Genomic DNA, 70,268 nt, shown 5'->3' with positions numbered 1-70,268 from the left:
TTGCCCTCACTCGCTCTATTCCCTCTCTCCCCAGTCGGCTGTCATGGCTGCCACTTCCTCGAGCCCACTCATTTATTACAGGTCACCGTCGCAGCACAGGGGGCGCCGTTTAAAAAGGACAACGTGCCCCATCAGAGCAGAAACCACACACACACACACACACACAAGGAGCGAGCCTGTACTGTATGCAAACACTGTAAGCACGCAAAGGCATGAAAACCACACTTAAACACACACACACACGCAAGGAATTTTAATTTGTGCAAATCGCACAATTCGCCAACTGTTGCAACCCCCCCCCCCCATACAAAAATACAAAAAAAATTATTTTCCAAGTCGAAAAAACACCACGGCGTCCAGAACAGCCAGCCAGCTAATTAAAAAGGATCCAATTCAGAAGCGACCAGCGAGCCAGCGAGTGAGGAAAGAAAGAAAAAGAAAAACACTCGTACTAATAATAAGAATGATAATAATAACATAAAAATACTGGATACTGTAAACCGAGCCGGCTCGCTGCTGCTCCAGTTCGCAGGCCGGGCCACCTGTTGTACAATTCTGAAGAATCCAGAAACAAACAAAAAAAAGCTTTCACACTCCCACTGAAGCTGTTCTTAGAAAGTTTTTCCTTATTTATTTATTTATTTATGCATTTATGCATTTATTCCAAAATATGCTTAAATTGTAATATTTTCACAAAATCCACAACAGAAATATTCACAAATTTTGCTATGCTGACACTAAAAAAATGATAAAAAATTAAATCCAGCAAAAGACGTGCACTGGAATTTACACATATTTCCCTCCATTGTGTTTATACCTCCAACAAGATTAAAGTAAATGTCATGAACATCAATGTCATGAACTGACTGAACGCAGCTGATTTTCAACGTCACGACCCCCAAAACTGCAACAACTGTATGAGACACGAATATCAATGCAGCTTCCCGCTGCCTCAGAGAGTCGAGGGTGTAATTATTGTCACATATATAAATCTGCTGCTACCGCCGCCGCCACCAGATATCACACGGATCTCGAGGACAAGCGGGATGAATTTCACCGCACGCCGGCCTCGTTAATAAACGCAGCGGGTTACTCAAACACGCTGACGCCCTGATCGCAAGGAGATAGCCCCGCCCCCGAACCTAACCCCCTCGCCCCCCGCCGACCCGGACGCGCCGTGCCAAACGGTTCTCCCGCATTTCCGCAATTAAACCTGGAAAGATGAAGACGTTAATCTGCTATTTATTCCTCCCGTTGTTATAAAAATACATAATAATGAGGGATGAACGGGGATAGACACCGACGAGAGCAGCCGCTGAAACATACAGAGTATCAGTCTCTCTCTCTCACGCACGCACGCACGCACGCACGCACGCACACACAGCCAGACAGATTAGAAGGCTGTTTAAGGCAGGTGTCGCATAAAAAGTCGTGCAGGAGTAAATATCCCTAATTTGTGGTGTAATTAAACAGATTAGCCGGCGTGAATATCTGAACAGGGATTAGCCAGCACACAATATGGTAAGCAGGCACAGCTACACACATACACTGAAACACACAGTGAAACACACAGACTCAGAGAGAGGGAGAGAGGGGCAGCGACGACAACCAGGCCCCTAATTAAAACATCTAAGATAGCGGCGGGATTTTAACGAGCGTAAAATGTAACCGCCAGCAGACAGATGGGTTGGCGTGTTTAAAAAAGAAAAAGAAAGAAAAAAAAAGGTGCGTTTATGAAGCCGCATCAAAGGGGAAGGCAAAGAAAAAAGGTACGCGCCCTCCGCGTTCGGGACAAGTTTGGGTTCAATGGACGGAAGAAGACGAGGGATTAACAAAAGGCGGCGATCGGCGCGGATTCTCTTTTTTCACGGGCCTCCATTAAAAACGCTGCAGCTTTTGTCAAGGTTACAGGGGCGGGTGGGTGAGGGAGTTCGGGGGGAGGCAAGTGGGAGGGCGGGACTTAAAAAAAAATCCTTTTGTGATTTTAATGCCATCTATTGTGCGGCGGCAGAGCAAAGAGGGGAGGCTGATGAAGGAAGGAGAAAGAATCCGCGAGGCTCGTCGTCAAAGAGCCGGTGGATGGCACTTCATCCTGAAGTTTGTGAAGAAAAAAATTTAAAAATGAAAATGAAAATTTCAGCGCTGCCAATCAAAACGGAGGTTCCGACACTGTCTGTTCGCTGGCCCGGCACCCAGGCACGGCCACAGACTACCACCAAGTAAAACTCCTGGTCCGCCGTCGCTTGGCAGCTGAACCCTCTTCTGTCAGGCTTCGACCGCAGCTCATTAGCATAAAAAATATTTAAAATAAAAAATGTAAAAAAGAAAAACACCCTTCAGGCTGCAATTATGAATAGATTTACATTGAAAATTGACCCTGGCATCAATACGAGAGTCACGATCCCCTTCAGAGGAGCTTCATCAAACTCCAGAGCTTCCTTCACTCACCGCCAAATTTTAGCATTTTATTAAAGATGCATTCAAGGACTAAAATTGATAAATTTTCAATCCAATTTACTAGTTTTTTTCAGCCCGTGCGACACACCAGATTTGTTGTTTTTTTTAAATGGCATCAATTGCTTAAAATTATATTGGACAAAATAAACAACAAGAACCTTGAACGCTGAAATCATGCAACGTTCATCTTGCAAAGCTCCAATTGTATTTTTTTTATTTATTTTGGCATCACTGGTCTTCTATTAGTGGTGACGAGAGCAAAAAAGTTGGGAAAAGGGAAGAAGAAGCTAAATGCTACTCACTAATGTTTAGTGACATCCTGGAGCTGCGGGAGGAGATGTTGTTGTTCAAACTCTTCTAAAACCCGACAGTGTCGTTATGAACCCCGCATGCATTACAGAGTTACACGACTTGTACACTGCCACACATTCAGTATTTAACTGATAAATGTTACTGGATCAGGGACCGATTGTTCCCGGGAATGATTTCATTTCACCTGCTGTTTCACCTCTTCGGACTCCCTGGTCAAGACTAATTGGTTTGACGAATGCACGATTCTGCCACCAAAAGGTGTCAAAGGTGAAACTACTCCCCCATCCCCTCCCACCACCACCGCTACCACCATGTGATGTCATCAAGGAAACTTGGAAACTGGCAGGAACGACGGAGGAATATTAGGCGCTAAAGCACTTGTCGTACTAATTGAGGCAGGAATGATGAAGGGGCCCGTTGAGATAATGGGAACTTGAATAACAACCACTTATTGACAGTAAATGTTTTGCGACTCGAGGGTGTCATCTTTGATGGCCACATAAATCCCCCTTAAAGTCCTCGTTAAGTCTGTCAAGCGCTCCTCGTCATCGCATGTGAGGGGAAAAAGGCTGCAAATCTGAGGGGGAAAACTGCTCGTCCGGCCGTTCAATTAGCAGCTAATTAGCATTGGGCTGCAGGGGGGGCGGAGCCTCACCTCATTGCGGGGGGCTCGACACAAATCAAGCTAGATCTGACACACCGAGCAAAGTTACCCCTCTGTCTCTTTCTCTCTCTTTGCATTCTCTTAACTCTCTTGCCACTGAACTGAAGCATCCCGCATGAAGATGCTAACGCCGCCACCGCCGCCGCAGGGTCTGAAGCTCCTCCCACACACAAGTACATGACAGCTGGAGTGGTGTACAGGCAGCGCCTTGTCCGCTGAACAAATTGGTCCGTCGTAATTACAGAGGGTAGCGTGGAGTGGGGGGAGCAGAGAGATAGAGCTGTGTGTGTGTGTGTGTGTGTGTGTGTGTGTGTGTGTGTGTGTGCGTGCGTGCGTGCATGCGTTTCAGATGCACACACGAAACGAAACACAAAAAAAGGCAGTTAAAGGAGGAAAGGAGAGCAAGAGTGGTTATGCAGGAGGGGGAACAACGCAACCACACGATGGATGGATGAGAGAGTGTGCGTGTGTGTGTGTGTGTGTGTGCGCGTGTGTGTGTGTGTGTGTGTGTGTGCGTGTGTGTGTGCGTGTGTGAGAGAGTGAGGGACGCAGGAAACGACTGACAGAGCTAATGAAATACAAGTCAAAGTTAAATAAGGCTTTTTGGGCAAAGAGAGGAACTCCTCGACAGCATCATCTACTCGCCTGTGTGTGCGTGTCTTTGTGTGTGCGTGCGTGCGTGCGTGCGTGTGTCGGAAGCCCCTCAGACTCGGGGACGGAGGCATTTGTCTCTGAGTGGAATTACAAGTGGCGGGACCGGACGAACCCTCCAGTGGTCCTGAAGAAACAAGAGAGGAAAGAAAGAAGGAAAACCTGATTCCTCTGTCTGTCTTTCCTGTCCTTTCTTGTCCTCTGCCACATCGCTGCATGTGTGTGCGTGTGTGCGTGTGTGTGTGAGGGAGGGAGAAAGAGTCAAGACCAGGGAGAAAAGAAATAATAAATAAATGAGGTTGATTCAAGACTTGCCACTTTGGACAAACAATGAGAGGCCTTTAAAAGAGAGTTCCGCTGCTCTTTCACCCGCGAACTCGCATGACTTTGAGTGTGTGTGTGTGTATGTGTGTGTGTGTGTGTGTGTATGTGAGTCCGTGTGTGTGTGTGTGTGAGAGAGAGTCCGTGTGTGTGTTTGCTTGCCAGGAATATGGACACCAGAAAAAGACTTGTGGTCTAGAAACAGCGTGCAGAGTGAAAATGAAGAGACGTGACTCAGATTGCAGGACATCCAGGTCCAAGTCCTGGTCCTGGTGCTGGTCCTGGTACAGGTCTAGTTCCAGGTCCAGGTGCTCTGCTGTGGGACTGAGATCTCAGTCCCTCCTGACAGGCAGGCGGCCGTGCCGGGCTTCCAGTGGAACTGGCACTGGATTCCTCAGCCAAGGCGGCCCCTGGTGGGAGGTTGGGTGGTGGGAGGGGAGTTGGGGGGGGCAGGGGGGAGGCAGTTTTGGAAGTGCATCCTGCCAAGAGTTACTAGCGCAGCGCCAGCAACAGAGAGCGGCCCAGCGAAGCTGCTTTGGATGCTCTTCCCACTCACACGCTGTGCAGGTTGTGATTCCGCATGTAAATATTTGTGGTGGGAGGAGGGGTTGGGGGTGGGCGGGGCGGGCAGGGGCGAGGGGATGGGGGGTTAGTGGGATGCAACTTTTGCAGAGGGAACAGAAGCCCCCTCTGTGGCGAGCCAGCAAATGTCAGCGCGCAGACTCGTGATGAGGACGACGGCGGAGACGTCGAAAGAAACCTGATGTGCTGGAGATTCGCAACAGGAGCTGCTGTTGTTGCTGTGTGTGCGGATAATCATCATCATCATCATCATCATCATCATCATCATCATCATCATCATCATCATCACGGAATAGCAGAATACTGTGGAAGGAAGTGTCTCTAGCGCACCCTGGGAAAGCGTTCCTCCCGGCTGCAGGGTTTCTTCCTACTGGAGCAGGAAGTTTGTCCTCCATAGTCGTCGGAAAAAAACGAGAAGAAGTCCGTCAACACAGATTGAATTGATTGATCGATCGGAAGCGATCGGCTGCAGAGCGCTCAGTGGAGACGCTTCACAATGAAAAAGGGGGCGGGGCTATTGCCGCCGCCGCCGCCGCCGCCGCCGGGGATGTCGACGCAACCGGCAGATATCAGGTTACCACAGACGTGTTGACTAATTTGCGGCGAGATTGAATTCCTTCACCTCCTCCCTCCTTCCCCCTCCTCATCTCTCACTCTGTCAAATAAAAAAAGGGGGCCCGCTGGTCTAGACTGATGCTATCAAAAAAAATAAAGGAGAGAGATAGACAGATAGAGAGAGGGGGGGGAGAGAGAGAGAGAGTGAAAGCTTAATGAGCTTGTAATAAATTCTCATTTCCACCGACGGCTCCGCTTGCAAAGTGGCGTGCGTGCCAGCTGACAGACGCCCAGTAATTTGATACTGGCATTCAGCTGCCCCCCCCCCCCCACCCCCAACCACCACCACCCACACCTCCAGTCGCCCCCTCCCCCCATTCATCCACCCCTCTCCCCCCACCGCCGACCATCTCACAGGAGAGAGAACCCGTCTTTTAAATGTCACCCCGGCCGCACACATGCAACAGAAGCACGTGCCGAATGCAGGGCTACACACACACACACACACACACACACACACACACACACACATACACACACTAGTGATGTGCTGATTAAAAGGATTTCTTTCGAGGCAAACACACTCCGCACACACACGGACACACGCTGGCTGATGAAACCGTGTGTGTGTGTGTGTGTGTGTGTGTGTGTGTGTGTGTGTGTGTGTGTTTGATTCGCGGTCCAGCTCTGCGGCAGGAATCACAGATTCCAGGGAACATCAGCAGCTTTGATTCAACGTTTTGCCCACTTTCTGGCCCCCCGCTGAAGATGGCGAGAGGTGATGCGGCAGCCGACTCAACCCCCAACTCTGCGGGGAGCAAACAGTGCCTCAAGGAGGAGGGGGTGGGGGTGGGTGGGAGAAGGGGGAGGCGGAGGAGGGGGAGAAAGGGGAGAAAGGGGAGCGGTTCTTGACCTTGGAGACTCCAGGTACTCCAGTAGATCACGCGGACTTTCAGTCCGAGTCGCCCGTGAGGATAAGTTTTAGTTATATATTCTTTAGAAAAAACGTGAGTTCATTCATAGCCCCACAGAGACAGTCATTTTATCTCGGAATATTTCCAAAGTGGCACCGGTCCGTGAAGGAAACATCAGCAAGAAAACTGCAGCAGCTGTTGCTTCCACAAATTCTTGGAATTTCTAAAAGGTTTTATTTATCTGAGTGTAAAACAACCAGAAATGTTCTAAAAGGTTGCCCGGTTATATTTTCAGTTTGAAAAGCAAAAGCAGTGAGCGAGGGGGGAAAAAACTGCACAATACCACAGCCATTGTCACGCTGTAAGCTCGACTCGTGCGAGTATTGATCACCAGCCGGTGAGACCCGGCAGTCCCACACATAAAAAATGATCGATCCGCTGCGAGATCCCCACGGTTTAAGCTTGTGAAAAAATAAATAAATAAATAAACACATTAATAGGTACCGTCGTGGGCTGCGGAGACTGACGGAAGACTTTCTGACACCATTCAATCAATCAATCAATCAGATCGACGAACGTCAATCGGGGCTCAGTCGGCCTTTCACTTCCGACGGCGTGTTTTCAATAAAAAAATCTCTGATTTCACTGACAGGCTGACGGAGGAGATTCTGTCCAAGTCAGAGCTCAGATCTCTCACTCACAAGTTGCAGATTGGACATCGCACACACGCATGCACAAAAGCACACACACACACACACACACGTGCAGGAGTCGGCTGCAGAGATTTGTCTGGCAGCGGGAGGCGGCTGACACATCCAATCAGCGGCGAGGTGAACATCTCCAGCCTTGACTCGCCGCCGCTCTCAATGTGTTTGATCTACACGGGCGCCGGCGATGAATTTCTTCTCTCACGCGACGACGACAATGATGACGAGACACACACACACACACACACACACACACACACACACACACAAATATCTCCTCACCTGCACCCAAACACACACACACACAGGGTGAACATCCCGTGAGGCACAACTCAGATACTTCAGACGAATTTGCATCACAAATATCTCAGGGAGAGGGAGAGAGTGTGTGTGTGTGTGTGTGCGTGTGTGTGTGTGTGTGTGTGTGTGTGTGTGTAACGAATAAATAAACCAGTCCTGCTGCAGCTACTACTTTTTTTTTCTTATTTTGCTGCACACTCATTCCTGCCTGTCAGCCATCCATCCATCCAGCCTCCTGTTTAATAGGCAACATTCGGAGTCACCTCCAATTCAGGATTCACCCCACAGCCTGTGTGTGTGTGTGTGTGTGTGTGTGTGTGTGTGTGTGTGTGTGTGTGTGTGTGTGTGTGTGTGTGTGTGTGTGTTGTGTGTTGTGTGTGTTTGCTTGTTCCTCCCAGCTCTGCCTGAGATCCTCAAACCACTAGGGACCAAAGCCAAAAACCCCACCAACCTGTCCTTGAAGGGAGGAAGGGAGGGAGGAGGGAAAAAAGCTTCCTCCTCTGGTGGAATTAACCTCACAACGTCCACGAACAAGCAAACAACTTCCTGGACATTTTCCCCTACTTTTTACTCTCCATATCGCCCTTTAAAAACAAAAAAATAACTGGTTCCGTCTGGTGGTAACAAACCCCAAAAGACTTAAGGAGATCTGAGTCCAGCCGAACAGAAACACTTGAGGCGTTAAAGTTCTTATTGATCAGGGCTGAGCACTAATAAATCTGGCTGCATGGGCGGTGGGGAATGGAGGAGGAGGGGGGGGGGGGGGATAAAGAATAAAATAAAAATAAAAAAAAGTTCTGCACAGCACAATTTCCAACTTCAAAGCCTCCAAAATGTATTGGCTCCGCTTCACAGGCGCCTGCTGCTGAGATTTGGTTGCGTCATCGGCAACATAACACGCGCACACACGCACGCACACACAGGCTGCGAACTATGGCGAAGAACCGCAGATGGAACATGTTCCCGCGAGCTCAAGAACCCGGCTAAACTGTGCGCAAAACATCCCGTGGGGCGAGCAGGAGGGTGCGCGTGTGTGTGTGCATGTGTAAGGTGGGGCGCCAACATAACACAACAGAACACACAACAAATACCATTAACTGCACAATAAATCGCCTGTCGTGTCGCGCAGCGTCCTAACAAGTCTTAATGGGGGCCGCGGCAGCAGCGATATGAGACGAGAGCGAGAGCGGCGCGGGTCCTGGGACCCGCACCGCGGGGGTCCCCGCTGATAAAAAGATGATATTTTCTTCTTTCTTTTTATTTCCCCAGCCCTCGGTACATCTGGCAAACCTCTAAATTATTCACAGACATTAAGCAATGAAATAGAAAGTGTGCCACTGGTGCAGCGGAACTCAATTTACATTAATCAGCGCAGTCCATCACTGCCGACTCGGGAGGTATTGGAATTAAAACACCCTGACAACCCGTCTGGACGCTTTTTTTGGAGATGTGGCGAGGCACAGAGGGCCCGGGCGGGCTTCGAACCCCAGACTCCCGTGTAATGGCCACGCGCGCTTAACCATTCGGCCGGAGGGATATCCCCTTGGCCAAGTGGCCAGGACCGCCACTGTCACAGAGACCCCCACACACACACACACACACACACACACACACACACACACACACACACACACACACACACAAAAATATATACATAAATAGATAAAGATATTCGACGCAAGATTGGCCAACGATCATTCACCGCAACACCGTTTTTTTTGCGCACACAGTTGCGCCACAAACAAGCGCGGAACGGGAGCAAAATAAACAGTCAGCGGACGAGTTGAGGCTTTTTTTACGCAGCGCTCCCGGAGGGGGGTGGAGGGGGGTGTTCTGCCGGTGCGCTGCAGGTGCGCAGTGGATTGATTGTCAGATGGGAACTTGTGTCAAGTTTGCGGTGCGAGGCTACCAGCAAAACGCAATAAGTGTGCGCGCGCGAAGACAAACATACACACACACACACACACACACACACACACACACACACACACACACAATTCGTCTTACAGGGCGCAGCGCGCAAACAGGTGACAGGCTGTGTTTTTTGCACATTTTGTTCTTGTAGTTGTTGGTTGTTGTTTGATTCTTTAATTCCCCCCAAACGCATCAACTCACCTGACTGCGCTGAGCTCCAACGGACCATCGTCGCCAAAGTGACGAGGACGCACGCGGGGAACTTCATCTTTCCGGGGGTGGTGGAGGTGGAGATGATGGTGGTGGTGGTGGGGAAGGGGGATGAAAAACACAAAAAGGGGGGGCTGCTCGTCTTCTTTTTAACTCCCGTTAACTCACATGTCCAGTTCTCATATCCTTTCTCGTCGGTGGCTTCACTCACACACACGCGCGGGCGCACGCCAACAAAAATGAAATCCCCACCAAAAAAGAAAAAGAAAAAACAGAAGGTTCGCTCTTCGCGGGAAGGACGACGTTGCCTTGCTGTTGTATAGTTGATTTTTTTTTTTTCTTTTTTTTTTTTTTTTTTTTTTTTTTTTGCGCAGCGCGCCTCCTTGTTGTGTTAGTTAATCAGTCCCTCGATCGGCCGGTGCTCTGCTCGCGCTCCGCCGCGGTCACTCGCACATCCACTCCGCGCACTGCTGCCATCGCGCCGGTGGCTGAGGAGGGAGGGGGGGTGGAGGGAGGAGGAGGAGGAGGAGGAGGAGTGAGGAGTGGAGTGGGAGGGGAGGAGGGGGCAGTTGGAGCGTGATCGTTCGCGCGCGCGCGCGTGTGCAAGCGTGGCGTTGGTGGGCGTGTGTGGATGACTACACGCACGCCTCCCCCCACACAGCCAAGCCCCCCCACCCCAACCCCACCACCACGCGGTGAGTGACGCCTCTGTCAACCAATTACACCGAGAGGCTGCGGAACGAGGCGCGTTCCATCTCTTTCTTTTTGGGGAGGGGGGAGGCTTGAGGGGGGTGCGGGATGATGGAGGAGTTGGTGGGCCGCCCATCTCACTTATCACCTCCTCTGATTGGCTATTTGGCCGCTCCGCAGCTGTCAATACACCTGTCAGCAGCTCGGTTCCCCACCGGGCGGTGGCGGTGGTGGGGCTCCTTCTGCACTGCACAATCCCGAGTTGCGACGACGGCACAGGCACGCGCGCGCGCGCGCGCGCCTATATAAACGCACAAAATGCACTTATTGTCAACGGGTTCGTATCCAGGCAGCACCGCAAACTCTCGCTGCTGTGAGAGATGATCTAATAGCTCGCAGTAATAAGAGGTGGGCACTAAGCAGGGCCGGAATAAAGTTGAGCAATTTTTCAAACTCGGTGACTTTCAAGGAAGGGGGCGGAGGGGGGTTGTTGGGGATGGGGACGGGGGGCGCCTTAAAACGGGTCATTTCACAGCAAGTGAAATATAATTTGCTCCGCTTGTATTTGGATATTAGCGGCGGGCTCCTCCAGCGGTGGGCCACAGCCGATAAACTTTGATGGTGCCGCTCTAATGGGGCCGCAGTGGCGGCAGTAAAGCATCCCCAGGGCCGCTCGTTTCACAGGGGGCCGAGCCCCGGAACCCCCCAGCCCCCACCACCCACACCCCACCGGGACCGCAGGGTGTGTGGAAACTCAGCCGCATCGACCGACTGAAAGCCACAGCTCAGGGTCCGCGATCCAAGATGCCAAGGTTTCATTTTGACTCCTCTGCCGCCATCTAGTGGATGTTCTAGAGAAACGCTCGACAGAAGTTTGCAGCAAACCCGACAATTTTGTGCAAGAAAGCACTTCGAAAGAGAACGTGTTGCTGTTATTTTATGATGGACTGACAATCAGGATCATGTACATCACGCTGATGTATTGAAAATATGTGAAGAGAAACACTAAATGATGATAACGGTGATGTGTTGCCCACAAGGAAGAGTTGATTTTTTGCCATTTTTAAACAATAATTGCATGTTAATCTATAGGTCCATCATTCCACCTATCAATTTGACTCACCAAGAATTAACAAAGTGCTTCGGGCCATATCTAAACAGGCAACGTCTTAGCTCTTCAGTTAAACATTTTTACGTGCGCAGAGTTTGTCGGCAGTTTATTTATATTGTTATTTCATCTCCCTGCTGAGTGGAGTAACTGCTTTTATACGGGGGCCCTTGTCTGGTTCAAATATGCCTTTTGGCAAGCACTGTTAAAATATGTAGAAGACTCTTGGGTATATTTTGTCTTCTAAAAAAGAGAAAAGAGGGGGGGGGGGAGCCCACATCAACAAACAAATCCGCCAATTATAAAGTGAACCTGAGGGAGACAGGCTGTCAGTCGGCATTCTACAAGAGGAGAAGACGTGGAAAACATTTACTTGAGCTACGGGATTAATCACACACACAGAGACACACACTGACACAAATAGACACACACACACACACACACACACACACACACACACACACACACACACATGCAGGCAGACAGTCTCACTGGGTGGCAGCAGAAACGCAGAGCAGCCGTGAGAATACTAATGAACTGTCATATCGTGTTGCTGTGCGTGTGTGGAAGGGGGAAAAAAGAATCTCTGCAGATAAAACATTCAATTAGGCGACGGCGCGGGGTTCACACGGCAACGCCAGCGTGAGACGGGAAACCGGGATCTCCGCCGCGGATTAAAGCTTCCTCTCCCGTCGTGTGAGACCGGGTGTCGAGGGAAAAAAAAAAGAAAGGAACGTGTCAGAAAAGTCTATTAGAAGGTGAAAGGAAATTTGTCAAGGTGCGGCTAAAGGACGCATCCGCGGTGATAAAGGTGCAGCAAAAGACATAAATTGCTCAATTCCAAGAGGTGGAAGTTTGGTATTTAAAGCATCCAGCGCTGAAAACAGCATATTTAGCCCTGTGTTTACAGCATTCAGCTGGAAAACGATGCTCTATTGAAACTTTATACAGCTGTAACGGGGACAAAGACGACACCTGACCAGGAGGAGGGGCTGCCACGAACAAACACCATCCCCGCCCCGCAAAACACCCTAGGCCCCCGCAGAGGCATCAGTGAGTCCCTTGATGACATGCAGAAGTGGGAATAGAAATATAGTTTCAGGATGACTGTGACTTTTAGGAAACAATGGTGAAGTGAATTCTGCATTTTATGGCACCTTTAACACAATTTCTTTACTAAAAAACAAAAACAAGTTTTATCCAGAAAATTATTTTCAGCCTTCGAAAAGTCTGAGGCCCATCCGCCCACATCCTCTTAAATCTCTCCAGTCAGTACATAACGTGCCTGCGCTTCCCCGTGAGGGTTTAGATTTGCATGGAAGGCCAATGAATGAGTTATGTGCATCCTAAGTGGATGTTTCGTTTTGTTGTTGCTCGTTTGTTTTTTTTCTCCTCTTCTTCTTCACTATGACAATTCCCCAGGATTAATTTAGTCTGGGATTAATTTTAGTCAGTCTGACTTTGTTTTGTCCCCACCGGGTGTTGTGCGAGCAGCTGGAGGCGGCGGGATCAGGTGACAGTCTATAAATAGGAGTGGCCGAGGGAAGGCTGCAGAGCCCCAGCAGTCGCACCTCCAGCTCCCAACTGCAGTTCTTCACACACTCACAGTTTTCCGTCTGTGGACGGGACGGGACGCAACTCCGCTCTGGTTGGAGCCCTAGGAGAGGAGGAAGAGCAGGCGGCGGAAGAGGGGGAGGAGGAGGAGGAGGTAGAGGGAAGTGTGGAGCACGTGTGGTTGATCAGCTCCAGGGATCTGCAGGCAGGAAAGGTGTGAAACGGAATTGTGGGAATGGCTGCGGAGACCATGTCGCTCCTGAAGGCAGCACTTTTGTTGATGGCAGGTGAGTTTTTCTGTTGTCAACTTGGACTTTTTTTTTTTTGTTCAGTTCTTCTTCCAGAGTTTCTTCTTTCAGGAGGCATCTTCACACACATCCAGGTTCTGTTGGGAAGTGACTCAACATGACGCTGTGTATGTTGCTACTAAAAAAATAAGTTTTCCCCAAGAGTTCCTAGTGAGTCTATCAGGTCCTCTGATGGCGTGCAAGCATGCGTGCAAGGCTCAGATCATATTGACGAATATTGTCACCTGCATGCAAGAGGTAAAAATAAATAAATAAATAAAAATAAAAAAGGAAGTGTAATCGCAGGGTTCCTGGATGACAGGCAGGCAGACTAATTCCTGCCAGACTGTCAGAGTGGTTGTTCCTCTCAGCCGGAACACTGAAGGAACAGAAACTGAAGTCAAAGAACAAGGCAGGTCTGTCTTCTCATGCGTCAGGGTTTGTCTTGATGTTTTTTTTTAAATGAAACAACCAGGAGCGTTTCTAGGCAGACACGACCAAGGCAGGGGGAGGACAGGAGGGGTGGGAGGAATTGTTTCGTTACATCTTTTAATTCTTTCATGGGGTCACGGCAACTTTATAATTTAATAATTATAACATTTATTAATTTTTGTCTTGCTTTTTATCAGTTTCTATGATTTTTTAACCTGCTCTACAGCACTTTGCCTATACACATTTTGGGTTTTAAGTTGTTGTGTTATAATTTTAAGTTTACATTTTTTTGTTTCACTGCTTTATGCACTTGCAATATAATCTAATGTAATAGCATGAAGAAAGTGAATCTGAATGCATATGCACATTCTGTTTAGTTTATTTATCTTTTTTAATGTCAGTCAGGGGGAGGAGCTGGCATTTGGGTGCCAGGATGGCTTGAAAAACACCAACGGAAACAACATTACTGCATATAATAACGAACAAGTGCTGCTATTATGTGAAAGCGGCTGCCTGGGGCGCTGGGTTCTTCTCCTCAGAGCCTTGAAGGAGACAATCCAGACAAGATTGGCAGGGGGACAGCACTTAATCAGGCCGCTACAGGCCGAGATCTGCAACAACAACAGCAACAACCTGTTGTTGTTGTGTGTGTGTGCATCGGCCGCCAGCTCAGGGCCGCTCGTCCTGCAGGACGTCAGCGGTCGGCCTCTTCGGCCGAGAAGCTGTTTAAGGTTAGACAAATTGAAAAAATCTATTTTTAGTGAAGCCTGGTAGGAAAAAAGAACGCAGCCACCAGGATATGACCTCATCAGCCGCCCAGGCTTCTTCCTAATTAGCCGGAAATGAGCAGCAGCATGTGACCTGCGCTGAGCTGCGGCGGTGAAAAAAAAAATATAGGAAAAGATCTTTTGTGTCCGGAACAATAGAGACGCGGTCGCTTCCCATCATCGCACCGAGGCCCTTCCTCTGAGTTCCTCCTGGGGTTGAAGCATCCTCCTCTGAGTTCCTCCTGGGGTTTAAGCATCCTCCTCTGAGTTCCTCCTGGGGTTTAAGCATCCTCCTCTGAGTTCCTCCTGGGGTTTAAGCATCCTCCTCTTCCTCCCTCCCCATCCTCCGCCAGTCCAGCTCCTCCCACCGCCGGCGTCCGGCTGCAGCCGCAGTTTCTACGAGATGACGATCCGCGACCTGTGCCTGGCCGAGTTTGAGCAGGACATGGCGGCGCTGGACCGGGGACTGTGGTGCAGCTGGCCCGACACCATGGAGTGAGTTCCCATCAAGTGCAACGAGTGAATGAGTGAAGAGAGATTTTGAAAAAAAATCAAAAATAAATTATTATTAATAATAATAATAATAATAATAATAATAATAATAATAATAATAATAATAATAATTCAATACTATTTTCTAGCCAATCTTGCCAAAAATTTAGAAACATGCAGCAATCAGGAGCTGCAAAAGGAGTCAGCTAATAGGCCCCTACAAGTAATTAAAAACTACTAAAACTGCAAAACTTCTTGGAGATAAATACTGCAGAGAAAAAATTCAGACTGCTGAGATTCCAGAGGGATTCCTGACCACAGGATGTAAACCAATGCACTACTAACTCAACATAAAAAACTTAAACGCTGCCGTGCAATCAATCTTTTAAGAGTTGATCAGAGTCCAGGAGCCCCGCCGTCAGCCAAAAGCGCTCTGTCCTTGAGAAATGAAAATTGTGCGGAATGCCAAAAACGCGAGCTGAGATCTGCCGATCGTCCTTAACAGGACGCGACTCAAGATGTTTTATTCATCTGAAACGTGAAGGAACTGTGGCTAAATTTCCAGGAACCTTTGACGCCGATCTTGAATCTCTCAACCCCCCCTCACCAAGTCACTTGGTTTTAATTTAATTTAATTTATTTTAAGAAAAATAAGAATAAATAAATAAATAAATAAATAAAATACATTTTTTTTGTTTCAATTAACGTACCGCTCACAGAAAAAAAAAATCCAATTTAGAAACATACGGTGACGCAAGACTTTTGGCACAATGCCATTTTTTAAAAGCTAAATGACAGTGCTTTTGAAAAATGGCAAGGAACAATACCCCTTTGTGATGTCATTTCTGCTGGAGGCTGCAAACAAAGAGCCAGAGACACTGGTTCCTATGCAAAATTTAATGCAAAAATCTGAGTTTTACCTCAGAGACTGTGTGTTTCCTGCAGACCTGAGGTCAGTTTGGATCAATTCCCACCATCAGAGCTGAATCAGTCGAGGTGATGATACTGGTGATACTCTGCTAGGAATGCACGTCTGTTCCCACCCAAACCCCGCCAGCGGGACCACCTCCCATTTATACAGCCCTGGCTGGTTATATTTAGCTGCGTTAAGCCCGCTGGTAACTCTAGCCGCTCCTTTTCCTATTTTCCGACTTACAGGAAGGGCCGAGTCTGCCCTGAGCGGAAGGGCAACTCAAAGACACTTAGAGGGGACTGTAGCTAAAGCTAAGGACACATAAGTGCATGAGTCTCTCTGGGTGACAACACTCATGTACGATGTTAAAGAGGAAACCACGTCGCTAAATAACCACCCGGTGTGTGTGTGTGTGTGTGTGTGTGTGTGTGTGGTGTGTACGTGCATTCTCCATCGCCCCTCTGCAGGACTTATGAGGAACTTACGAACTGCACCTACCAGGTGGCGCTGCGGGTCGACTGCTTCTGGCCCAACCGGGCCATCGACCACCTCTTTGCGCAGGTCCACCAGCACTACTTTGCCAACTGCGCTCTCACCGGCCGCCTCCTCCACGACCCGCCAAGCGGCGTCCTGGCGCCCTTCATCGCCGTGCCGGTGCTGGTCACCCTGCTCATGACCGCCCTGGTGGTGTGGAGGAGTAAGCGCACCGAGGGGGTTCTGTAGACAGTCCAATCGAGGTGGAAAAAAAACCAAAAACCAATTCTGGACTCGCAGAGGACGAGCGTGTATGTTATTATTATTATTATTATTATTATTATTATTATTATTATTATTATTATTATTATCATTATTATTATTATTATTATTTCAAGTGTAATATAATTGTTGATGTAGTGATATTTGCAGGACTTTTGACTTGAATTGAATATGTAATAAACATTGTGTCTGGTGTAACTCCACCAGCCAGGTGTTCTGCCCCCATCTGAAGGTAACTTGTTTTCATTCCATTTCCCAACACATGTGGAGGGTCAACAGAGTGTCATTTGTTGCAGGGGACCGTAAACAAAGGGCTAAATGTGCTGTTTTTTGGAGATATGTAGGATAATCAACGGTGTTTGGATCCTCCACTGAGGTCCAGCATGAAAAAAATGTGTCTTCATGACAAAAAATGGAATATTTGATTGCCCTCATAATAAGATAATACTTAATATTACATGAGAAAGTGCTCCTTCTGAGTTTAAAGTCAATCGGTGAATTCAGTAACCAAGACCTTGTCAAAAAAAAAATCTGCGGGAAGCAAGGAACTCGCCGAAGACAATATTTTTCACAGTAAGATGGCTCCATCGAGTGGTCACTCGCTGGAATTGAGGCTAAAATAGATTTTCCTTTACACAGAGGTTGAAAAAGGACCTCACATTCATCACATTTCCACACAGAGTTGCAAGATTGAAATACTGAGCAAGTTAAGACTGCACTGTATCCTTTATTTGAACATATTTCATGTTAGAATGCACAAAAGGAGAGCTGGAATAAGTCATATGTGACCACATAGGACAAAAACAACACTGATGTGAGTATTTTTAGCTTGTAGGATGAAGATTTGTGTTAGTTTGTATATAACCGTTGGCTAAAACTAGCCACATTTTTGAGATGAGGATGGATTTTCAACAAACAGTGTTTTTCAAGAGAATCAGGAGTTAGATTAGTACAGTATCGTATAGTATGTTTATATTTATATACATATATATATATGTATATATATATGTATATATATATATATATACATATATATGTATATATATATATATATACATATATATATATACATATATATATATATATATATATATATATATATATATATATATATATACATATATATATATATATATACATATATAGTTAAAATATTTATTTCTTGAACTTTACGGCCATGTGACCATATATATGTATATATATGTTATATTTTAAAAGTTTCTATAATGTGATTAGGATTATTACCAAAAAGAGATATGTAATAGAAGAATTGATTATTGTAATTATTAAGGGTAAGATTATTTTCCCAAGGGCGAGGTTTTTTTCAGAGAGGTTTACGCGCGAGCCAGTAGAAATACTTGACGACCACTGTGACTTCAGAGTCGGGCGAGGACACCTTCATTGCCTCCAACAACCTGAGGTGGAAGACACGAAGAATAGAGGCCTGGCGCTTTAAAAGAGCTGTACAGCTGTTTGCCACATCTTTTCCCAGGAAGGTAAAAGGATAAAATAGAACATTTTCCTTTTAGACCACGCAAGAGAGAAGAATCAGGAGATGAAAAGTAAATCTGTATATCTTTCAAACTGCCACATAATTAGGTTTTCTTTCTTTTCTTCATATAATCCTTAAAAAAAAAAAATGTCAGCACTTTCCCGCCATATATTTTGCTTGCTGGGCTCTTTTGGTCTATCGGTGGCAGAGCAGATTAATGAACGTCACGTTAGAAAACCTCCACAGCTGAGATCAGCCTGTCGATACTTAGCTTTCCTGAGTAATGTTCAAAAGATTTTTAAATCATTATTGGTGATTTTTCTTTTCTTTTTTTGCAAATTGTTCATAATCATGATTCATGATTTATTTTTATTGTATTATATAATATCATAGGAGGACCGTGTCCAGCGGAGCTGAGATCTCGCAAACACTGACCTGGTCCTGATGTGCTGGGAGAGGCGCTGGGCCTCGGCGGGATCCTTCTTGAGCATCACCTGGTAGTTGGAGAAGGTCTCCACCATGCCGATGTAGCCGTTCAGTGACACCGTCCTCCTGAGCCGGAAACACTCGTTCCTGGTGAAGGAGGAGGACAGCAGAACGTGTGAACAGCTGTGGATTCTGTGGAAATTCTGCAACCTTTTTCCAACTCTGGAGGATGAACACGTTCTTTTTGGAAACCCACCACTCTTTATCCGGGTATGGGCACGACGCAAACATGTCGGTGTAGATTTTGACCGAGCTGGAGCCCAGGTGGGGGTTCCGGTAGGGAAGCAGGGCGGTGTAAAACTGGGCCAGAGGAAAAGAAGACTGGTGACACTCACTTTTGGAACTTTGGATCAGTAATTGAAAAACTGAAACGCCAGCAGCAGATTCTTACAACTGCTGCATCATTTGCCTGTTTAATTAGCAGGAACGCTGACCATTCTATACTTATTATTATTATTATTATTATTATTATTATTATTAAACAAATAACCTATGCAGTATTACAATACACAGGCAGAGTTGCTAAAAGAAAAAAATAATTTCCCAGAGAAAAATCCACACTATAATCCTTTTTAGCGTACCTCCAAAACTGTTAGCCTTACTCAGAATGAATTCATCTTTATTCCAGATGTTTCTGCGGGGAAAGTTAAGAGTCAACATGGTCGGCACCTCCTTGCAGACGTCGTTGAGCGCCTCGGTGGTGTTGCCGTGCTCCAGCTCCATGTCCATGGTGTAGCTGAGCAGAGCCAGGCATCCGCCTGGCCTCAGCACCCGGTCGGCCTCCAGCAGGAACTTCTGCCGGTCGAACCAGTGCGCCGCCGTCATGGACGTCAGGAGGTCGACCTGGCCGGCGTCCACGGGCAGCTGCTCTGCTGGGGACTGCCTGAGAAGGGAAACCAGAATTATCATCTAACGGGGAAAATATTAAAAACATAAAATAGGATTTCCAAACCTGCAAGTCACATCTTTCCTACTACTAAGTAAGTACGAAAAAGTGTTTCGTAAGTCCAAAAGGATATTTGTGTCTAATTTTATACAAAGAATTATTACTTAAGATATCCAAAATAGAACCTTAATTTATTTTTATTTTTTTTTTCCTACAATTTTTATTGTTTTGACAAAAATGAAAAGAATCCAAATGTTCATGGCACAATTCAAGCGTCTTACTTGTAGGTGACGTTCGGCGGGCAGCAATTGACCAGCGCCATCTCCAGCTGGGCGGGGCTCACGTCCAGGCCGAGGACCTTGGTGAAGTATGGCGCAAGGAGGACAGTGCCCTGGCCCGAGCCGCAGCCCACGTCCACGGCCAGACCGAAGGGGCCCGGAGACTGACGGACACAGCCGTCACAATCATTGAAAATAAATAAGTAGATAATGACTTCCCCGGCACGCGGTTTTCCACTCCCCGACAGCAGCAGATAAATACGTCATATGTGCGCGGCCAAATTGGCGAAACAAATGCAATAGTTTTGTTTGTTAGTTTGTTTTTTTAATAAAAAAAAAACAAACAACAACACACAGGCGTGATAGTTCGGTTGGGGTTAGAACCGTGCATAAACCGTACCAACTAGTACCGAGCTTTTAGCGCTCGACTCACCGAGAAGCGGCAATATCGTAAATATTTATGAACAGAATTAACAGTTTTAATAATTTCACCGCATTTGCCCAATTAAAAAACAAAACAGGGGAAATAAGACAGAACTAACGCATTGGCAAGCTACGTGACTGCTTCATGTCAATGAATTTGCATATGAATGAATTAGCACAAACACGACATTAGTTGAATTATGAATTGAATTATCATGACATGAATTAACACAAACATCACAATCAACAATATCAAACACGGCTGTTTTTATATATGTATATTGAATTCAATGGCTGTGTTGTTGTGAAAACATTCATTCAAATAGCGTAAAAAAACAAAACTTACGCCGGCGACAGCTGGCTCATTAGGTGTGTTGAAGTGTGGTATCAAAAAAATAAGTGAGCACTTCCGGTTTGGTTCGAAGGACGAGACCAGGCGAGAACGTCAGGTCCATTTCTGGTCCAGCCTATCCAAGATCTAAGCCTGGCGCTTTGTTTTTTTGTTTGCTTGCTTGCTTGCTTGCTTGCTTGTTTTGTTTTGTTTTGTTTTTTGTTTTTTGTTTTTTACAGAGCCAGCATTGTTGACTTGCATCGAAAATCAATCTATAAAACATAACGAATACTCAAATAAATCAGTGTGAAAAACGGAACCGTTACACTTATCCATTACTTTCCCTGAAGAAGAGAATAAAAGCTTCATAGCACAAAATTTGGAGAAAAATATTTTGGAAAATTTGCCGAAAAATCAAAAATATTTTAACTTTAAAAAAAACAAGGGTTTCAAAATACATTTTCTAAACTAAACTATTCACAATACCGCCATGGACGTCACTCGTTTGTTATGAGTTTGGCCTTGTGCAAAGCCACGGTAGTTTTACAGCCATCTCTTTGCTATGCAAATTAGTCAATCAAAGTCTAAGGTTTCTAACAGCTCGAGGTCAAAGGTCACACTTTACCTTTTTCTCCATGTAGCTGATTATGGTGCTGATTAATTCGAGGGGGGTCACCCTGTAATTCAGGTATGCAGAGGCATGGTCTTTACCCTCGAAGAGACGCACAGCCATGTTTTAGTGCTGGTTTGCTCTGCAGCGAGCAGGTCTGGATGAAGCCTTCAGTCGGTGCGGCCGGATGCCTTCCTGCAGCTTTTCCTCGAATTGCACATTAACACGGCGGTTCACTGGCTGGAAGCCACGCCTTCTACACCGGTGGCCAACAACACAAATCTGCATGCAACCAGAGCGGGGCTGGACTGGACTGAGGCCAAGCAGTTTGATTAACCCTTTGAGGTCAGCCTCACACTGAACCTACTGCAAAAACAACACAAGTGGGGGGATTATTTTCGAAATACTTTCAAAAAATAATAAAATATAATAATAAAATAAAAAACAATAATAATAAAGAAATCAAAAAGAAATCACTACTTCGTGGAAATGTCAAGAAAGCAAGAAAATACATTTTTGCACATGTAGTTGCACAAGAACAACAGCAGATGACAGCACACTCAAAGTAAATTCTGGGGCTTCAACCTTTCCCAGCCCACCAGGTTTTCCAGGATTCCAGGTACTCTGTCAGCAGTCTGGTGGAACTCTCTAACACAAAGTCAACCTTTTTGTTCCGCCAACATCCTTGAAGAAGTGATGCCTCAGCACATTCCCAATCCACGGAGCCACATTTTGCATGCCGGGCTGCTCCGTCCTGTCAGTGGCGTGTCGGCCGGAATTGATGCTGATTATATTATCAAAGCACTAAAAAGGCTTCTTTTTTTTTTTTTTTTTCGATTAATAGCCAAATGTGTGAGATGGAATTCAAAGAGCTATATATATTTATTTTTTTTGGCACCTGTTGATGCTGATAAATGGCCCCCTGAGGGGACGGTTATAGTTGGAGGTTAATATCACGCGTATTTCTGCATGGCCAGCCGGCCGCAGGTGGAGTACTTGTGCAGCGCGACACCATCTTCTGTCAGTTCCACTCAGTCCTGCCAGAGAGGAATAACTTCATCTGCTGCAGCTTTGCATATATGGCTGAAATCATCAAGTAGGCGGTGAAATGCGCCAATGGTCTGAGGTTCTGGGCTCCCTCATCGAGAGACCTTTGACCTCGGGATGCCATCGTTGAAGCTCCTTTGCCCCTGACAACCCAAAGGTGGCAGTGTACACTACCCACTAAACAGCGCCACCTGGATGCTGCACTTGAAACAGAAACACATCAAAAACCTTGACTTTGAAAAGTAAAAAAAAACAAACAAAAACAAAAAAAATCAATATCTGCAAGTGAGGCAAAAACAGCGCGTCTTGCATAACCGAGGACTGAAATACACTCGGGTGCGCTTGCAAGGCCTCACCAGCAGGTGGCAGCAAGCGCCCGACCTCCCCGACCAGAGAGGGCGAATTGGGAAGGCTGCTCTGCAGGGTGCACGCATGGCTGCGTAGTTACTTGTAATTCCTGGCCAGTGGGTGTTTGCTCAGCAATCAGCCCCACTCTTCCTCCCTGCCTCGCCTCCTCCCCCCCCCACCACCACACCCCCCTTCTTCGCTCTCCTGTAACCGCACTTCCTGTAACGCAAACGCCCGGCGCACGCGGGGAAACGAGCAATTTGCCTCCGATAATGGGAGCAGATCTGTTTGCGGTGAATTACTCACAGGAGGCAGAGCGGTTGCAGCAGGGTGGAGGGGGAGGGAGGCGGGGGAGGGAGGCGGGGGAGACGCGATGCACCTGATGCAGCGTCTCCTTATTTTCAGTCACGTTTTTTGGGGGGGAAATTATTCAAGCCGCGGCCCCAAAATGTCAGCCGAGGGTTTCTCACCACCCATCCCCCCTTTGCGTTTTCTGCCTAATCAACAGGCATCGATCCTAGACTCCCCGCTCCCACTCAACCCCCCAGCCTCCCCACCCCCCGGCCTGATCCGATCAATAGGCCGCGGTCTTGCAGCGGGAAGGACGGCAGAGCCGAGCGCCCTGAAGACGGCCACGACGCCTCGCCACCTCCTGACCCTCGGTGCTCGGCCTCGGCGTCGTCGCCTCGATCAATGGGCTTTGATCGAGGCTGTCAGCTCGCCGTGCATGTCTCAACAACCCCTCCCCACCACCACGCCAACCACCGGCCTCCCTCCCCACCCTCGCCCTCCTCCCTCTGCTGTTGCTATGTAGACAGGAGATGTGAAAAGTGACCCCTCAAATCTCACTTGGGGCCTCACTGCCAAGAAAGAAAAGAAAGAAAAAGGGGCCCAGAGAGAAAGAGAGAGAGAGAGAGAGAGAGAGGGAAACAGAGAAATGGTTCTACAATGTGCTGGAAGTTGGAAAAAAAAAAGTGTATTTATACCCGCAGAAGAATAAAATGTTGAGTGGAGAAATGGCAGAAAAGGAGGATTAAAACGTTCAGGAGCAGCTGTGCACGGTGTCGACAAAACTGGAGTTTGGCCTGAAATACACACACACACACACACACACACACACACGCGCACACACACAGTTGTAAATACCTGCGCATCTATTTCTTCCTCCACTCTGACAGTGTGACGGAGACGTGCAGCGGCATTTGTGTGCGTGTGTGTGCGTGTGCGTGTGTGTGCGTGTGTGTGTGTGTTGGGGGATGGGGGTGCTGGTAGTTGTTGCTGCTGCTGGATGGATGGATGGGTATTGAGAATAAAATCCCCACTTCCCTGCGGAAATCTCAGCAGGTAAAAGCAGATTGCAGCTGTTGGATGAAATCCATGAATTTGGAAACAGCCTCGCTGCCGCTGCCTCTTTCTCCTCTCTTCCCGCCTCGCTGCTTTTTATTTTCTTTTGGCGGAAAAGGGAAATGGGAAATTTGTCATGACTTTTCGTGTTTTCACAACCTCCACCAGCTTCCTCCTTCCCTCGTCTGTTTTTTTTTTCTTTTGTTGCTTTCTTTCGTCGCTAGTTTTCAATGCTAATATTGACAATCCCCCCTGTGAAAGCAGACGGTGGGAAGATTATTGGCTATCATTCATGAAGTAATTTTACAGCTTTTATGGAAGTTTAATCATATTTCTGTGTGGGAGCCCGAACTCTCCTCCGCCGTCTTTTACGTTTTTTCGTTTGTTTGTTTTTACTACTACGTTGTGCATTGTGCGCCATTGTGCGTCGCGGCAATCTTGGGCAGGATATGAAGATCTTAAATCCTCGTCCCATTAAAACTTCACCGGAGAGACGCTGATTTCTCCACCGCCGCCCGTAAAAAAAGAGCGAATATCAAGCGAGGACCCGTGATGCTCCTCAACCGGCTTTACGGCCCAGACGCTCGCACGCTCGCAGGGCTAATCCCGCCCTCCACGGAGAGGGAGCGGGAGAGAGAGCTAGGTATTGGCTTTGATGATAGAAATGGATTAAACAGATTACATTAAAGGCCGCTCTAATTGAACCGATCTATCCTGATTCTGCCGCAGCAAGATAAACGACCGAAGGGCCAGATAGCGTATGTGGGTCGTGGGTTTGCAGGGTCCAGAGTGGAGGTTTGTGTGTGTGTGTGTGTGTGTGTGTGTGCGCGTGTGTGTGCGCAACAGCAAAAAAATAGACTGTGAAAAAAATATAGGAAGAAGATTTTTGACTGACGTTTTCAACACTATGACGTCTTTAATAATCGCAGCACAGGTTGCGTTCAGGTGCCTCGCAACAGAAGCAAGCAAGGGGATTTAATAAAAGAGGTTCACAGTGTCACCAAAATCTGATTTATTCGGTGGGACAGAGGTTTTGAGCTCTGGGTTGTGGGTGCTGTTTGAGGTCGGATTTAAATCATATGTCTCTGTTTCTGTTTTCTAGCAAATGTACAGAAATTCTTCCAACGAAGTTGATGGACTTTATTCGTCTCAATCTTTCACAAGACGAACTTATAAAATAAAAAAAGGTGGTGGAGTGAAAATAAAATCCTGCAACTGCCAATATGAAAAACTAGCAAACAGCAGCCCAAACTGCTCAAATTCCATCAAAACCAGAGATCAGTGAGCAGCCTCGCATTGCAGGAGCCGCTCATCCTTTCGCCTCCGCTGACTGAGGTGCCTGAAGCGACTTCCTGTCCTCCTAAGGAAAAGGGTCGGGTATCGACGGCGTCCGCTCGGAAAGGCAAGCGCGACAGGGTGACCTTTTCCCGGCCAACCTTGTTATCCACGCCGGCTTGTTAAGTAGGACCGCTGTTTAATTAGGAGCCGCGAGGGCGATCGGGGGAGGAGTCCTGGGCGGCTGATCAATGGTCTTCGGGGAGCTTCTGCAACAGGAGACCCGAGACCTTTGGACGTGTGCACGCGTGCAGCACGGCAAGACAAGCGGACGGGAGATTTTTTTTTTGTGTAATTAGGAGAAAAAAAAAACGAATGTTGTCTGAGCCAATTTCACGTCTGACGAGCGGCCGACCACACCGCTAACGGCCTGATGTCACGAGGGGCAAGTTGTCCGGGCCACTGCTGTCATTTCCTGCACAGGACAAGAAGTGACAGCTAATGGATAGACGGACGGATGGACGGGTGGAAGGACATTGGCAAAGACTTAATCCATCTCTGTCATTGTGTATTAGCGACAGTGTGAGGCTTCCGATTGGTGGAAGACCTGAAGGCCAATCAGAAGTGCAGAAAAGAAATCCTCTGTGTGCATGAAATGTCTGATCACCTCTGATGAAACTCAGCACATTACAGCACTCAACTTTGATGCATTAAAATATGTTTCAGCACGACCAATCAAGCACCAGCTTCCATCTATCGACACCAAAGGGACACCCGGAAGCCTCTGAGGCACACATGCACACACACATACACATACACAAACACACACACAAACACACAAAGCAAAAATGAGGTTCTGTGTTACTGGCTCTATCTCGTCATTTTTAAAGGTTGCTTGCAACAAAAAAAAAATGCTGGAAAGTGACCACCAGGTAATAAAAACTTGCAGCCTCCAATCCACTGGGCTGACACTTTTATTAAAAACCAGAGTGAGGCAGCAGCGCTGATAAAAGAGAGAGAGTGAGAGAGAGTGAGTGAGTGAGAGAGAGAGAGAGAGAGAGAGAGAGAGAGAGAGAGAGAGAGAGAAGGAGTGCAGTCATAGTTCACGTTTGCGCATGAACACAGGCGAGCCGGGGAGTAGTCGTCACTGCCGCCGCAGCCGCACCTGGTGAGATCCAAGTGACAGTGAGAAGCACCGAGGGGGGAGACAAGAGTGAGTGCTGAGGTCTGTTGATCTATTTTTGCTGCAGAGCAGAGCAGCGGCCAGGAGGCGGGGAGGAGGGGGGAGGGAAGGGAAGGGAAGGGAAAGGTGGGCGAAAGCTTCCTGCATTTTTCATCGCCCTGTACGACTCCCCCAACTCCTCCTTCGGTCTCTACCTCCCTCCCCAAAGCATTCAGGTGTCTCCGGCCCCGTCCGTTGCAGCCAGGTAGCGCACAGCGGAGGTGGGAACGTTCCCTCAGCCTTCCGCCTGGAATCCGTCTGGAGGCGGCGACACAAACGGATATTAGTCGGGGCTGCCGTCACCTCGGCTGAAATGAGAAAACAAACATCACTGTGAACTAAAAAGAGGGGGGTAGGAGGAGGGCAGGTTGGGGGGGGGGCTTATCGCCGCCGCTTCCAAGACTAATTTCCCCCAAAGCTCTGCCGCTGTTGCCAACGACAGCCAGGATCCAAATTTGACTCAGGGAACGTTTGGAACAATGCGCGCTGTTTAGAAAAAGAAAAGAAAGAAAACAAGGTTTTTGTTGTTCTGCATCCAGTCGACTCTCATCGTTGTCAACAATCATATCTGGCTGAGAATTAACAGCTGAACTTAATGAGTACTCCAGACTCACTCCACTGGAGGGTTTTTTTTTTAGTTTCTTGTCCAACAATCTCAGTATATTTAGTCCTGATTACTTTTACACAAAGAAACCAAAACACTTCCCTGCATCCCTCGACACTTCCAGGATCTTGCTCAGGATGTTTATTGAGGAGGAAGAATCGTCCTTGTGTAAAAGACGTGAGACAAAGACACCCAAAGCTGCTGATATATCACAGACATTGCCCCCATTCCTTTCCTCAAACACGTTTCAAATCCTCCCGGTGTTAACCAAGCTCCAAATCTCATCACGGCGGCAAAGTGTTTTCAGGATGGACTTCAGACAACAGCGGCGGCAGAGACCAGACCACCGTCTTCAATTTGGGGAGAAATAAAAGGGAGAGCGTCGCTCGCCGGGCATCACAAGGAGGGCCACTAATGAAGGCTTGATGAGGACGCGTCTCTGAATCCACCGGCGTGATTAGGCTTTAATTACAGAGAGCTGCCTCGACATATTCCCTATAATTGGAAATACCTAATGACTCCTCATGAAACTCCCAGCAATCCGAGGCTGACATACCCCTCCCCTCCTGCCAGGGCCGGGGCGAGGCCGGGACCGACCAGCTGAGGTTCTGTTCTGCAGCACTTTTGGGCCGACGCTCGTCTCGACGGGGGATTAATCCCCCAAGCGCGCTCCGTGTAATCTTCAGCAAAAGGGGGGGTCGGAGTTTCTGAGGAACACAACGAGACATTGAGGGGTATTTTGGGGAAATTTGCGCACATCGTTGTCTCTGCGTTGCCAGATGTGACAACGACATCCCGACGCGGCTGCTAACACGCCCACAAGACACCCACAGGGTTTGGCAGCAGCCCAGGTGAAATCTTCTGTTGGAGGGGGGGGTAAATAAAAAGAGGAGAAGAAGAACAAATGAAAGGGGGCCTTACATGGCGGCGCTTAAGTGAATCAGCGCGTCGCCCCGAAGAATGGGCCTTTCTTTCTATCCTAACAGTCTCCCCAATTGGGTGCCGTCACACCGTTTATACTCAGTGAATGGCAGCGACAACGGCGGAGTCATTGTAGGTAAGACAAAGGCCACATTTCCGGGGAGGTGCTCAGGTGTTCCGCCGGTGAATAGCCAGGCAGGAACCGTCGCCCATTCAAGGACGAGCTGATAAGGCTCCGGGCCGCCAAACAATGAGAGAATTTTTTTCCAAAAAAAATGAGAAAAATACATTTTGAAAAAAAGTCCATTATTATGCGCACAATGTGCAGGATTTCCCTGTGGTCAGGAGTTCCGCACCTGCTGTTTTAACGTCAATGGTTTCGCCGGAGAAAATTGCACACTGCTGTGCAGGTTGGAGGATAACATGTCGAGATCCTATCGCGCTGGGCTTTAATCCTGCTGTTGGAGAGGATTCAGATCATATCGCTGGAAAACAAACGAGTGAAGAAACCGGCTGGGATCGAGCGCCACGTCACACCAGGCAATCAACAGCAGTGTTTATCAACTGGGCTGTTTTTTGTATTATTCTGATTATTCCGCTCGGGATCCCTGGAGTAATTAGCCCCTGTGAAAAAATCCACCTCTTTGTGCAGCAGGTATGAGCGCTGATTCGAGAAACTGTCGGGATTGATTAGTCGAGACGGAAATGTAGCAAACGGTGTCTTTCCATCCTTTTGGCTTTCATCCTCTATAAATTGTTCTTCAGCTTCATTTTCACGACACTTTGGAGTGGTTGGATTGGACAAATTTAGCTTTCTCTCACTTTCTTCTGTGCTAACCTATGAAAAAAGTAAACATATATTACTTACTATTGGGGAAAAGTACTAATTCAGAAACTAAAGCAACTGCGTTGACAGGAATTCAATGTCCAATGTTCCTTTAACTCTAAAGTTACCAAGATTGCAGCAATTAGCATGCTAGCTACCTTCAAAGCACTTGCATTTACGCTACATTTAAACTTGTGGTGTGGTTGCCAGTAAAATTTGATGTGTTGCCTGAAAAAAATAAAATTGTGTGAAGCTCCGGTAAAATCAGCCGGCGGCTAGCATGACTTGGCATTTCAGTGACTGCACCGGCTGGAGACGTGAAGCCACTACTAGGTTTGTGTGAGGGCTAAATTCCATAATTGGGCTTTAACCTTTATGAGTGTGCGTCGATGCCAACGTGTTACGCCATTAAGCCCATTTAGCAGCGCTGTGAACTCACGCATGGGACCATTTCCATCACCGGCGGATGGAAAGTGACGAAGAGGAGGTGGTGGAGGAGCAGGAGGAGGAGGAGGAGGGAAGCGCCGGCGACCTTTCGGTTTTTGAAAAATGACTCCATCGCCTCCAATTCTGCCGCTTGTCTTCGGGATTGACGGCAAAGGGGAGGGGTTTTGGGGGGAGGGGGTGGGGGGTTAGGTAGGATGGTAGGTAGATACCTCCTGTCTGTAATTAGAGATAATAAAAAAAGAATATCAAGTTCGACAGATACATGTTAGCTGCTTGATGAGGGTTGCCCATTTCAATTAGGGGGAGCATTAAATGAAACAAAAAAAGGAGAAAAAAAAAAACCTTATGGGACCGTCTCGGCGCTGCAGACGAGGAGAATTAATATGCTGCGTCGGGGCCATTTACCAGCCTGTAATTACTCCCTAATTACCCATTAGTTATTCGATTACCCTTTTATCAACTAGTCATGGTCAAAAGGCAGCAATAGCGGATAAGTCATCACCTTGGACGCCAACAGATGTAATTAACGCCGCCAAACGCACGGCATTCTGGCCCATTTCCTGCCTTTGATCTATAAACCAGCTATAAATCAGAGGAACTTCCGTCTTTATTTTTTTATTTTTTCCCACAAAATGAGGGGGATTTGATATTTGAGCTGTCGATGGTGTGAACTAACATCCATCACATAAAACATAAAACCACTTTTTTTTTTTCTTTTATGAAGGAGGTTTGCACTTTTAAGGAGGCAAAACCGATGCAATGTTTTGAGCAAATGCCAGGGAATATAAATGTGCGATATATATGGGGACTGAATGGCCAGACAGGAAGTGGAACTGGTGGCCGCATGTGAGGAAAAGCCACAAATACTCCAGACTGCTTCTACCATTTATTACACATAATTACATTCTTAAATAAAAACAATTCACCCAACAGCTTCCTTGCATAGAGATGTTACAATACCAATTTAAAAAAGGAATTATGAAACAAACCAGTAACAAAAATAAATCTTTTCTCATTTTTTTTTTTACCTCCAATAATAAACATTGTCGTACATCATAATATACAAATAATAATTTACTCTGTACAGCAAGGGAAGGGGTGGGGCTACGGCGGGGGGTAGTGTGGGGAGGCAGGGTGAGGAGTCTAGGGGGAGTCAGCCACAGCGGCCACGGCAGGAGGGGGGTCATGTGGTAGGAACTGGTTATGTGGGGTGCGTTTGATTTGGGATTCAGACCAGCTGGGGGCGGAGACACAAACCCCACCCCCCCACTTCTAAACCCACCCACTTTCTTTGAGAAGCGGCGACCGACAGTGAAACAACAGTGAGAAAAAACAAACACACACAAGCTGAGTGTGTGTGTAAGTGTTGTGTGCGTTTTTTTGTGACTATATGGACATTGTGTTCAGTGTCGTGGTTACAAACAGACGGAAAGCGTCTGAAAAGTGGGTGATTTCTTTTTTTCTTTTTTGCGGCCCTCCCCCTCGAAACCCCCTCCCCCAAACAAATAAAAAAATAAAAATTTTAAAAAAATCAAAGTGCAAATACAGACGGACAAAGAAACACACAGGCACAGCAGAATTGACAATCATTCATTTTGACACAGAAGTGAAAAAAACGTAAACCTGCAGCGACAATGTGAAATCTGAACTGAAAAAAACCCAAAAACAAACAAAAACAAAACACATTCACATTTTTTTTCAAATCCTAGTTTTTGTTTTTTGTTTTCTGTGAGATCTTGGCAACGTAGAAACGTCCAGATTTTTAGTACTGCGACTGTCCTGCGATGTGAATGTTCTCACATCTCGGTGTCAGCCAGGAAAAAAATATAACAAAAAAAGAAAAAAAAAGAAGAAAAAAGACAAAACATTTGGTCTGAAAAATCTCCATTCGTTGTTCCAGCAAAAACACTTCTGATTTTCCACACACACATATTCACAAGCAGTCAGCTGGCCTCGACAGTGCCTCACTGAAACATGGACACACACACATAATGTAGAGCTGCCATTGATGATAGAGCCATGGCCCTACCCCACCTCCACCCCCCACCAGGCTAACACTGCTAGCATCACGCTTCATCTCCCATGCGAAACGTAGTGAATAATACTAAAAAAAAAAAAAAACAATCCCGCAAAATTGTTTCCGTGGTGCTGATTCACGGCGACGGACTGCAAAAGAAAAAAAAAAAAAAAAAAACGTAAATCAAAAGGAAGAATTTCCACTCTTTCTGTCTCGCCTCGGCGTTCCGATGGGAGTTATTTTGGGGCGGGAGGTGATTCAGCTCCAACTTCTAGCAGAGCAGCAGACAATCGTGGGTCTGCAGTGTGATTGAGCCGCCGCCGCCAGCACCACCGCATTTACACACAGAATTGAGACTCATGTTCACCTCAAAATAAAAAATAAAACGTAAAACATAAAAAAAGATTAAATACCTTTCACTATCGGAGAGATTCAACCACAATCATCTACTTTTTTGTCCCAGCTGCCTGTTTGATTCATGCGCCGCCGCCGCCGCAGCAAAGTCTGTCTCCATCCCGGACGCGTTTTCCCGCCTTTTTTTTTTTTTTTAGCCGATTGCAGATGTGACGCTAAAAAAAACTGCAACTACAGAAACACGGACAGAGTCCCCGTAGCTCTGCCGTCAAATGGCCAAGGTCAAATGCTAATGCTAGTTCTAATGTGTGTGTGTGTCTGTGTATGTGTGTGCATGTTGCTGACTGAGCGGATCCGTATCAGTTGCCCCCCGCTGGCAACATCGTCACCTCCCGCCGCTTCCGCCACTAGCAGCGCTAACAGCCGCGACTCCCCGCCACTTGTCCTGCATCCCATCATCCCTTGGTTCCAGTGTAAAAAAAAAACAAAACAAAAAAACATAGACATAGAAATGACTCCCAGCAGGATCTCCTACTCGAGCGTTTCTATTTTGTTGGTGTTGTTTTTTTTTTCCCAGACAGACTTATGACAGATACATTCACATTGAATTGATTGAATTTGTGTCTTTTCGCATCTTTGCCGGGGTGAGAAAAAAAGATTCTGCACGGCGACACACACACAAACGCGCGCACTCACACTGGGATTGGGAATTCTACAGGAATGTTGCCGGATGTGCATAGAGGGCCTGATTGGGAGAAGTTTTCTGTTTTTTTTTGTTTTTTTTAGCTAGGCAGTGGTGATAATTTTGGTCATCCACCGTCACAGACACTGCTTGAAATCTTTTCTTTATTTTTTTCAACCCTCTGCAATCAGGTCTCGTTTAGTGGACGGAACAGGGATGGGCCATCTTCATCATCTAGAAGACAACAGTAGCCTTTATCGTTCATTGCCATCTTGTTCTGTGTGCTATCGCATTCGGCTAGTTGCTGAAAAAAGAAATTGTGCATGTGGGGCGTCCACACTCGGGCAGCATGTAAAAAAAAGTCACATTGGCAAGTCCCGATTTGTCTCCCACTTCAATGGGGGAATCAATTGCATTTTTTAAAATTATTATTATTGTTAATTTCATTTCATTTATTTTGTATTTTTTGTTGTTTTTTTCTAGAAAAAGTTTGCAAAGAGTCCATTGTGCAAGGGTTCCTGATGACAGTTCCATCCCAGAGGGGGGAAATCTCATCCCAATTTCGGGGAGGGGAAAAAAAGAGAGACGTTGGCTTTTTCCACGAGACGAGATTAATTAGCCTCATCCGGGTGTCCACGACATTCGTGAAGCCCGCCGCTTCCTTTGCCACGACCCCAATCAGTCTCGGCGCCACATCCCGTCTCTGGGTCGTCGTCCACAAATCCAATCAGCAGCTCTGCCGCTCCAACATGTGCTTCCCGATGCCGTCCAAGAAGATGAAGGGAAAAAAGCTTTTTTTTTCTAAATGGATCTGGCAGGAAGATGAAAAATTTGACATATTATGATCCTTCCAGTGCGTGAGATAACAAAAGAAAAGGGGGCGGGCACTGTGAAGGCTAGCGGGAAGTAGCACGAGCGCTTCTACTCGGCTCAGTTGCACCCCCTGTTAGATCAAGAACGTCCTGCGGATGGAACTTTAGTGGCAATTACGCTAGGAAATGACTGTACAAGATGTTCCGAAAACCACAGATGGTTCGTGAGCTGCACGGATGAGGGACTAGCAGAGGTGGGCTAGCGGAGGGGGGCTAGCACACGTCGTCGTATCAGTTTTTTTTTCGCGTAAGATTAAAAGAACAAAATAAGAGCTGCCAAGAAATGCTCCGTAATGCGACGTCCAGGCCTCCCAGATGGCAAAGGTTTTTGAGATGTTGTCCAACCAGCGATTGGTGGGAGGCAGAAGGTGGGGGGGGGGCCCGCCAACTTCCGCTGACCTTTGGGCGACCTCTGCGCGACCCCTCAGATGTGCCGCTTCATGTGTAGCGCCAGGTGATCCGACCGGGAGAAACACCTGCGACAGAGAAGAAGAAGGAAAAATTAAAAAAAATCAATCCAGAGTGGTTGGTAAGAACCGTGGAGGTGGGGGAGGGAGGGAAAGAGAGGTGGAATGGGGGAGGAGGTGAAGGGGCGTTTGTTTTGTCGTTCGGGCTAAATGTTGCTGTTAGCTAGCGAGCGCCGAGCCGCTAATGCACATGCAATTAGCGTATGTGTAATTCATAATCAGCGCTTTTTTCCTCTCTCTCTCTCTCTTCCAGCCGCTCTACTAATGACTTCAGCTGTGCTATGAATGAGCAGATGGATCTGGGCGGAGGGAAAAAAAAATATATATATAAATATATATATATATATATATATGTGGAGAAAAAAGGAAAATGTGCTGCTAAATAACGGTAAAAATTAATGAATCGAAGCCTCTCAGCCGAGGCTGCCGCCGCGAAGCTGCAACCAGGAAAAAGCAACGAACATTGAACGATGTTTAAATGTTTTGATTATTTCCAACTGGATTTGCTGCTAAATTGGTGACATAGCGCCGCTCTCAGCTGCTGTTTTTGTTTATTCCCAAACGACTCTGCCGTTGCGGGGGGGCGAGCAAGCAGACTAATTCCTTCTTTCATTCAACAGCATTTTTTCTTTTTTTCTCTTCTCGCTGAACTCACAGTTCTGGGGGGGTTCTGACCTCCCGGGAGGGGCTGATCATCAGAAGACATCAGGTGTTTTTTCATTTGGTTTCTGTTAAAATTTGAATTTTTCTGTCGGTTAGTATTAGCTAAATGTATCTGAGCCAAAAAGTTGTGCGGGAACCAAAGTCGAGGAAGGGATCTTGCAGCCTGATTGGTCAAAAAACGTTAACTTTGTCCCGACAGGGACAGAACCAAGTAGACAAATGAACTCCACCTTGCGGAGTGCCCCTTGTGATGTCACTGAGGGCACTGATACGTCTACCCCAAGGTCAGCGACCACAGCTCCCTGCAGCCAGTCATTGGCTCCGCCCACCTCGTCCTTCAAAAACATCCAGAAGCTCCAGACAAAGCCTCACTTTTAGCGGGAGGCTACAAACAGAGGGCCAATCACGCTTCTGTTTGGACACCTGGGCAGATTTTTTTGGGGGGGGTTGGTTCATCACAAAAAGAGGCTGTCAGGGTGTGTGAGTGTGGGGAGGAGGGGTAGCAGAGCCGCACAGAGAGTCCTGTGGCTCCTGCAGGGACCTTCAGCGACTCCTAGGATTCCTCAGTCGTCTCAGACGTCTGGTGAACCGGTGTTTGGCCCATGGCGGCGGTGTGTGTGTGTGTGTGTGTGTGTGTGTGTGTGTGTGTGTGTGTGTGTGCGTGTGTGTGTGTGTGTGTGTGTGTGGGGGGGGGGGGGCGGGGGGGGGAGACTGTCTCGGCTTTGCACCTGCGCGTATGTGTGTATGTCAGCGTGCACAATGACACACACACACACACACACACAGTACGACGGCCACTGTGACACACACACACGCAAGAGACGGATGGCTGGATCAGGAGCAGGCGCAGCGGGTGTTTCTGTGTATCTGTGCGTGTGCGTGTGTGTGTGTGCGCGCTGGACGAGACAGATGGTAAAGTATGAGTCACGACTCGGGGGCACGACACCAGCTGGCACACCGTAGGTTCACCCCCACTCTTCTATCCCCCCACCCCCCGCGCATCTCCGCTGTTTCCCTGTCTTCCTTTATCTCAGCAGGGTGTGTGTGTGTGTGTGTGTGTGTGTGTGTGTGTGTGTGTGTGTGTGTGTGTGTGTGTGTTGAGGCTGGAGGCGTCATGGTGGTGGTGGTGGTGGTGATGATGGGTGGTGGGGGGGGCACCTTCCCCGCGACAGAGGTGCATGTGCCTGCAGGGTGTCGGTGGGAGGGGGCGGGGCTTACTGTATTTACTGTCTGTCCAGCTGAGACCTGATTAAGTTGACACATTCCCCCCTCCCCACCGCAACCCCCCTCCCTCGCCCTCCATCACACCCGATCAGTCACACACACACACACACACACACAAGCAGCAGAGGAGCCAATAATGAACTAATACATGATTTAAGAGTCCTTGTGAGGACGACAAAGACTCAACGTGATGCTTTGATGGACCTTCTAAAAGGTGAAAAAAAAAACAAGGTGGTGTCAGGGAGGGGGCGGAGCTAACACCTGGCCAGAGGCTTGATATCAGTGAGGCGCCGGTGCCCCTTCGTGACATCACGAGTGGCCGAGTGGTTCCCAGAACTCTGTTGGTGTCTGAACGGGAAGATAAAGATCTCGATAAAGTAGATTCTCTGTCTGACTCAAGAGATTCTTTTTAGAATCACGACCTCCTCTGATTTTGTCAGTACGGCCACGTGCCATTTAGCTCACTGGTTCATAATTAAAAACCAGGAGGCGGGGCGACTCATTGGAAATACCACAGCCGCTAATCAAAGAGACAAGATTCACCTCAGCTGCCCCCTTTAAAGGTCCCAGGCTGTAAACAGAGGGCTAAAATGTGACTTTGGATGGGAGCTGATAGGAATTATCAGCTTTTTTCCCAGGATTTTATCTCCTCCAGGACTGCGGGAACCCATCCGGAACCGTAGCGGCAGGAAGCCCTCCCACCAACGCCAGCGACACTCGTCGCAAGAGAAAAAAAGGAAAGGAAAACAAATAATTAAATAAATAAAGAATCTCCTCTTAGTTTTAATTAATATTCCGCAGCAGCCACGCGTGACAGCGCCAGCGGCTGATTGGACGCTTGTGCTGCACGTCCGTCCCGCTGTGAGCCCCCAAATAAAAAAATAAAAAAATCAAGGCTGGAGTAGCGGCGGCCTGATTAGCACTGTTATTAATATGCCGGGCAGGCCTGAGACGGGGCTGCCGAGATGGATGTGCACCCCCACCCTCCACCCCACCTCCCCCTACACACACATGCAGACACACTCCTTTTTGGGGAGGGCTCTATCCCGAAAAAAGACAGGTTGGGCCCATCAATAATCCTGCCAGCACTCCTGTTCAAACTGGGTCAGCACCAGTACCAGCAGCCTCCCTCTGGTCCCACCACTGCCTCTTCTTCTACTGTTTTTCAGTAAAAAAAAAACAAAAAAACAAACCGGGCGTGACCAAATATATACATATATATGTGTTGTTGTTGTTTTCAAAAGGTGAGGCAGGACTTTTGCTGAAAGGGAAATTTGCCCCTGTGCCAAACTATTTCAAAAAAGAAAGAAAGGAAAAAAACGAAAACAAGAGAAAGTGGGAGGCAAAAACCCGTGTCAGCAGGGGGCGGCGTTGGGCCCGACCTGTCACAGTGGTTGCACTTGAAGGGCTTGGCGCCAGTGTGTTTCCGGTAGTGCCTCGTCAGCTCGTCGCTCCGGGCGAATCGCCACTCGCAGCCCTCCCACGAGCACTTGTAGGGCTTCTCGCCTGAAGAAGAAGAAGAAGAAGAAGAAGAAGAAGAAGAAGAAGGAGGAGAAGAAGAAGAGGAAAAAACACTCGTAAGCATCAGGTTTCATCGCACCAATCACACACTGGCCTCCAAATATTCAACGAGATGCGTTTCTAGAATGTACGCTGCAGATTTTTATCACACACACACATATATATATATATGTATATATATATATATGTATATATATATATATATATATATATATATATATATATATATACATATAAAAGTAAATATATATATACATATACTTTTTTTTATCATATATATATATATGTACAGTATATATATATATATATATATATATATATATATATATATATATATATATATATATATATATACATATATATATACATATATATATACATATATATATATATATATATATATATATACATATAAAAGTAAATATATATATACATATACTTTTTCCTCTTTTTCCTTTTCTCCATCCCCTTCACTCGTTTTTTTTCTTTTTCTTTTTAGCAAGTGAGCGAGATGGAGACGCTCCCACCGGTCTCCTCTCCTCTCTTCCAATCCTGCTGAACACGCAGAAGAAGAAGAGGAAGTGGAGGAGGAGGGGTGGGGGTGGAGGAGTGGAAGAAGAAGGAGAAGGAGGAGGAGAAGGAGGGGGAGCGTGGAGGAGTGGAAGAAGAAGAAGATGGAGTGGGAGGGGGAGGGGCTGTGGGATTAAAGGCGCGGTGGATGAGAGGGAAGAAGAAGAAGAAGAAGTGGAGGTGAGAGGAGGAGAAGAGCTGCAGGAGTGGATTAGGGGTGCAAAACGCCGCCGCTGCTAATTAGAGGCGGAGTCGCCGCATTAATGGTGACGGGAGTCTGTCACCTGCAGCTGTCACGTCCCATTTCATTTTCTTGATCAAGATTAAAAATAGAAAGAAAACAAATGCAACCACCCCCACCCCGCCCCCCCTTCTCCCCCCGCCCAAAATGATAATAGGAAGAAGGAAACGATCGACGGCAGGGGAGGAGGAGGCGGAGCCGGTGTGAGTGGGCCTTCATAGTGTTACTGTACCTTGAACACTTCCTGGTACAATAACACCGTGCTGAGTCTACCCTGTGATTTATGTGTTTTTAGCTGTCTTTAAAAAATAAACAATTTAAATGCTGATTAACTTCAGAAAACATTTTTTTCTGCCAGGTGGAGGAACAGCGAAAATTAAATTCTCATTTAATCGCCTCACATTTCACACTGTTTTTTTTATTCTTGGAGGTTCTGATGAGCAGCTGAACCGACACTTTTCTGCTAAAAAAACAACACCGCTGTGATCCCACGAGCCGGACGCACCGCACTAAATGACTCTTCTACGACTGAAACAAAAATAAAAACTGAATCCTGTTAACAACATTTGACTTAGTGCTTTTTTTTTTTTTTTTTTTGTTCTTACAATTCAGGATCCTGGAATTATCCCTGTCCTGTTCTCATCAGTCTAAACACGTCCTCATATTTCAGGCTACGAATCACCAATCGTTTTTTTCCAGTGAGAAGAAGAAGAAGAAGAAGAGGAAGAAGAAGAAAAAAAACAAGAACACAAGAGCAGCAGCAGCAGCAGCAGCAGCAGCAGGTCCGGGGCCGTCCCGCTCCGGCCAATGAGATTCCCGGGAGGCACAGATGCCTAAATGTGTTGCCTAGCGACGGGAGCGATGGGAAAGGGGCGGGGGGGATGGAGAGAGGGAGGGATGGGGGGAGTGAGAGACGAGTGAGAGACGTGTGTGTGTGGCTGTGTGTGTGTGTGTGTGTGTGTGTGTGTGAAGGTTTTTTTTTTTTTTTTGCACTGAAACACGAGCAGGCAGTCGTCGGCGCAGCTGGCTGGATCTGGCAACCGGCACGCTGCCGCCGCCGCCGTGCCACCGGCCAATTACAGCGCACGCTGGCAGGGGTACGGAGGCAGTTGCCTAGCAACGGTAACCGTAGAGCTGCGTGCACGCGGGGTGGGGGAGGGGGAGGAAGGGTGAGGGTGGTAGTAGTAGTGGTAGTGGTGGTGGTGGTGGTAAGGGGGTAGGGGGGCGGAGCCTGCGGTGGTAACATCAGTACTCTGCCGCCGTTGTCTAGCAACATGCCCCTCCCCTCCACACACACACACACACACACACACACACACACACACACACACACACACACACACACACGGACCATCAGGAGTGTGGTTCGTCTTTTTTAAACGGCAGCCCTGTCCTGCTGCACGCAACCACTTAAAAACGGCAATCAGCGGCAAAACCTAATCCGGCGGATTAGCCCCCCCGAACTCAGCCGCGTAATCTGATTACGCTCTGTTACTTTTGGATTACTTGGCCCGTTAAACATATAATGTCGATTAAGTGGCTAAGTGGATTATTTGGTTGTTTGTTTGTTTTTCTTTCCCTCTTCTTCTTCTTCTTCTTCTTCTTCTTCTTCTTCTTCTTCTTCTTCTTCTTCTTCTTCTTTTCCCCCTCATTTAAAGAATTCAGGCACAACAACAACAGCAGCAGCAGTAATATCTGAAACTCGTCAATCATTTCTGGCCCTCCAGGGGGCAGAAAAAAAGAGAAAAACCGAGTAACTGCACTGATTTTATCTGTAATCTGATGACTTCCTGGTTCAGTGTAATCCCATTTTATGTAACGTCGGACTTCCGAACGCTCTCTCTCTCACACACACGCAGCCTCTCAGGTGCCGGTGTTGCAGCTAATTGCGTTTCCACCCCCATTAGCCAGCGCTGATGCAGGACATCCGGGGTCTCCTGGGTCATTAGAGAGGCTCTCTGAAAACACTTTTACGCCTTTTCCTCCTCGTGATGGGTGCCCCCAGAGTTGAACGCCAAAGGAGGAAGAGGGGTTGCGGGGGGGCAAAAGTGACAGAGAGGCAAAAGTGCACCGGCGAGGAGGATTTTTAGTGCCTTCAGATCCAATTTCAGACATGGCACATGCTCAAAAATAGCTCCCCTCTCCCCGTTGTCACTTTCAATAGTGGCTCAAATGCGAGACACGCCAACTCGTGGGAGGAGCCAAAATGCTGGAAGTCTGGTTCCTTGGTTTTGACGTCTGCATCTTCACTTTTGAACTATTCACGTTCTAAACGGCCCCTGTTAACGCGTGCTTTTGACTTGCAAGGCATCGTGGGAGGTGATTTTTGGAGTACGCTCAGATTGGCACCTGAGTTTCCTGGGCTTGTGGTCAGCAGCTATAACAGCTATTAACACTATGTTGGTGTTAAAATTCTGTGTTGGTGTTAAAATTCAGGAAAAAAAATGGATGGATCTGGCCGCGAAAAATCCAATTGGACTTTGTGTTTACAATGCGTCCACTAGCAGGCGATGGTGTGTGTATGAGGTTATAAGACATAGACACAGGATTGTTCAGATGTGATTAAAAAGTCGAATGGAATGGATCTCAACAAAAAAAACTATCTGCATTGTATTTGTGAGGTTTCACGCAAGACTCAACAGGTTCAAGCCGGCAAATTTCTCACATATCTGGGAGCTAGCTAGTACATGTTTCTCTTAGTGAACGACAGCAAAAAAAAAACAACAACAAAAAAACTGATGGACGGAAGAGACAAATAGATTGTAGTGTCAGCTTCAGAATGGTAGCTAATTCACACCATGACAGAAAATGGAAACATTCGTCTGCATATGCTAATGATATAAAGACTATATGCTAATTTCTGATGCGCGACTGCTTCTGCCGCTCTTCCATATGGAGGTGAGCTGAATTGTGAGACAGCGAGCGAAGCAGAGGAAGAAGAGTTGAAGAAAGGGGGGGAAAAAGGCAGCGACGGCAGAACAAACCCAACAGTCGTGTTGTACCCCCACAATCCACTTCCAAAAAAAAAAAATGCATAAAAAAATAAAAAAATCTAATTGTACCATTCCTTATCTGGCCATAAGCCTATTCAGGGAAAAGCTCTACAGGGCACCGTCATTTCAACTCGGCTCCGTCTAATTCCAGATTAAATCGTCGCCTCTTTCTCCGCTCGGTAATTTATGGAAATAACAACTAAGAAAAAGAGGATTTGAGTAATGACATCTTTAAACTTGTCGGGATAATGGCTGGGTGAGCGAGGGCGGCCCCCGGTGGCACTGCCGGCTCCTCTTGGGGAGGGGAGAGGAAGGGCCGGGCCCCTCTCCACTCCACCTCTGCTTGCTCTACAGCCTCTCCTGTCATCTTTTGTCCCCATCCCCCTTCTTTCTCCTCCCTCCCTCAGGCTCCAAGGAACAAGGCAGATGTTCTTTTTGGGGGAGATGCTCACATGTGAATCACCTGAGGTGACAGCGATGATCCCTCCAGGGTGGAAAGGCTTTCTCCCAACCCAGCCCTCAACCCCCACACCCGCCACAAACCCCTCCCCCAAAAAACCAAAGACCCTGATGCTGCCCTTTTTTGGTTAAGCTATGTATCAATAAGTCATGAATATTTAAACAATTTGTTTGACAGGAAAAAGACGCAGCGGAATGAGAGGCACGTTAGAGTCACCGCGGATCAATCGGCTGATTATTCAAATTGGGGGGGGACGTTGGTTTTTGAGTGGTTTCTCAAATAGGGAAACTTTCCATCCTGTTCCCAGCATTGAATCCAGCTGGGACTGATAGGAAAGCAATTGTTTAGCCATAACAAATGTCAAATCTTTGGGGAAAACGATACAAACGTATCTCCCATTGGACGGTATTGCAACGCCATTGGCCTTAATTGAGAATTTATGTAATAATGTGCGTCTGGGTAGAACAACCTTTCTTTCTCTGTATGAATGTTTAGACATCATCCTACCACAAAGCTGGACTTTCAGCACAAAGGGCAGCAGATTCACCCCTCTGGGGTTGGGGTTGAAATCAATGATTCTTTTCTCTTTGTTCCATCAGCCAATCTCTAAAACCTGCGGGGCTAAGAAAGTGGCCCCAGACTGGTCAGCGGCTGCGGCCATCCGTCAAAAACATTAGTGCTTTTTAGGGATTTATGTGCTGCTCCTTGGGAGGGAAATTTCATTCGAGTGGCGCTTAACTTGATTTTAGCGTGATGGACGCCGGTTGCCGTAGGGGGGGAAAACACGGGGTGATATATGTCCTCCGAGCCCCCTCCTAACACTGCCGCTGTCCACCATACGTTTAATTTGTCGCTCTGAGCAGGAAACGACGGCTGCCTGCTCAGATATTCATCTTATTTTTTACTCTCAAATGGCTTTTTTCAAGACAGTCCTGAACCCAACGACCTGCACGAGCGGTTGCAAAAACAACCCTTACGTCAGCTTATGGGCTGACCTGGATTTACAGAAGGTGCGCTTGGACATGCGTGGTTGTGAAATAAAAGGTGTTGGGTGGGCGGGGATGGAGTTGGTGGGGCGGGTGGCGAGCCTATCCAGGTCAATCCATCCATCACGGCGCAGTTACTCAGATGGAGGACAGCCGGGCGACAGCGGTCTGAGTGGTTTGGGATTGAGATGGAGGAGCGGCAGAGTTATAGCTCCTCAGCCCAGCACCCGCTCCTTCTTGCCGGGAACCTTGACAAGGTGGACTGTCCCGTTTTTTTTTTTTTTCCCCCTACCCAACCCCCTCCCATCCTCAACCCACCGTCTCAGAGAGGCTTTCAAGCTGTCAAGACTTTTACAGTGGAAAAGTACAGTTTTTTTACAGTTTGAAGGACGCGTCTATCAACCACAGCCTGAGTTCTACACGTCTCTCTTTCTGTGGAAAACCAGCTTTCAGGATACGGGCTAATTCAGTCGGTTATCCAGAACTGGAATGTTCCCCTCAAGGGTGGGCATGTCCGAATAAGTGGCAGAGAATTTAGGACGCAACTCGATGTGTAAAAAACGGTGCTTATCCAAAGTGTTCCAGCAGGTTTGGAGAGAGAATTTTAGGTGCCTCAATTGATTGGAAAATTAATCGCGACCCATGCTGAAAAAACCCAAACAGATTGTGCTCGCGACAGGACGAGGATTCTCACCCGTGTGCGTCCGCTGGTGGGCCTTCAGGTGGGAGCTCTTGGTGTACACCTTCCGGCAGCCGTTGAATTGGCAGCGGTGGATCCTCTTCTTGTTCTCCGGCAGCTCACCGACCCCCATCATCATGCAGGCCGCCGCCGCTGCCTCCTCTTCCTCCTCTTTCACCCGCACCAGCTTTGCGGCGCTCAGGCCCACCTTGCGGGCCACCAGCTTGAGGGTGAGCGTGCCATCGGCCGACGCCATCAGCGCGTGGCCGGGCTTGACCAGGTGGCGACCCAGTTCCGGCGAGGACGGTGGCGTCAGGGAGGTGACGGCGCTCAGCTGGGCTTGGTGGACGCCGCCCGCCAGCTCCAGGTTCTCCAGGCCACGGCCCCTGGCTTTAAGGTCTTTTTTCAGGGAGGCCGTTGGGGCGAAGTTCCTGCGCGCGGGGCAAAGGACGGCTGGCGGTGGACTGGGTGGTTGTTGGGCCAGGCCAGGTATGCCGGGGAGCAGGGTGTGCGTCAGCTCCTCCTCCTCGCCTTCGTCGTCCTTCAGGTAGGCTGGAGTTAGAAGTCCTTCCAGGTCCTGGTCAAAGAGCTCCGAGAGTCGCTTGGGCTCCGTTTGCAGGTAGCGTTCCAATTCAAGACAGGTCTGAGAGAGAGAGGGAGAAAGAGAAAAAATACTCAATTTAGAGCCACTTCAGTTAGTTTACCGACTGGAGAATCCGCTTTTAAAACGCTCGCCCCGGCTCTCAAAGCCCACTCGTCTGATTTTAGCGGCTGTTAGATCAGCAGGGACACACCTTTGAAACGCCTGCTGAGAGAGAGACAGAGAGAGCAAGAGAGCAAAAAAATCCACGGGGCACCATCCGCTCGCCTGAGCGCTGCACAACTCGCATGACGCGTCCTTGCTGATACCCAGCGAGCAAGACGGCCCGGATTAACCTGGCAGCACCGGCAAAAAGGGCGGCTGATTGCACACTGATTGATTATCGTCGTACCGGCAGCAGGAGTCCTGAACTGCCAGCGGAACTCTGTCCGATCAAACAACGTCCTACGGAGGGGGCGTGTATGTGGGGGGGACGGGGCGGGGAGGCAGGGTTTGACAAGTCGGGCCTAGATAGGAAGATTTATTCAGCTGTAGTTACGGTCCGCTTCCTACCCCATTACTGCTAACACCTCAGCTCTCCTCCCAGCGGAGGGCAAGTAAGAGACTACGTCCCCCCTGCTATCAGATACCCTGAGACGTCTGTCGCTCCTTCTCCAAAGGATGAGGCTATTATGTTGGAAAGGAGCGGCTGCCAGTTTGATCCTGGCGATGGCTGCTGCTGCTGCCGTCGTGTAGCCGCTAACGCGATCCGACAGCCGGAATGGCGGCTAGCGGCTCCGGCGGGCTTCATTTGTGTGTAAATAGGCAGCGACAGACGAGAGTAGCTGGTTCCATTATCAGGAATAAGCTTTGCGCAGACTGAGCACATCAGAGACTTTCCCTTGTTTGCGCCTTCTAAAAATAAAAGCGGGTGTGTTTTTTTTGGGGGGGGTGGGGTTTGTTGCTAAGGGTAGCGTACATCGCCGCTGTCTTCAAGGAACAAGGAGTTGTTGTTTTTGTTTTTGCCGACTGTTTGAATGATTCTGACATCAGATTAAAGGTCCAACGTGCACAAATTTGGCCTGATTTATGATTTATTTATTTTTTATTTGTAAATGCTTGCCCATAAATACATTAAGAAAAGTGTATACACAGATCACAAAAAAAGTAATTTTGTTTTCCTACACACAGAACGGTTCTAATCTATATCTAACAATATACATAGATCAATGGATTTACTCCTAGTTATCTGCCATCTTGCGTCACCATATTTCTAAGGAAGCCCGGTGTGGACAACCCAGCTGCCTGACAGTGTGTTTCTTACTTATGGTGAACGGTGGCGTCCTCAAATAAACCAACTAAGAAGAAGGTGGACGAGGTATCCAGGTTTGTGTGCGCAGGCCACCATAGTTCACTGGCAAGCTCAGTAGAGGGAGGGTAGGCGAATGAGCGCTGCAATCTAAAACCTGACCACGAGATGGCAGAATTCCACACGCGGTACCTTTAAATCAATCTGTTTTTATGGGCAGTGTATAAAGCTTCTACCAATATAAAAATCATAATAAGGCCAATGGTGAAGGACGAATAAGGGTGAAGGCCCTGGAAATCAGGATTGGACGGTAAATAAATTCTCGTCCTTGATATTCCTCACCAAATAAGAGTCTTGTTTGAATTATCCCATTCTTAATTTTCACCCTCTATTTTGTTCCTTCCTTTCCTTTCCCTGAAGCAAGGGCTAATTATCGGCTAAAACCTGCCAGTTAGCGGGCAGGGATTTTTTTTTGCTGAAGCGCTTAGGACCGCACAGCAAGGTGAGCACCAGTTTGTGTGTGTGTGTGTGTGTGGTGGAGATAGTTCAAGGGAGTGGAAAAGAGGATAGACGCGGATGAAGGGAGAAGAGAGGAGAGGGAGATGGGAGGGGGAGGTGGAGGAGGCAGGAGAAAGGTGTCGACTCGGTCTTTCTCCGCAGGAGGTGCGAATCCCTTTTGGAAGCGTGACATTTGGCGTAACGGGATCCTGTCAGCGGGGGCAAGACACAAGCCACCTGCGTGAGCACACGCACGCACACACACACACGCACACACGCACACAAGTGTACGTGCACGACTCTTGCACAACACCCGGGTGCGGTGTTGTGCACGCCGGCGTGGGAGCGCCGGCCTGTTTTTGACGGTAAGGGTAAGACGGATGAAAGGAGGCCCAAGGGTGAGTCGGGTGAGGCGGCCTGTCACACCCGCTCTTTCTTCCTCCCCCGTCACTCCGTCAAGGCGTTCCTCCCCCTCCTTTTCTTCAACCCCCCCAGGTGGTGACATTAACATTGTAAGGGAGAAGGTCACGCAGTTATCTGTGCGTGTGCGTGCGTGTGTGTGTGCTGTATGCAGCTGTGCGTAATTACGCCGCGTCTCTCATCATTCATTTTTTTTGCAAGTGCACGTGCGAGCCAGCGGCATGCAGGCATAATAAGCCCCTGTGTAATCAAGCACCTTCGTTCCAAGGCGCCAAAACGAGGGTCGTGCGCAGCCAAGTCCCACCTCGGTTCTGTCCAGCCAACATCAGACTGGCTGTCCAATTCCTGAAAGGCTTTTCGGGGTGGGTGGCTGACTGGAGGGTGCTGGGGGGGACGATTGCTTCGCGCCAGCCAGGATAAGCCGAGAAAATCCAACGGCTCTTCCAGCAGCAACAACAAGCACAACCTCCAAATTCTGAGGCGGCGGTGGTGACCCACACCCGACACAGATCCAAGCGAGCCGAGGATCCAAGTCCGCCTTCAGTTGGACTGGAGGAATCCGGCTCGTGTCCACTTTAGTTGAATTTCCAGAGATTTCCAATTTTTTATGCACATTTTCTCGCTTTGGTACTTAGGATAACAGAAAAGCAAGTCGTGAAAGTGCCAACATTTTTTGCAACATAATTATGGAAAAGGCATTATTGCACCGACAATGCGGTCACTAGGGTCACTAAGGTCAAGATCAGCGCACAGACCTCCACCTTCTGCCATGGGTTCAACCAATTTTACCGCCGGCTAATGACTTGACAACTTTTCTTTGACCACGAGGTCTCACTTCAAAATCCTTCTGTCTACCTTTGACCCCGGCTGCGGATCCTCTCACGCCGTCACGCCGGAGGCAGCGCCAAAGACGTGTGCCCGCCTGCCGTCACCATCAAAGCACCCTCTGCCTCCCGACTGTTAGCGCCCCGCTATGTTGGCTAATAAAAAGGCCCGGGTTATAAATATGAAGAGAGCATCGTGCATAATGCCCTGGAGCGAGGCCCCAAAACATCGCTAAACAGATAAACGTAATGGGGCGGACACGCCTCATTAATTTTAGGATAACGCATTTAATTTTTTTTTTTCCTTCTTCTTTTGGTCGATGTGGTGATGATAGAGACGAGGTACTATGAATAATATTCAACGCAGACCGAACAACCAACTGACGCTGGAAGGGTTGAAAAGGGCAAAGACCGCGAGGAGCGAGGGGAGCCGCTGTTGTTGAATGGAGAGGGGAGGGTGGGTGGGGGCACCAGGCTGTCACATCTTTTTAGAAATGACCCATGATTCCCTGCAGCGGCAGCCCCTCTTTGAAAGGCTGCATCATTCTGGTTTGGATTCTGCTTTTTTTGTGCTTCAAGCGTACTCAGAATTAGTGTCCATAAAGCACTAAAACCCACTAATTAAACATTTTTATTGCGCAAAACAAACCCAAAAAAACTTTTTTTTTACTTGTCTCTATTAGCTTAGTATAAAGCATAGCATATTTGCTGTGCTTAGCTTTATTGCTACGCAACATTTGTCTTCAGGATCGATAAAGTTCTACATAATGTTGTCATAAAGTGACTGAATTAGGTGTAATTTCACTGCTAAATGTCATGGCTTTGCACTTTTTGCATGTCAACCAAAACAAACAGGCTCCTCGATCACACCCTATACCGGTTCATAACATTTGTTTTCTCCTGAAGTCAAAAACATGAACCAATCCAGCAGTTGCTAATATTTTTGTGGGATCTACTTAAAATTTACAGGGCAAAACTGTTTTATGCTTTTTACGCGAATTGAACCTCAGCATGCGGCAGCGGTTGCGAGAGTCGGAGCACAACAATTGTGAGCGTATTTCTCTCCGGCGCAGCGCAGCGTCTAATTAGAAAAACATGACTCTGCAGCACTGACGTGACATTCTGATTATTTGTTTGGCCCGTTTTCTGTTTTGTTTTATTTTGAGGTCGGGGGTGGGGGGGTTGTTTTGTACGAAGTGTTTGATTACCCCCCTTTTTATTTTGTAGGGAGAGAATGTCACGCTTGAATTAGCAGCCCTGAAACTGCTCCTTGTCCTTGCGTCACCTTCTTCTAACCCGTCTGTTGGTTTCACGTTGTTTGCTTTTCTTGAAAAAAATTATAAAAAGCATGCAACCGCTACAGCAACTGGCAGTGGGTCAGATAAAAAAAAAAAATCCTCCTGAGAAATCAGTTGCCTCAAGCCGGACGAAGGACTCACACTGAAATGATCCCCAGGATAAAATCATTGCGTCTTTTTTTTCTCTCCTCACGATTTGATATTTTTTTACGAGCCGCTCTTACACTTTAGTGACTTTGTCAACAGCCGTCTCTGTTACTGCGACACACACTGCGACTTTTATGGAGGCAAAACTTCAGCTGGACGCTTCATCTAAGCCAATGGTGTGCCTGCAGTGTGCGTGTTTGTCTGTCTGTGTGTGTGTGTGTGTGCGCGTGTGTGTATGTGCGAGTGTGTCTCCCTCATTGATCCGACACCGCCAGAGCCATCAACTGTGCACTGACAGCTAAATAACCAGCAGCCCGGCCGGTGGCCATCTCTCACATACAGCCTTGGTGTGTGTGTGTGTGTGTGAGTGAGTGAGTGTCTGTGTGTGTGTGTGTGTTTTTGCGTTGGCGGTGCCTTAATCGATACAGAACCAACGGTTGCAGGCGGGAGCTCATCAGTGGCGCCCGTCGCCGCTGACAGAGGCCGTAATCTATCGGCCGGCTGTGCAATACTTACACAGCAGAAGCACCCACAAACAAAACACACACACATACACAGGATTCAGACACCTCAGAGGACAAAGTGGCGTCATCGGCGTATCCCAGCCGGGAGCGAGAGGCCTCCGGGGCGGGCCAGGAGGCCTCTGGGGGCTCCTGACAGAACAGAAGCTGCAGAGACCCAAAGGAGGAGAGAAAAAAGTGGGAAAGAAGGCGGAGGGAAGGGTAACAGATGAGACGGGGAAGGACAGGACGGGGAACGGGGAGTAACCTCGCAATGCAATCTCACAGAACTCCGGTATGGATCATTTTCAACTGGTTAAAAGAAGACCTGGACCAGTTGAGTCCTTTGAGGTAGAGAGAGGCGGGGGCTGATGCTCAATGATTTGGCACGTAAACAATGTGATTGCAGACACAGTTTATATGAACACAGAGATGCTCTGTAATTGGCTGTGCTGGTGGCAGAGCCCCTCCCAGAGAAGCTTCAGCTCCAAGCTGCCTGAGCTTGGAGCTGAAGCTTCTCTGGCCACACTGGCCGTGAGAAATCGGAGGGGTGACTTCAAAAAGAGAGACGGAAGATTCGCCCAATCAGAGTGTCCGTGGCAGCTGACACTGGGGGTGTGTCTGCAGCTCAACTCACTCCACTGGAAGTGAAGAAATCTGAATAGAAAGCCACATACGACAGGGTGTTCACCAAATTCCCAAACAATTTCATTGTCCTTTTCCAAAATGGACTTGTAAAAGTCATATCTGTACGTCCACACTGGTATGAAGGTTTGTCACAAGACCAGCACTTTTTTTCTGGTGTTTTTTTTCCAGGCAAAGAGGAAGCAATGCATCTTTGCTGAGGGAGAGAAAGCTGTCTCTTTCCAAGGCAGCCGAGCCGCAGCGAGAAACTCACCTCGCTGCAGAGATAACGCGCCTCGGAAACAGCTTAATTACACAGGGCTCCTTATCAGACGACATTAGCCTTGCGGTAATAATCGGGGGCCGCTGTCAGACCCTCTGTCAGAGCCTGGCAACATCGCCACCTCCAAGCACTTCTTATTTGTCTCCCCCCCTCCCGCCCGACACGCGCAGGCAGAATTCGCACTGATAACACACGCTGGCTGGGTTGTTAAATGGCGATGATCTGCCGACTGAGTTTTTTTCGTTTTTTTTTGGAGGGAAATGCAAAATTCGTCTTGTAAAGCCTGACACGTCCTTTTAGTTGAGTTTTTGTTTTGGAAGGATGCGCTGATGGATATCCGCGGAGTCCCTGCAGCCATTTTTGTTTGGTATTAACGCTTTGATTTACATTGCGGGGCACTTAAGCTGTCATTTTAATTCAATGCGCAGTCATTAGGAGATTGCTCTCGGCCGAGGCGAGAAATCCCCGCCACCCCCACCCCGTGCTATAAGCCGCCGCCACTGCTGCCACTGTCTGCCAGTTTAAAGGTGGGCGTGAACTGTTTGCGTCTGTTGCGTTTGTACGCGATTGGGGAAAAATGGGGGGATATTCAAAAGCACCTTTCTATCTTGGCCGGAAAGCAGGCGATGATGGAGCACTCGCCTGCATAGGTGACCTTTGCCTAATGGAGCGGAGAGACATTTCCCGACAGCAGAGAGCGCACAAGCGCATCTAGACGTTAGAGACTTCGGCCCGAGTCGATAACTGTGACAACACGGACACCAACAATATGAGACAGGAACCGGTTTGTCATGCATTTGTTGTACCATACTGGTCTAACAAAATTTGGATAGTCTTAAAAAGTATCAACAACTTGTTCCCAATTTTTCACATGTGGTTCCCCACAGTATATCACATCGGATCATATCATATCATAACCAATTATATCATATAATGTCGTGCTGTATTGTATCATATCATACCATAACGTATCACAACAATTTATTGTGTAACCAAACCATTAAACTCCAACAATCTGTCCCATTCCAGGTAGAGTTTCCTCTTGATGTTGGTGGCTAAACTCTCTTGTTGGATGGTTGGATCGTACGGTCTTGTCAATGTGGATCAAGGCCATTCCTAAAGGCTTGTTGGGCCACCCAGCAAGGAGCACGAGGTGCTGCCGAGATTTATTTGTCACCCTTTGGTGACCTTACGGGAGCAGAACAACAAATCACACCGACACCTTGACAAAAATTGGCAAATTTCAAGAGAACGCCTTGACTCTTGGGCGGCGGGAGAGGTTTCCGACAACGAGTAAATGCCACATTTTGAGGACCGCCCCAGCGTCACGTGACCCTCATTGGTGTCCAGGTGTGATGAGTAAACACCAAACTGCCAGTTCAGTAGCGGCAGAACCACCTCCCACCCTGGAGCGGCATCACGATGATCCCCGCCCCAGACGTAGGCAGCCGCCGTCAAGTTGTCATCTGACGACGTGCTGCATGTTGGGCTGAGTGTACTGTATCTCTCACACACTCACACACAGACATGCACAAACACACAGGAAGAGAAAAAGCCGCCGTCACATTTGGATAATCCATCTTTTCATGGGCGGCAAACCTCCCCGTGTATCCGCCCGGCGAGGCCTGACGTGTAAACAGCTGGAACCTCGGCTGAGGTCTGGCCGACCTTGAGAGCGACACGGCGCGCTATTAAGAGGTCTCGTGGGGGCCGCCAGGGTGGGGGGTGGGGGCTGGTAGGCGCACGCTGCCACTTGTTGTGAGAGCTGCGTATAAAGACCTCTGCCGCCGCCTCGTCTAAACAGCCTGTGACAAAGTGTGGAGAAATGCCTTTTGTTCTGCTGCTAAGTCGCGGACGGGCGAGGTGAGGGTGAAATGGGATCGTGGCACAGAGAGGTTGGGGGTGGGGGGGGTGCGGTGGCTGCCACGGTGGAGACGAGGGGATGATGGGTAGCGGCGGAAAAAAAGGGGGTGGGGAGGCGAGGGGGGGATAATCCCGAGGACTGGAGCCATGTTGCACTCGCCGGGGAGGAGAACTCTGTCTCTCTTTAACTGGATTTGGGGCGAGCGGCTGTTTATCGGCGAGTTGCTGGCGCTCAGCTGTCAGAAAGCGCCCTAATCTAATCAGGAGACGCTTCAGCCGCTGGCTGGCAGGCGGTGGCTGGCAGTAGCAGGCGGCGGCCAGCTTCGGGGTTTGAGGCGGTTTTCGTCGGCCGGTTCTTGCTGCAGGATTTTTTTTGGGGTGGGTCTTGAGGGGGGTTCCAGCTTGTGGTCGGCAGGAGCCCATTGTGTGCGTGCGGCCCTGGCTGGTTACCTAATCTTCATTACCACACACAATGACGGGTGGGAAGAGGTTGGGGGGGCAGAAAAGGCACAGCGAGACAAAAGAGCGGCGGCGGAAAGAGGAAGTGAGGCGGGTGAGGGGGGGTTAGGTGGTTGGAGGAGGGCGGTAGATAAAAGGGGGGGCAGCGGAGCAGAAACACTCTCGGTTCAGGACCCCGGTCACGTCTGCAGCAGCGTGAGGTGCAACCGCGGCGGCGGTGGTGCCAGCGATGACTCGCGGTGCATTCAAGTGTCCTCGGAAAAATTCAAGTCGACACCCTCCGAGTTGATGTGGTGACTCCCAACGATACCACCGTGGTTCTGGATACCCAACCCGGCCAATCAGGTCTGCACTTCCTGGTTCCAGGCATGAAAACATGAAAAAGTAAGTTGCAAAAGTGGGTCAGAGGTGCCGCCCACCTGCCCACCGCCGACTGGCTGAGGTGAACGCATCCTGAGGTTCGTTCCCAGGTGCCCGTCCCGCGCCAGTCCTGCCACGCAGGGGAAACAGGCAGCAGCGTCTTTAATTTCCCTCGGCGGTGCTTTCAAAACAAACCCCGGCCACAAAGATTAGCCCAAGCCGCTTAAAATATTGAAAGACGTCTCTTAGCCGCCCGTCCGCCCGCCCCCCGCCATCTCGCTCGCTCACCGCGGTGGGACGGGCGAAGCGAGAGAGAGAGAGAGCGAGAGCGAGAGAGAGAGAGAGAGAGTGCAAGTGGGCGAGCAGCGCCTGAACCTGTTCACCCTTCTGTTCCGAGCAGCAGCACCGGGACTCTTCACCCCAATTTCATCCTGACAATGTGCAGCTGCCGGTGTTATTTTCGAACTTAGTGTGTGTGTGTGTGTGTGTGTGTGTGTGTGAGAGGGCGCGTGTGTGTGTGACACGGCGGTGATTGTGGAGGCCAGAAGAAGTCGGAGCCCCGACAAAGAGCGGCGGCCAAGTTAAAAGGCTGCAAAATTGACATATTTTAAAACCCAACAGGGGTTTACAGCGGAAAAATAACAGGCAGTAACAACAGGCAGTAACAAGCAGACACGCACACAAACTCGCGCGCACACGCACAGACACACAACACGCCACCTGCTCGGTTGACTATTCGAGGAAATAAAAAAAAGACGGGAAAAAAAGGGACAGTCTCCTTTTTTGATGCCGCCGCTATAAATAAACACACATAAACTCAGTAAACCCTCCCGCTACACACACACACACACACACACACACACACACAGGCTCTCTCACTCTCCCAATGAAAATTATTGATGTTGCTCTCTTATAAAACAGTGGCCGCTCCCTGAAGTATTCCTGGCAACATCACCGGCCGAAAATAGCTGCCGACCCAAATAAGTTCCCCCGGCGGAGCGGCCAGACCGAAGCCACTGGCGGCCGGCGGCGGCGGCTAATTGGCATCGTTTTACAATGAAATAATATCTGGGGCAATAGACAGGACAACAGTGGCAGTGGAAGTGGGAGGGGCTAATTGAAGTAGGGAGAGAGGGTAAGGGGGAGTGGGCTTTCGAAGGGCTTCAGCAACACTACCAAAATGTTTTTTTTCTCAAAAAAAAAAAATGAGAGGGGTCGTCAAACATTCATGCGACACCGATGTCGGTTTGGTAGCAGCATCTCCGAATGCATCCACAAATGTTAAAAAAAAAAAAAAAAAATGTTTTTGTGGGCGGAGATTTCCCCACTTCCGTCCTGCTGCAGCTGCCGAGTTTTGCAGCTCGTTAAAGGGAAGGAGGAGGTGGTGGTGCGTGTGGGTGGGGGGCGCTCTCAGATTGGGATTGGGACATTAGCTCTGCCCCTCTGCCTCGTGTTGCATCCCCTCTACCAGACCAGGCTGTGTGAGAGGTCCAACAATGACTCAAAAACGAGGCCTCGGTTTTAGCAGGAGGCTGTAAACAGAGGGTTGAATTCAATTTGTTATAATCAGATGTTTTGGCTGCTCAACTGGAGTCCAGGATGGAAAAAAATCCTCCTGTCGCAATTTATATGTAATTTAATGAGTCTCACTGTGAATAGACGTCAGACCAACAGGTTTAGAAGAACGGAAATTATCCATTTCTTCCATTTCATCCGCGTGTTTTACATCCTGGACACCCAATTTTCTTCTTTTTTTAAAAAAAAAAAACTATCGACTCCGTCCCTCAGCCAACAAGCATGAAACAAGCAAAAGCCTCCCCAATTTGGACCAAGACAAACAAGAACATCACTCCCCCCCCCCCCCCCCCACTCTCCAACACTCTCAGAGCTCAAAACCTTATTAATTAGCAGCGGGGGCAAGAAAAAAAAATCCATCCACCCATTATCGGGGGGCTAAGAACACGGCCGCCGCCCTCCCACCCCCAGCGAGGAAACAAGGAGGAACAGCGGTGGGCTGTCACGCTGACGAACGACCCTCCCCGCGGGGCTCGTTAAATCACCGGAGGGCTCTTCTTCCGAGGAGCTAAACGGGATGCAGAAAACGTTTCCCGGACGCTGCCTCCGCTAGGCCGCTATGTCCAACTGCCGTGACACTTACATGTACACGCCCCACCACACCCCCCTCTACTCCCACTTTTTTCTTTTTTTCACACTCTTTATTCTGAGCCTGACTGTCAAAATAATGTATATTTCATCCCTGGGAAATTTGGGAGCTTTCAAGGATTTCGACATCCAGGTCTAATCCCGATTGAAGCTGAATTGTGGCATTTTTTTTTTTTTTTCCCCAGTCGTATCTCATTCAGACAACTTAAGCCTGCAGGGGGGAGGGGTGTTGGAAAAGGGGTGCGGGGAGGGAGGGCTTGGATTGACTGAGAGTATAGGACATGCCCACTTGGCTGGAGATACCAGCGTCTTTAGGGTAATTTTAGACCCACTTTAATCTTCCGGTGAATTTAGCATCAGCTGTGGACAAAAGGGAAACATCCTTTCCTATCTGTTTGCCAACCGCCCGGCTGGCTGGCTGGCTGGCTGACTGACTGACTGACTTTTGGAGTGCGTGTTTGCTCTGAGATCAAGATTGAAGCGCATCTGACCGCAGCGTCATATAAGAGACCCGGGTGTGTGTAAAAACAAATAAATAAATAAAATAAAATAAAAACACTAATATACTGTCGTTGGCTGGAGTTGCACAATTTACAGACTCAGAGTCACCCTGAAATCTTTGGATTTATTCCATCAGTTTTTGTTTTTTAAAAGGCGCACACCGCAATTTTTCTGCCTAGTTGAGCTGCTGCATGCAAATGCTAAAAGGGAGGATGAGTGAAGAGTGTTTAGACGAAAGGGAGGAACGTTTGAGAGGGCAGGAGGTGGAGTCAAGGAAAAAGTTGTGATTGGATTGGATGGACTGATGGATGATATGACATGATACAATACAATGAGATGCAATGTGATTTTATATGATACAATACAATACAACACAATATGATACTGCACGATACAAAACAATACAATAAAATGCTATATGACAGGGGTGGGCAAACTTTTTGGCTCATGGGCCACATTGGCTTTTAAAAAGTGACAGACGGGCCCAATGCATACATCCATCCATCCATCTTCTATACCCGCTTATTCCTATTCAGGGTCACGGGGGTCTGCTGGAGCCTATCCCAGCTGTCTTAGGGCGAAGGCAGGGTGACACCCTGGACAAGTCGCCAGTTCATCGCAGGGCCACATAGACACAAACAACCACTCACACTCACATGCACACCTACGGACAATTTAGAATGTTCAATTGACCTCACGTGCATGTTTTTGGAGTGTGGGAGGAAGCCGGAGAACCCGGAGAGAACCCACGCAGGCACAGGGAGAACATGCAAACTCCACACAGAAAGGTCCCAGGTCCGGACCCCAGAATCGAACCCACGACCTTCTTGCTGTGACGCGGCAGCGCTAACCACTGCGCCACCGTGTCACTCCCAATGTATAAATATCGAACGTAAACAAAAAAAGCATTACAGTCTTCATCATAAACGACTGCTCGATTATGACATTCAAACACGTCTCGCTGCTACAAGCTGATTCGTCAGCTCTTATTCTTGTTTTATTAAAAACCGCTCCGTGTAAAAAACAAATAATAATAATAATCCAAACTGGTGGTATCATACAAAATGCAGGTATTTAAAGTATACCTGCATTTTGTTCATCATAGTGTCAGATTCAGATACCTGGGTTGTCGTGTAAACTGATAGAGCCACCGTGTAAGACGCCACTGCTAAAAAAAAAAAAACTTGTTTGGTGTGAGAGGGTACGGAGCGGTTCCCACGCGGCTGTGCGCACGCAGCGCGGATGTGCCGCAGATGCCTTTGGTGTAAATTAGGGGTGAGGATTGACAACACTGTGGAGCGGAGAGACACTGCTGAGACGTGACATTAGTGGTCACGAGAGTGGCAGCGATCGGCTCCGCTGACCGTGGTGCTTGGAAATAAGGCGAATGAGCCACCTGGTTGGATGCCAGGACAAGTTCAAATAAATGCAGTCATAATCATAATATGATCTGGGCAATTCTGTCAATCTTCGGCAGGCCGGATTAAACAGACCGATGGGCCGAATGTGGCACGCAGGCCATAGTTTGCCCACCTCTGCTATATAATATGATACAATACCATACAATACAATGTTATACAATCGGATACGATACGATATGATAAAATAGGATACGAAATGACACGCTGTACGATATGAGACAAAATAATACCATGCAATGCAATATGATATGATATGATGACCATGGACTTTTAATCACATGGAGAAAATTTCGGGTGCAAGTTGTCGATATGACGTCTTTATATGACTCAAATTTCGTCGGACAATCTGGTCCAATTGACTCACACCCCCGAAAATAAGTATCCAGGACCAGTTCCAGAGCTGCGCCACGTCCTTGCCGGCTGTCACCCTCTGCGGCTCGGGGGCCCCGTGATTGATGAGCGGCGTCGGATGACAGCGGCGAGCCGGGAGCTTGTTTACTCGGGGCAAATTGCCCTTGTCTCTCTCCTTCCTCCCCCACATTCCCCCCTCCCTCTTGTACCCCAAGCCAGAGTTGGCCTTTGGGAGGAAGACGGCCCACACGGCTGGGTCTCCTCTTTCTGGATGGCTCAGGGCCTCCCTGGGAGGGAGGGAAGGGTGGTGGTGGGTGGTGGAGTTTTTTTTTTGTTTTTTTTGTTTGTTTTTTTGGGGGGGGTGGATTAGCTTCTTTGCACTGACAGCTAAACAAACAAACGCAGCCAAAGCCGACCCCTATCCGCGCTCGCCAAGGCTGCCTAGCAACAGGTAGAGATAGCGAGACGGGACACGACGCTCAGCATGCCCACGGTCAGAAGTGCCGTGGACATGGAGCCCGTGTGCGGCTGTCCCAGAGGCCCACAGGAATTAGGGAGATTTAGGCAGGACCCCCTGAGTGACCCAACACGCGTCGATTCATATGGAGGAAATGACTGGATGGCATGTTTTCCCCTCTCCTTCATCCTTTCATCTCGACGTGGTGCCACGGCAAACATTTGCATCCATAATAACGGAGCTGAATAATGCAAAAGCACTTTCCCCGAGCCACGTGCACTCACTAATGGCCACTTATCAGCTTTTTTTTTTTCCTCTGGTGGTCTGACGCTTCCTGGATTCTCCTGTTTGCTTTGGTAAGCTGAAAGTTCTAGAAGGAACCGCGGCGCTAATAGGACCATTTTTTTTTTCAAAAGTGCAAGCAAGTAGGTGGAATTGCGCTTTTAGCTTTGGGAGAGCTTCTTAGCATCTGTTTTTTCACCGATTTGGCTTTTGAGTCATATGACGTCATTAAAAAAAAGGGGTGGGATCTATCAGCCCCCTAGTGGAAGCAGACTGAGGTGGATCCTCCTATCGCAGTGGTTGTTAATTTTACATATGCATACATTTTTGTCAGCCGCTATTATTTTTGGCTAATTACTCTTCACCTCGGCGCCACCTCGAACCCTGCTAACCAGATTCCACACGCCCCTAATTGCGGCGGTGCGTAAATTAATTGCCGCGGCTGATTAAATCTGCACGTGTGTATTCCTTTCATCTAATCATTTGTTTAATTTTTTTAATTTTTTTTTGTCCTGCAAAATTGGTTTAGCGCCTGATTGCTCATGGGGGGTGTTGTGATTCACCCGGGGTCACATGACATCACATTCATCCTCCAGTGTGATTAAGCAACACAAGACTGGGATGGGAAGAAAAAAAAAATGTTCTTTGGGATTTCGCAAGCTCTGCTCTTTGAAGACAAACAGCGAAAGGCGCAGAGTCGTGAGATGAGGAGGCAGAAGGAGGAACTCTGCTTCCTGATTTGGCCTCAAAATTAAGTGAAAGCCAACGCCGAGTGGGGAAAGAGAATGAGGGGAGTGTAAAAAAAAGGAAAAGAAAAAAATGACCGTCTCTTCTTCCTGTTAATCAAACCTCGGGAAGCCACCGCCACCGCTGTACATAAAGATGTGCTTGTCTGCCGCACTAGCCGGCTCCCACCACCCCTGACAGGCCAGTCAGACAAACGAGCGCCTCCTCCGCCTGTCGTCTCTTTCATCAGCACATCCAGCCTCTTCATCAAAGCCCATGAAGCGGCGACGGGCGGGCACCAATCAATGGGGAATCGCCCTCGCAACCTGGGATGAGTGACGAGGCGGAGGTGGCAGGGTTCAGTAAGTGGCGGCGTGACAGAACGGATGTCAGCGAAATAGGGGTGTGGGGGAGAGGGAGGGGTAGGCGGGTTCAAACAGAGGATGGGGGGGTAAAAAAAAAAAAAAAGGACGGACTCATCCTTTAAAGGCAAATTCTGAAAAAATGTATCGTACATGACCTCGTGGCCGTACACAAAGGCCGCCTCTCATGCGGATGCCAATGGATTTGGCTCGCCTGATGGTGGGAGGGCGGGGGAGAGGGGGGGGGGCAGCGCGAAAAAACAAATAGCAGCGATGAAATCAATTTCACATTGTTGGTCATCTGAGCGTCACGAGTGAATGCGTGCAAATTTGTTGTTCTGGACGCAAAAAAAATCGAGCCAGGCTGAAGAGGAAGCGGCCACACTTTTCTTGTTTTGTATTTTTTGAGGGGTTGGGGGGAGGGGGGAGGTCGAACATCCAGAGCGAGGAGCTCCACGTCTGCAGTGGGCTGATGTGACATTTTAATAACGCCACGGGCGCCGAGCGGAGACACTAACTCTTCTGAGACAAACGAGATTAAGTCCCAGTTCGTCCCTCCACATCCCCACCCCACCCTCCACCCTCCCTCCGCCTGCTGAACTGTGTCCGTCAGAAGGTTGATTTAATTTCAATTTGCATGAAACTGCATCAAACGCTGGCGGAAAAAAAGGTCAGGGAGAAGATACTAACACTGCTGCGTTTTAATGAGGTGGCTGATTTATTTATTTATTTATTTCATTTTCAAATTTTGTTCCCCCTCAGACTCATTTTAACGGTGCCGCCACCGCCCCTGAAACATCAGGCAGATTCCGTGGGCAGTCGTGGACCGTGGTGAGGAGTTGCGTGGCTGTGCGAGCTATGTATCTTACACAACAGCCTGCGGAGATTGGAAAAAAAAGGAAAGGAAAAATCCATACTGCGCTAATTCAAAAAAAAGAAGGAGAGGAGGGAAGGAGGGGTAAGACAAGGTAGAGAGGTGGAGGCGGGTGCGGGAGGATGGAGGGAGGGAGAGAGGCATGGTGCTGGGGAGCAGCTGCGGCCCGCCGAGGATTACATAACACGCTGGGAGCACATGTGTGTGCCAACGTATGCAAAAGCACTACTCCTCGACCGTCAGTGCAGATACGACACATTCTGCTGATGGCTGACCAGGGTGCGACTGGGGTTTCTGCACTCGCACTTAAGCTCCCACCGTTGTGACTTTTCAACCTCAAAATGAGCAAAAAAAACAAACAAAAAAGTAAATTCCAGAAGTGTGTTCCTCAAAAGGCACACCTCACCCACCACCACCCAAGTAAGACCACTCCCACCCAATTCACCTCCCCACCTCCCCATTAGCCCAGCAGACTGTGAAACACAAAACCCAGCAGCGGTGCAGAAAAGTGTCTGCTCTGCAACTTCCTGCCACCTCTCGGAGGTCCGGGGAGCCGCTGCCGCTCCTGCCAGGCTATCGCGTGTGTGTGTCTGTGCGTGTGTGTGTGTGTGTGAGAGAGAGACAGAGACGCTTGGATGTGCGCTGCGCCACACGAGCCCGTATGGAGGTCGAGCCGCATCGTTCCATATTTAGAAAAACGCCGCCCGCCGCAATCTGTCCACGTCCACATATAGAGCAGCCCGCCGTGCAGAGTGCAGTAGCGGCAGCAGCAGCGTACAGACGTTTCGCTTGAGTAGGCATCGGGTCGGCGCACGCGGGTGTGTGTGTGTGTGTGTGTGTGTGTGTGTGTGAGTCCCTCGGGGATCGTATATGTGATGGAGGCTGTGCAGGCCATCCTGAGGTCAATGACAGACAGACGTTTTTCGGTGTCCCGTTACGTCCATCAGGGTCAAGTGCTGCGCATCAGGAGGTCAACTCGCTGGATAAAAAAAGGAAAAAAAAAAATGTAATCTGATGCAGAAGTTTCATCGTTTTGCCGCCAAAACAAACGAAAAAGCTGCCTGATAAAACTTGGAACATCACCAAGGACGAGGAGCCGAGCCAAGACGACGGGAAAACGACATGTGTGCGGCGGCATGTCCAGACTCGATGCCACGATTTGTTGCTTAACAGCTCACAGAGGAGGAGTTTTTTTGGAGGTGGGACGACACCAGCCGGTTTGGAAGCTTCCACAGTGGAATGAGCAGCAGCAGCAACACAGCCAGACACCAAACTGGAGCAGCAAAACATCACGTCTGAAACTGGGCACCTGCCCCCCGGATCCTGCCCTCAGAGCCGTGTCACATTCTAAAAAAAATGCAGACCCTCAGGAAAACAAGGAGGCGGAGCTCCCAACACCTTTATTCCTTGTTGCACTTTTGAGTCAATTCACATAAATCCTAAAATAAAATGCCTGAACAACCCCCCCCAAAAAAAAAAATTGCCGCCGGGCGCTCGTCAGATGCTGTCAGCTAACAAAAAACCTGCGACATTTCCTCTGCTCTTTTTTTCCCCATTCAAAAAGCTTGAAATCGGTTGATCCCGCAACCAAAGTCAGGTTTGTGCTGGGAAAAACATCAGACCCAGGAACACCGCCGGACAAAGGCCCCCCTTCACCCCCAATCCCCACAATTCCCCCAACGAACGAGACAGACGGACGAATGGACGGCTTTATCTTTTGATTCCAAAATGGACGCTGCCTGAGCCGCAGCCAGTCAAAGAAAAACTGACATTTACAGCAGCGACCACCAGATAAGAGATTCTTCTTCTTCTTCCTCTTTTTGCCTACACATCCACCTCTCTCTATCTGTCTCTCTCGCTCCCTTCCATTTGCATCAGGTATTGATTTTAATATGCAGGCTGTGGGTGAGAGAGAGGCAGAAAGAGAGAAGCTGCATTTAAGCCCCTCAAACTCCCACCACCACCACCACCGCTGCTGTTGTCATCCTCCTCCTCCTCCTCCTCCTCCTCTTCTTTTTCTTTTTTTTTCTCTCTCTCTCTCTCTCTCTCTCTCTCTCTCTCTCCCTTCTCACAATTTAGACTCCGGCTGACAGCGGAGGCAGGGAGTTGGAGACTTGTTATGAAAAGATGCGTCGGTGGCTAACAGTGGGATGCCAATTAGGGCTGCCTGGCCGCGACGAATGGATCCATGGTCACGCACCGGCTTTCCCTCCCTCTCTCCCTCTCTCACTTCCATCCCTCCATTCTATCTCTTCTCTTGCACATGGAGCCCAGAAGAAGAAGAAGAAGTGGTGGTGGGGGCTGAATCTCCTATTGCAAGAGCAACATCAGCATCATATTTCCATGTGATACCGCCTGATGGGTGGGTGCGGGTGGGGTGAATGGTGTGGGGGGTGCAGTGCTGTTAGCAGGAAATGTGATGCGCGCTATAAAGCATGGCATACGTAACTATAGACGGATTAAACACATGTGGTTTTCATAAGCAGCTGCCTTGTGTGTACAGCCGGGTATAGATGAGAAAGCAGGCAACAGCCTGGGGCACAGCCCCCCGCCGACTGGAGAGAAGGCCCCAACTACCGCCAACATGGCCAAGAAAATCAATTAAAAACAGCTAATTAGCAGCACTAGAGTAAAGTATTTTACTACAAATCAAATATTCATCACTGTGCCTGGTGTGAGGGGCAGAAGGTGGGCTGCCCCTGCACTCATCTACCTTAAAAATGCCCCTGCCTGCAGAGAAAAATCGTGTTTTTTTAAAGGATCGACGCGGTGAGGGGGTTGGGGGGAGGAGGGGGGGGGTTGTTGCAGTCTGGCCGCAGCTGGAAGCTCGAACCCTGCTAGGCGCAGCGAGGCGAGATGGTGCCATCTCGCCATGTGGCAGCGTAAACTTGCATCGTGGGCACGAGGAGGAAGTGCGAGTAGAAGGAGAGGGGAGGGGGAGGAGGGTGGGGAACCATGCGGACGACAGCTCTCTCGCGCATTTAAAGACGCTACAAAGCCAGACATGTTAGGAAATCTATTATGGATAAGAGATGAGGGTGAGGGGGGCTCTATCCGAGGGATGGCCGGATGCATTATTCACCACCACCAGACCCGGTGGCTTCATCATCCCGCGAGCCGAGCACGTCCCTCACGCTGATCATCATCATCATCATCATCATCATCATCATCAAAGCGGTGATTAAAACAGAGGAGCGGTTTATATATATACACACACACACACACACACACACACATATATATATATATATATATATATATATATATATATATATATATATATATATATATATATATATATATATATATATATATATATATATGTATATATATATGTATATATATATATATATATATATATATATATATATATATATATATATATATATATATATATATATATATATATATACACATAATCTTGCCAGCCTAAGAGCGGCACGTCCATTACAAAAAAAAGAAAAAGTTGACGCCTCGCATCTCGCGCACCTTGCGTCGCGCGCCTCCGTTTGACGTGCATGCGCCGAGAAAGTTGAACGGGTTTTTTTCATTCTTTTACCGGTGTTATTTTTCATTATTATTCGTTTTTCGTTTCTTTTCTTGTCTTTTCTCGTTTTTTAAAAATACATGTCAAATGTGTACCTGCTGCCAGTTTTCCTCCAGCGAAGGCATGGCGGAGAAGTAGCCGGTGTCGTGCACGAGTTGGAGTTCCTGGAAGATGCCGTGGTTCGCCAGCACGTCCATGCTTGAGGAGCTCGGAGATGGAGGGAGGAGGGAAGAGGAGTAGGAGGAGGTGGCAAGAATGATAAATAATAGAAAATAAAAAATAAAAAAAGAAGAAGAAAGCAAGGAAAGATCCACGCGCCTTCTCTCTCTCTCTCTCTCTCTCTCTCTCTCTCTCTCTCTCTCTCTCAGACCTCCGCACGCGCTGCCGTCGTCATGTTAAGTCCTCGCAATGCGCTGCGTGTCTCGGTGCAGGAAACGTGGCGGAGCTGCGCGCATCATCGGAGCCGGTGCGTAACTGGCGACTCGACGGCTGCTCCACGCGACTGCGAGCGTGTGTGAGAACGCGAGCGCGCGCGCGCTGCCAAGGCGGCCACTGATAGGGATGGAGGAAAGTGGGCGGGGCCTGGCTAAACGGAGGGGCGTCACCAGGCTTGTCAATCGACCCCCTCCCTCCCTCCCTCAAGGAGGTGGCGGGGGAGGGGAAGGAGGAGGTGGGGCGGGGCGCCGGTCGGGACTCAGAGGCGCGCCATTGGCCGAGCTACAGCATCACTCCGGCCCGGTGCCGGCTGGATAGGTGAGCTATTTCTGGATGGGTATATTAGATTTGGAAAAAGGTCTAAAAGGCCAGAGTGAGAGGAGCAGCGGCGGCGGCGGCCACACGCCGCTCGACGTCGTTGTTGTTGTTTTTGTTGTTGTCTACCTCAGCTGGATGAATATTGGATGATGATGATGATGCAGGTGCAAGTGACAGCCGGCAGCCGACGGCCTTGAGTCTTGACATCCTGCTGCTCGTGCGACACATCTCACATTTAGCCCGCTGTTTGCAGCCTCCTGCCTGGTTTCACTGAGGTGGGGGGAGGAGGGAGGTGAAAACAAGGTGGTCTGTGTGATTGAGGAGTCCTATGAGAGGCACCCTTTGTGACAACACAGCGGGGTGATTTCCAGAACTGCACACTCAAAAAGTGAAGCGCGCAAAAGAAGGGCGGACTTTTGACTTTTCGGATTTCTGAGGAGTTCAGTATGCAGGATGGGGATGGTGAAACATAAGTACATAAAATTATTCACAACATCTTTGAATGTATTTTTGAAAATAAAAAAAAGAAAAGTCATAACATTTGCGCTTTGAGATGCATGGGGAAGTTCAGGCCCTGTTTGCACTTGGTCATTTCATGCGTTTTTTCGTATTCCGATCGGCAAAAAACTCGAAGTAACCAAGTGCAAACACTCCAAATCCGTTTTGTCATCCGAATACCCAAGAGGGGAGGTGGTTTGGACGCTTCGCATAAAATCGCATTTGTCACGGACGTGTGAACAGAATGCGAGCTCAGTCCACTTTAACGACCGCCTACTCCACTCACCTCTCCCGTGTACGTACTTGGTCGGCGCCCCACCTCCCTGTGTCGTCATTATAAAGTTACAAACAAGAAGCCAAAACAAATCATTTTTGTTAGACTCGTTTATTAGCATGCTAATAAATTTCACTCCGCATTAGCGTATTTTGTCAGCGGAGCAGCGGTCGCAGTTTCCCACATATGAGATTAAATGTGCGACGTTGCATCCGAAAATTTGCCAGCCACTGTTGATCCGAAAATAAAGTTGTCACCACCCTGTCCCACCAGTCGTTACTCCTCGTTCCGATCCATACGAGCTGCAGTAGAATTAAAACCAGTGACTTGATATAGTCCGCAAACAGGAAGTTGATTCTTAGTCGTTTTCAGGTGAAACTAGCTGTAGTTTTGCGCTTTACTGCCCCCAGTGGTTAAAAATGCACTAATGCGATCACAAGTGGCACGCTCGAGACGCATGTTAATGCCATGTGCAAACAGATTCAAGATGCGTACTTGTGATATGATCCCCCAAAACAGTTACAAGTGACCAAGTGCAAACAGGGCCTTAGAGTCAGGGTGTGTGTGGATCACCCCTCCTCCCCCTCTCTCTCTCTCACTCACACACACACACACACACACACACACACACACACACACACACACACACACACACACAGGTCAGTAATCTTATTACAGGGCTGCTGGCCGTCGGGCTCTGGCTTCACGGTATTTATGCCGGGCCCATTTCCAGAGTCCAGAGCTCCGCACTGATATTCATCCATCTCACACAATTCACTTCTCCTCCCTTTTACAGCCTCCCCCTTTTTTTCCTTATCCTGTTCTATCCCTACTTCCTTCCCCTCTGACCTCAGCCTCGCCTCCTCTAGGCCGCAGCCACTCATGCCAGTCAACAATAGGAGTAAGAGGAAGAGGAGGTGGTGGTAGAGGAAAAGGAGGAACTAGAGGTGGTGGAGGAGGAGAAGAGGAGAGGAGGAAGAGGAGGAGGAGGAGGAAGGCAGCCAATCCGCTCACGCCTGACCGAAGTGTAAAATATTCATATTCAGCTCAGTCAATCCTGTTGTTTTAATGCATTGTTAATGCGGCTCCCTGGTTTCACACAGTTCAAGTCTCCTTGAAAACGAGGCGTCGAAGGCGGCCGTGGCGGGTTTTGCGAGCCGGCCGAGTCCAAACCACTTCATACGGAAAAAACGCCTGGAAAAAAACGGCGGCAGGAGGTGAATAAATCTAAATGTTGACAGGATCCTGTTGAATTAAACAGTGTATGTGGCGCTGAAACTGTGGAAAGAAATTGTTCTTCAAGTTCAAAGCAGGGCGGAACACATTTTAAGGATGTTGGCTCCGCCCCCATGTGACCCCTGTGACCCCTGTAAGTGCAGGAGAATCAACAATGGATGGACGGATAGAAGGAACAATGGATGGATGGAAGGATGGACGGATGGATAGATGGAAGGATAGATGGTAGGATGGATGGATGGATGGATGGATGGATGGATGGATGCTCCCATCATGAAGAATCAGGAGGAGAGAAAGCCTCATCATCTCCTCCTCCTCCTCCTCCTCCTCCTCCTCCTCCTCCGGTCCGCCGCACATCATCACAGATAAAAATAAGCGTGGGCCATTATCCGCGGGCACACAGCGTTATATTGTGGATGCTGACATTGCTCTTACCTGGCACTATTTTTTTTTACTGTATTAATAATCAAGCAGGCTGCCATCCATCACGGTGGCTAGCAGGCCGCTAATCATATCACTTCCGAGCATATTCACTCCTCTTCATCTGCGGTGGAGGGGTGGGGGATGGGGGGGGGTTAACGGCGAGGGGCGGAGATAAACACACAGAGGGGCGGAGGGAAGGGGGGGCGGAGTGGGAGGGCAGGTGGGCGGGGCCAACCCCATGACAGATGCCCTTGGCCTTTCTGCTGAATGGCCTCCCTGTTGGCAGTGGTTAACCAGTGTATTTAAACGGGGACAAGACGAATGGGAGGGTCTCTCTCGCTCTCTCTCTCTCTCTCTCTCAGCCTCTCTCTCTCTCTGTGTCTCTCTCTCTCTCTCTGTCTCTCTTGCTGCTCACTCGGCCGGGCCCATTCCCATTCCCAGCGGTAGCTGAGCAGGAATGCTAATACAGCTTGCTGACATTGGCCGGGGTGAAAACTTCACGCTTACCCCTATGAGGTTCGCTTCCAGTGGCGAATTCTCTTCCTGGATTCTGCTGGTCTCAGAGTCAACTCCTTCTGTGTGATGTCACAAAGGGCTGAGGCAAGAATGATCCCGCTTCTCACAGCCATGAGAAGAAAAAAAAAGACAAAACTCTCTTCATTTCCTCAATTTCTCCCTTTTTCACATCCCAAAAATTAGAGTGATGTCACAAAGGGCACTGATGCTGCACCTCTTCCAGGCTAGTGCAAATTTAGTGCAAATTAACACAGCAGCAGGAGAAACAAAATCTGTAAATTTGATGTTTCAAAATAAAAAAATAATCTCTGCAAAAATCTGTTGCACAAACTGTGTATATCCCATTTTATGGATATTTAAGGGAGTTTTTCATTAACTAATGGCGAAATAAATGACTTAAAAATTAGTCTCTTTATATTAATTTAAATTTCATTGTACTTAATTGTATAGTGGCAACAAATGAATTGTTAAAAGATCTGAAGTACTAGAAAGTGCTTCATGAAACAAACAGAGCTGTTCTATCATCTTCCTCTTCAGAAAACGAGACGTCATCTCATTCGGACCAACAACAACCACGTTGATTAGGCTTTGAATGTCGTTGCAGAGCCGCCGCCACTCGACTCGCCGACCATTAGCCCCACCCCCCGCATCCCACCGACCTGAAGTGCTTTTTACTTTTGCCTCCATTTAGCCGTAATGTAATGTGACGCAAAACATCGAATTTAAATAAGGAACATTGGAATGAAATACGCTGCATTTTTGCCAAATTGCTTTCGGTAAAAACAAAAAATTACTCTAATTTCCCAGCAAAACCTGTCGGCTCCTCCAAGGCGGCAACATCGAGGGGGCGATGAGGTGGGACATAGCAGGTGAATGACAGGTCTGGGTGAGTCAGGATAAGATATGGAGGCTGCATCACTTCCTGTTTTTAGAGTGGGTTTTTTTGGCTGCAACCCTGAACATCTTCAGCATCCTTGTGGAGGAGGAGGCGGGGTTTCCAGGAGGAGGTGGAGCAATGCGGAGAGGGGTTTCAGACTGAGAAAAAAGTTGATGACCGCCCCCTGCAGCCCTGTACAAGACTCGCAGATTGGGAACGGGGGTGGGGGTATGCCGGGAGAAGGGGGGGGGTCGTCCTGGACCTAAAGGTCACCGGAGACACTGAGCGGTGGGAAGAAAAAGATAGAACGGCCAGGCGGAGAAAGCTGTAAGTGCCAATTAAAGCCTCCACTCTCTATTTGCCGGTTCCCATTTAACCTCGTCTTCATCAGACAACTCGGCTGCCAAAAGTGAGGCTTCATGGGAGCTCGACATGTCATGCCCGAGGATGACCAATTAGAAGGTCTTCTTCCCGTTCACTTTGCCACACAAACTGACACTGAGGAAGAATCTCAAGGTGATCTGGATGGTGTGCATACCTTTCTTCTTTTTCCCGCCCTCACCACTGTGACATCTGGCCATGTCGCGGCAGGTCGTCCATGTTTGTGTTGCGGTCTGGCGGTCGAAAAAAGCGAACCAGATGAGGTGGAAAACGAGAAGAAGTCCGATTATTTAGCGGCCACGGATGTTCTGATTTACAGCGTAATTAAAGCCCCAGATTGGATGTCAGCGGGGTCGGGGCCCCTGAGGGCGACAGGAAGGGGAGACAAAGTCGGCAGCAGTGGTGGTAAAAATGACCTCAACAACCGGTTTTTCTTTCTCCCTTCAGAGAACTGTTTTTAACGCAGGCGGGTTGATGGACGCGTCGTTTTAATACGTCTGAAATGTCAAATCCAAGAACGAAACAAGAAGGAACTCTTGGCCTCGTTCTGGTCACATCAGTGAATCACTCTCAAGGTTCCATCTTGAAAAGATACCATCTGGGAAGAAGGTTTCAATAGTATTGTCTGGACCAATCAAGTGAAAGAGGTGGGAGAAAAAAATATTGTGGACACTCTCTCAAAATCCAGATGTGTTTTTTTTGTGGCTTTTTTCTTGGCAGATTTTTCTTTAAAAAAAAAAAATTAAATTCGGATTCTAACAACAGCTAAAAGTCCACCTGTGGCCCTTCCAAAAGACTTCCTACCAACCGGACGACAGAAGCAAGGTTGAATCAAACTCTCTGTGCGGGCCCTACAGGCAGTCAGGGGACTGGGTGTTTGGTCAAAAAATAAAAAAAAATCCCTCTCTGTGTGCAGCCATGGCAACGGCGGCTCAGCGAGCAGCCCCGACCTTGCAGCACACAGTGTAACAATTCAGAGAGACTTTGACAGGAAACAATATTTGCCTGCTTTTCTGCCTCTTCTATTAATTTGCAACCAGAACCAGAGGTAAAAAAAAAAAATGCCTTGACGGATTCGCCATTGACGAGTCCTCTCATGTCCCAACGTTTTTCTATGCGCGACGCGCATCCCGCGCCGTTTGTATATTCACGGCTGTGCACCTTCGCCATCCTAATCCCAGCTATTACTCGGCTGGCTGGCCGTGTCGGGGGGAGATTTGCTCACTCACAGTGGACGAGCCAATATTGACGGCAGTGCGACGGGCTTCAGCAGCTCGCTGGCGAGGAAGGAGGAGGTAAGTGTGGTGGAGCCTGCTGCCAGGTCAGGTGACCTGAAAGGTCGCCTTCCTGTGGACCGTTCAGGGATGTGATCATCACTGAAACAACTTTATTTTTCTTTTTTAGCCAAAGCTTGCTGGACTTTTATGGCAAAAATTATATAATTGCGATGGCGATCAACACTCATGTTGCTCGCTAGCTTGCTAGCTTGTGGGTTTAATCTCGCGGGAACATATCCGATGACCGAGACAAGCGCTTTGACATGCGTCAAGAGTTGAGCGTTAGATGGACGTAACAGAGAGAATGAATGAAATGGGATTAATTTAACAGAAGTTAATTATTCTTTCTGTCCGGCCCGGTACCAAATGACTCACGGACCGGCACCGGTCCACGGCCCGGTGGTTGGGGACCACTGTTCTAGAGCACATTTTGATCTTTGCCCCCTTTGAATTTTGAAATCGTCGGATCGACTTTTTACGCTCATCACGGCTCTGAGATGCAGAAGGTCCCGAAGCTTCAGACTTCAGAAGTCCACTGAGCCAAAGCTTCACCGTCATAACTTCCGTTTGACTGTGACGGAGCGCCGACAGCTGCTGGGGATCAAGCAAAGGGTCAGGGTCAAAGTCAGTGTCAAGTCGGCTTAAGCCGTGGTCAAGTGTGTCTGGTGGGGCAAATCCGAAACATCTTAGTCTCATCTTTGAACTGGACAGACGCTCTCGATCTTTCTGACAGGTCAAGAGGAGTCGAGCAAACACAGATCCACGTTGCCTAAATCCACAGTGATGAAGTGCCATTGTGCAAGGCAGCAGCCTGGAGTAGCACAGCAATTAGGGGCCTGGAACAGGGAACCTCCGAAATTTAAACCTCCGCCCCGGTAAAAAAAAAGAAAAAGAAAAAAAGAAAAAAAAGAAATGTGTATTTCCCTTCTTCTCCTTCTCAGCAGTGCCTCTCTTTTTGGTCTTACTGGCACCAGCAACACTTGCTAACTTCTGATAGCCACAATTGATAAGTCAAGGTGTGGCCAGCAGGGGGTGTTGGGGGGGATGCTACTCTGCCAGATACGAGTCAATAAATCTTACAAACAGTCATTTTAAGTGAGGGGGAAAGACTACGAAATACTTGAAATATTACCCAACAACAACAAAAAACCATCCATGTTTGATTTCACACCTGGACACTTTTTTTGTTGCCTGGCAAAGCAGCTTGGTGACAACAGAGTGTCGCTCACAGGTGCTCTAGCTGGAGGAAGATCGATAGCGTAGAAATATATATAAAAGAAAAAAAAACAGTGGCTGACTTCGATTTCCTCGACACGTCCCTGGTCTCTC

General features: G+C 48.4%; 4 protein-coding genes and 1 long non-coding RNA gene across 5 annotated transcripts in view; 2 read left to right on the top strand and 3 right to left on the bottom strand.

The window, feature by feature from the left end:
• LOC142903146 (receptor tyrosine-protein kinase erbB-4) overlaps positions 1-9,924 on the bottom strand; it is a 194,598-nt gene extending 184,674 nt beyond the window's left edge. Inside the window, exon 1 of the mRNA XM_076048639.1 lies at positions 9,579-9,924. Within this exon, the coding sequence (XP_075904754.1) occupies positions 9,579-9,645 (67 nt within the window). The 5' untranslated portion in view covers positions 9,646-9,924. The remainder of the gene's footprint in view (positions 1-9,578) is intronic.
• Positions 9,925-13,044: 3,120 nt separating this feature from the next.
• Positions 13,045-16,638, top strand: LOC142903154 (receptor activity-modifying protein 1-like). The gene is made up of 3 exons (XM_076048647.1): positions 13,045-13,226; positions 14,779-14,920; positions 16,298-16,638. Exons 1-3 carry the CDS (start codon positions 13,175-13,177, stop codon positions 16,551-16,553), a joined length of 450 nt encoding a protein of 149 aa, XP_075904762.1. The 5' UTR covers positions 13,045-13,174; the 3' UTR covers positions 16,554-16,638.
• Positions 16,639-17,317: 679 nt separating this feature from the next.
• LOC142903156 (uncharacterized) lies at positions 17,318-17,982 on the top strand. The gene is made up of 2 exons (XR_012929199.1): positions 17,318-17,550; positions 17,805-17,982. It is a non-coding gene; the product is annotated as an uncharacterized LOC142903156 (long non-coding RNA).
• Positions 17,797-21,283, bottom strand: LOC142903150 (putative methyltransferase DDB_G0268948). Its single transcript, XM_076048643.1, has 6 exons — positions 21,108-21,283; positions 19,732-19,892; positions 19,234-19,447; positions 18,761-18,864; positions 18,514-18,651; positions 17,797-18,001 (listed from the first exon to the last, which is right to left on the bottom strand). The coding sequence occupies exons 1-6, from the start codon at positions 21,213-21,215 to the stop codon at positions 17,911-17,913; spliced, it is 816 nt and encodes a 271-aa protein (XP_075904758.1). The 5' UTR covers positions 21,216-21,283; the 3' UTR covers positions 17,797-17,910.
• Positions 21,284-30,005: 8,722 nt separating this feature from the next.
• On the bottom strand, positions 30,006-63,190 carry LOC142903161 (Krueppel-like factor 7). Its single transcript, XM_076048654.1, has 4 exons — positions 62,800-63,190; positions 42,871-43,498; positions 36,788-36,911; positions 30,006-33,527 (listed from the first exon to the last, which is right to left on the bottom strand). Exons 1-4 carry the CDS (start codon positions 62,899-62,901, stop codon positions 33,476-33,478), a joined length of 906 nt encoding a protein of 301 aa, XP_075904769.1. The 5' UTR covers positions 62,902-63,190; the 3' UTR covers positions 30,006-33,475.
• Positions 63,191-70,268: the final 7,078 nt, after the last annotated feature.

This window comes from Nelusetta ayraudi, unplaced genomic scaffold (genome assembly GCF_046127955.1).
Source record: "Nelusetta ayraudi isolate G7.1 ecotype Tasmania unplaced genomic scaffold, CSIRO-AGI_Nayr_v1 ptg000106l, whole genome shotgun sequence".
Classification (NCBI taxonomy): Eukaryota; Metazoa; Chordata; class Actinopteri; order Tetraodontiformes; family Monacanthidae; genus Nelusetta; species Nelusetta ayraudi.
The sequence above is the reverse complement of the archived record's forward strand: the minus strand, read 5'-3'. Positions and strand labels throughout refer to the sequence as shown.

Bases quoted from the DNA above. Each gene is read 5' to 3' on its own strand.
- LOC142903161 (XM_076048654.1), bottom strand. From the start codon at position 62,901: ATGGACGTGCTGGCGAACCACGGCATCTTCCAGGAACTCCAACTCGTG. The intron at 43,499-62,799 runs GTACACATTTGA...TCTCTCTCTCAG, and splicing joins TGGAGGAAAACTGGCAGCAG to ACCTGTCTTGAATTGGAACG. The intron at 36,912-42,870 runs GTGAGAATCCTC...CTTCTTCTTCAG, and splicing joins CCACCAGCGGACGCACACGG to GCGAGAAGCCCTACAAGTGC.
- LOC142903150 (XM_076048643.1), bottom strand. From the start codon at position 21,215: ATGGCTGTGCGTCTCTTCGAGGGTAAAGACCATGCCTCTGCATACCTG. The intron at 19,448-19,731 runs GTAAGACGCTTG...TTCCCTTCTCAG, and splicing joins CCGCCGAACGTCACCTACAA to GCAGTCCCCAGCAGAGCAGC. The intron at 18,002-18,513 runs GTCAGTGTTTGC...CTTCCACCTCAG, and splicing joins TCCCAGCACATCAGGACCAG to GTTGTTGGAGGCAATGAAGG.
- LOC142903154 (XM_076048647.1), top strand. From the start codon at position 13,175: ATGGCTGCGGAGACCATGTCGCTCCTGAAGGCAGCACTTTTGTTGATG. The intron at 13,227-14,778 runs GTGAGTTTTTCT...ATCCTCCGCCAG, and splicing joins AGCACTTTTGTTGATGGCAG to TCCAGCTCCTCCCACCGCCG. The intron at 14,921-16,297 runs GTGAGTTCCCAT...GCCCCTCTGCAG, and splicing joins AGCTGGCCCGACACCATGGA to GACTTATGAGGAACTTACGA.